We start from the raw sequence: 60,948 nt of genomic DNA, 5'->3' as shown, positions 1-60,948 counted from the left end.
AGGTCTGGTCCCTATCGTAATGAGTGCTTCTAACCCCGTTCTCTAAATAATGCCAATGATATGAGAACCCTGTGAGAGTTCTGCCTTTGCTCGTGCCCTAGGTGTGGACTGCAGGCAGTTGGTGGAGAGTCCGTCGTTCCCGGTGCTTTCCCAGTCCCCCTGCAGAGCTGGGCCCCACTCCCACCTGGGCAGGAGCAGCCATCAGGCTCCCTCCTCCCTGGACCTCTGGGAACTCCATTCCATCCCAGCCCCTACTTTTCCTCAGCAGCAACTCTGATCCTGATCCTTTGATCTCTGGTCCTTCCACCTCATTGGTAATCCTCCCACCTCCTGCCCGGCCTAGAGGCCTGGGGCCCAAGGCCCTTACCCTGTACCCATTCAGGGCTTCACAATACACATTTGCGCCTTAAAGGCAACCTTCCCATTGTTTATTTCCCTTTGTCTCCCCTTAAATGCGGAAAAGCACTAAGTTCCTATTTACATTTTAAGTCCAAAATGGGGCACAGCTATCCGCCCTTCCAGCCCAGCCATAGTCTGGAGCCAACCTCTGGATTTAAAACATATTTTGGGGAGACAGACTCTGGCCCTCAACTGTTACCCTCAGCAGCCTGGCCCAAGCCATCAGGGCCTTCCTTGTCCAGGGTCCTCAGGCAGCAACACCTCTGAACCCATACCCAGGCCTGGTGACTCCTGTACCATCTCTCAGCCACCCCCGCAAACCTGGGCTCCTGCCCAGGCTTTCAGACACCTTTCCAGGAGGAGGTACCTCCAGCTCTTGTGCATATGATCCTTTCACAGACGACAATGCTGAGGCCTAGAGAGACACAAGAGCCCACCCAGAGCCCACAGCTGTGCAATTCCAGTCCTGAACTTCCCACCGCACCCCGCAGACAACTCCCCTGACACCTGGGCCTCTGGCTCTGTCCCATTCTCCAGCCAGGCTGTATTCTTCTGGGTCCTTACTTCTCTCGAGGCCATCTATCTCTGTTCAGAAGTCCAGATTCAGACTGTTAAAGCTAAAGGGATCATTCGAACGCCAAACATCCAACTCCTTTTCAGAAACTGGGGAACAGGCTGGGCAGTGGGGGTGGGAGTAGTGGATCACACATGGAATGTGTGGGAGAGCAACGGTTCAAGCCAAACTAGGGACTTGACTCCCAGTCCACCTTCCTGTTTCTACTGCCCAGGCAAACCTGTGTCGTCCTCGGGCTCAGAAAACAGTGAGTAGGTGTTGTATCAGCCAGGAAAGGTGTGCCCAGGTTGGGGCCTGGCAGGGAGCAAGGCAGAACCAGCTTTGCTTTTCACTCCCAGTACTCAAGTAAATAGGCAAAATAGGGTCAGATGATGATAAGTGCTATGCAGAAAATAAAGTAGGGTGATGGCAGGGATGCTGGCACAGCCGGCAGGGAGGCTGCTCTGGAGAGGTATGTTGGATTTCAATCTGCATGAAAGAAGTGAGCCACACAGCAAGTGCAAACGAACTGAAATGGGAACCCCCAGGTATGTGTGAGGAACAAAATGGCCGGCCAGTGTGGCAGATTTACCCGAAGTTTGATGAGAATTCATCGGAGGCCTTTTAGCAGCGAGAGGCAGTACACACAGGATTGGGCTTCTGTTAACCACTCCCTCCCTCTGCTGCTGCAAGGAGAGGGCTAGAGAAGCCAGAGTGGAAGGATGGGGAGAGCACAGTGGCTTGGGAGAAGTGGGTGAATGTGGGGCCAACTGGGGGTCAACCTGATGATGGGCTGGGTGAGCAGGTACCTGGTAGAGGGAAAAATAAATGAGAGGGGGCATGCTTCCTGGCTAGAACGTTTTGTGAAAGCCTGGGGAGGAGCAGGTTCGCAAGAGAAAACCCGTTGTTTTAGCCACTGCACAGAAGAGCTGTGGAGATGGCGGCAGGCAGCCGGACACCAGGGTCTATTGGTCCGGAGAGAGGCAGAAATCAAGGCTGGGCAGAAAGGGAGTGTCCTCACTGTATGAATGTGTGTGGAGCCCCAGGCCTGGACGAGCTCACTCACCTGGGGAGAGCAGAGCATAAGAACGTAAAACAGGCCTCTCCTTTTCTTTGTTGTGGCCTTTCCACAATTTATGAGAAGCACCTGGTAATTAAACGCAGAGACTGCTGGCAGGCTCTTAGGATTCAAGCAGCCTCTCTATTCAAACATGGAGACAGATAAGGGCTGTGCTCAAGGCTGCACTCTCCCTCCACCCCCACCCCTGCTGCTTTAACAGCTCCAGGGTGATTTCCACACCACCACCTCACCCCCCCAGGAGTCTCCTTCTCCCACCCCTTCAAAAAAGCCCCTTTTATAACTTTGGTTCTAAGCTTGTTTAAAAGGCTTGAAAAAATGCTGATAAAGACACCTCCTTGGTACATCTGTGGGCTGTCTCCTGGAAATCAAAGAAACCGTGACTTTTCAAAGACAACTCCAGGTATCTGGTCACAGCTGAACCGCTAATTTAACACAATCCCTGCCCTTCCTTGTCGCCTAGCAACAGCAACAGCAACTGCTTGCTCTTTAAAAGTGCAAACTCTTTCTTCCCCACCCTGTATTGCCTATCAATCAATACTTGGCCCTTTTCTCCCTTGTAAAGTAAGATAAATTTCCTCGCTACATCTCTTCTCTTAGTTGTGAATTCTTTCACAAACTGCGTCACTGGCCCAAAATCTAACAAAGAGAACTCCTCCCCTGAGCTTCCTCGAATGGCCAGGCCTGGCCACTTCCAGGTGCTCCTTTTTTTCATGTTTTGTCATTTTTCATTAGCCATTGAGGCCTTCTCCATGGTTTCCTCAGAAGGGTGGCAGGGAAGTTAGCTACCTGGGAGTGTAGGGCTGGGGTCCTGAAGGCTAGCAGGACCCCAGCCCCAGCCACTAACTACCCCTCCCTCCAGTGGCATAAAACCACGTGGTCCCTGCCAGATCCCAACGCCTGGAATGAGTCCACAGGCAGCCAACCCACCTTTTGTTGAAAGCACCCCCTCCACTGGCAGGACAAGGAATCTGTCAGGGCTGGGATGGACTCTGAACAGGTTGGCCTGGACCACACTGCCTGCCTGCTGGGCTGCCACTGATTTCTTCTCTCCTCCACTTATGGTCAAGGCTCCAGAACTTTCTCTCTGCCCCACACGGTTCTGGGAGTCTGGCTCATCTGCAGGAAGCCCACCCCGTCTCTTCCCAACCCAGGTCAAATCAGATTTTTTAAAAAGGGAAATCGGAAATGTGGACTGCATTTTTATCTGAAGTCGCCTGCTTTTTAAAAATCCTGGAACTAATTTAGTTTTTTTAAAAAAAACACTGGGTGAAATGAGGAGTCCAGCCTGTGGGTCTTGGGAGTGAACTTGGCCTCTGTGGCTGGAAGCTCACCAGGCTCCTCAGCTTTGCTGAATCTTCCGATCTGACCATAAATCCACTTTCTGAGAGGGTTTCACTTTGATGGACCAGCCCTTCCTTCTTGAAACTCCCTCCTCCTCTGCCTCCATGACACCAACTATACCTGGTTTCTTCCTTCCTCTTTGCCCTTTCTTCCTCTGACTCCAATGGAGCAGTTTCCGTTTTCTACCATTCCCACGTCCTCCTTTCCCTCCCAGCATGCTGCTGCCACCAGCTCCAGATTCACATTTCCAGCGACCTTCTCTCCAGTGATGGCAGCACAAATGTCAATCTGGAGGTGCCCTTGCTGCCCACACTGGGGTTCCATCAGGGGTGTTACCCTCTGCTTTCCCTTTGACTTTTCAGAGACCAAAGCTCAAGCCCCTCTCAGCCTGGTTTCCTCTGGGTGTCCCTGTTCCCAACGCATGTCCAGGCACTCTGGCCAACCCAGAGAGGGCCGCCATGCACCTCCCCAGCGAGCCCTCTGCTCATTCTTGGAAGGCTCCTGCCGCTGGGCAGACACGTGTCTATGGGTTGGTTGTGGCATCTGCATTTTGCCACTTCTCTCTCATCTCTATGAATCCCGGCCCCCAAACTCCAGCCAGCACACACCTTGCATTTCAGAACTCGAGGTCTTTGCTCAAGCAATGGAGTCTTTGCAAGACCCTTCCCACTCTCCAGTGCAGCTTCCAGGGCTCAGCTCTGTGTCACTTTCAGAAATCTACGTAGATAGTTCCATTCAGGGGGTCCTCCATTATGGGAGAAGGGGTTGACCTTCTTTGCAGGGACCTGGACTACAATCTATCCTCTCTCCTATAGCATGTAGTCACTGCCCTAAGGGGCAGAAGTCCGTTCCTGAACCACCACCACCACCACCTCCCCTAAAGAACACCGGTTCACCTTTCCCAGCTTCAATTTCTTCCTTTCCTGGGGGCTTAGTCACCAGCTCTCTGAGGGCAAGTGGGGTCTGTGTAAGCGCTATGAAAGAGATGAGAACCTACAAGAGAGCAGGGGACCATCATGCCCGTGCAGAGGAGCCTGCTGGGGCAGAAGGACCCGAAACATGCCATGCCCCCACCATTTAGAGACCTCGTAGCCTCCAGCTCTCTGCACTCTGGAACCCTAATTCTCTAGCCTGCCATCCACCTACTCTTCCTCCGTGCTTGGGTCCCAGGGAGCTTGTTCTTGTTTGCACCTGTGCAGTGGCCCCTTGGTCCGGGGCCTTAAATCACTTACTCCAAAGGGGGTCAGCTCTCCTCCCTAGTGTCTCCCCGCAGTCTCAGCTTCCCCAAAGTGGAGGCTTCTTTGGCTTCAAGACTGTCCCGCGCGCCTCCTAAGTGCCTCCAATACTGGGTCCAGCAAAGCTCATGTCCACCAGCCTTGGCAGGGGTCTTCGCACGGTATACAAGAGGTCTCTCCAGGACCCACTCTCAACTTCCCTTCCCAGAAAGGGGGCAGGGGTGTGCTCGGGAACTAAAAGCGTTACACCCCCTCCATCCAATCCCACCCAGGAGCCCCCATTTGGCTTGGGGGGGGGGGCAGTGATAGCTACCCACAAAATGGGTACTTGGAACATCAACAGTGTGTGGGGGGGGGGCGGGGGGGCAAGAAAACGTCCTCAGAGAGGCACTGCCGTCTTCCTGGCTTCCTCCGGTGTTGTACTCGGGCCCCGCAGGCATAACAAGGCGGCGGCTGCAGGCGGGCGGACAGAAGCCCCCTCAAAGACGTCCCAGCTCACTGCCCCAGCCGACCACGTGAGGGCGTGCCCTGTGTTAGTTCCGACAAATTAAAGCTGGCCCTGCGAGCAGGCCGGGGGTTCCCTGGACGCGGTCAGGGCTTGGGTGCACATGGCGCACTCTTGGCTGCCACCCGCAAAGCTCAGGGCCGCGGGGTCTCCCCCAGGACCTGCGCTATTCGTCCCCAAACCGGGTGCCCCCCTCCACTCGCGCTCTGCAGCCTAGGGTGCGCCCCTCCGTTCCCCAATGCCTAGGCCTTCCCAGGCACAGGCCGCCTCTTCGCTGCCCCTCGGGCTCGGGTATTGTCCGGGACGCAGGAGTGAGAGCGCGCCGAGGCCGGGGAGGTGCGGTGCGGGAAGCCAGCGGCCGAGGAAGGGGCTCCAAAAAGCACAAGTTGGAGCTGGCTCCGGACCAGGCTGTTGTTGTTCTCAACGTGGTCCGCCGCGGAGCCATAAAAGGGAACAGCGGCACCCTCCCCGGCGGAGCGCAGCGCGCACGCTCACAGAGCTCTGGCGGCCGCAGTGGTAGCGGCAGCTCCTTTGGGCGGCTTCTCCGCTTCGGCGCGTTCCCTGCTCCGGTTTCCTCCTCCCTCTCCGGCCCAGGCCCGGCCCGGGACGCCAGCCGGCCCGGCCCCCGCCCCCGCCCTAGCCCTGCCGCCTGGCTCCAGGCCTGGCCGCGGCCGCTCCCGCCTGGAGCCGCCGCGCGCCCCCAGCTCCCCGGCGTCCCCTCAGCCCCTCGCTTTCCTCTTCCCGGCGCGGCCACCTGGCTTCCGCGTCCGGCCCGCCACCAACCCGCTCGCCACTATGTCTGTGGAGCTTGAGGAGGCCCTGCCGCTGACGACCGCCGACGGAGCGGCCAAGAAGGCGGCCAAAGCTAGCGGCTCGGCGGCGCTGTCCCCATCCAAGAAGAGGAAGAACAAGAAGAAAAATCAGCCGGGCAAGTACAGCCAGCTGGTGGTGGAGACCATTCGCAGGCTGGGCGAGCGCAATGGCTCGTCGCTGGCTAAGATCTACACGGAGGCCAAGAAGGTGCCGTGGTTCGACCAACAGAATGGGCGCACCTACCTGAAGTATTCCATCAAGGCCCTGGTGCAGAACGACACGCTCCTGCAGGTGAAGGGCACCGGCGCCAACGGCTCCTTCAAGCTCAACCGCAAGAAGGTAGAAGGCGGCGGCGAGCGGCGCGGAGCCTCGGCGGCCGCCACCGTCCCGACCACCGCTGTGCACAAGGCCAAGAAGGCGGCCCCTGGCGCGGCGGCACCCCGGCGCGCGGACCCGAAGCCCGAGAAGCGCTCGCACAAGAAGGGCGCCGCCTCCAAGAAGCACAAAGGCGGCAAGGCTAAGAAGGCGGCGGCGGCGGCTGCGGGCAAGGTGAAGAAGGCCGCCAAGCCCAACGTCCCCAAAGTGCCGAAGGGCCGCAAGTGAGCGCGCCGGTCTGCCGGTCGGGCGGGTGTTGGGTTTTTGTATCCCAAGTGTATGTAGTTTTTTACGGTTCCCTGGCCCAGGCCTTCGCGCCCGCTGAGCGCAGCGAGGGGCCCAGGGCCCCTCTGTCCCTCCCATCCCCCGCCCATCGTGGTAGTGTGTTGTTTTTTTTGTTTATTTGCTTTGGATTTTGAAACGGCCCTGGCGACGCCCCCATTGGCTCCTCGCCCTTGGCAACGGCTGTCGCTATAGTTACCCGCTCGTAGGCGCCACTGGCCGAAGCCACCGTGCCGCCCTCCGTCTCCCCACTCTTCCCGCCTTTCGGTGCGCGACAAACAATCGCGCGGTACTGCGTGGCGCTTCCCTCCATCCCGTCAGCATTTGGGGGCACAATAAAGTGTTTAAACCTTTGAACCGCTCTCGTTTTCTTCTGAGTGGAACAGGGATGGGTGCGGTCGGCAGTCTTGAGTGGGATGATGGGCACCAGGGGACCGGTATCCTGTGAGCACAGCTCGAAAGATACTGGAGGTGGTCTGTCAGGTCCGAGGATAAGGGTCCCTCGGCCTTGAGATGGGGGGAAGGGCGGTGCTTTTTCAGGACTTGCTGGTAAGGGCTCCTCGGCTCTTAAAAGGGCACACCAGGTTGGGCTTTTATGGAGGTAAATTATTCTGTTCTGGGTGACTTCGTGTTGATGTAAAATTAATCGTGGAGATGTGGAGGCCCTGGGCTCTGGCTCTCCACCCACATCCCCCAGGTGCAGCCTGAGCAAGGCACTGATTGGTCCTGTTTGTTGGCTAATCTGGAGTGCAGACTGGATCGGAGGGTTACTGGGCTCATTGGGAAGAATGACCCTTAGCCCTGAGACGCTCTGGTGTCCAGCATATGGATAGTTGTCCCTCGAGTTGGGTAGCAGGCCGAGACGTATTCTGACATGTTTCTATACCAGGGAATGCTCTAGAACAGTGGGTAGTACATGTACCAGATTGGGTGGGGAGGGGCTGGGGTTAAGGGAGAGAGATGCAGGGGATCTTTTGATCCCTATGTAGAGTAGATGGTAGGGGGGAAGGGCAATAGATTGGGGGAGGGGAGGGAGGACCCCTGGAGAAGGGCCTCTGGCCTGCTGATACCCCTGACCCTGGCGTGTCAGCCAGAGTACAAGATGGGGTCCTGACCTGAGTGTGACTTGTGACTGATGGCTGCAGGAAGCACTGTCATTAGGGCGGAGAAGGAAATGTGATGCTAGACTTGTCCGGGGCTAGTTCTGGGGAACTGTGGGCATCCAGGAAACCGGCAGGAGGCCTCAGTTGGAGGCTGGACCAGTAGTGGGCCAGGGCTGACAGCTCCACTGACCCTGCCAGCCCATGTCCTTGCCATTTGCTGACCAGAAACAACTTCATCTACTTTGCAGTTGAGATTGGGGGGCAATGTTCCCCATGCCCTGCTGAGTTTTTGTGCTAGTCTTATCTCTTTAGTCCTAGGGATAGTTGCATGGCCCAAAGATAGAGCGAATGGGGGTTGAGTCAGTTGTTCACTTTGTCACAATGATTGGGTCAGAAGTAGGTTTTTCACCCCAGGGGTTCACAGAGTCAATGTTCTCTTCCCCAGAATCACCAAGGATAGGGACATGGGGCTAGAATTGCCAGTGCCCATCTCTATCAACACATAGGAAGAGCCTGCCTGAAAAAGGAGCCAAGACAGGATGTTGGAACCAAAAAATGGAGAGACAGATGCATGAGGATTTGAATGGAGCCTCTGGATCCAGCCATGCCTGTGCCACGAAAAGCAAGCTAGTTTGAGTTTCTGTCATCTGAGATCTGGTTTCTCCTTTGACTCACTTGACCCTCCCATGATCACATCCTGGTCCTTGTTATTCCTTCAAATTGCTCTTCCCCTGAAACCACTCCTCAGTGTCCCACTCTATCCACAGGCCTCTCCTCTCTTTGCAGCTTGCTCACTTAGGTCCTTCAGCTGAGCTGCACCTCTGTGGGTGGATCCCACACCTCTGACATGATCCTAAGTTGAAGGATGAATAGCCGTAATCAGCCCCAGGTGAACACTCGGTGTGTACCAAGCACTCTGAGGAAAGCAGTACAGGTCTCAGCCTCACAACAGCCCCAGTGAGGTGTTAAAAAAAACTCATCTTACTGGTGTGGGTGCTGAGACTGGGAGGTTTATTTTCCACCGACACCATACTCAGCTCCTGTGTGGAGCTGGGGAGCTGAGGATAGACACACCATTTACCTACTGTGTCTCTTGGACTTGGCTTCAGGGAGCTTCAGTTCCAGATGAACATTGAAGGCACCTAACACTGCAAGACCCAGGAGGAGGGCTTCATCGGGGAGGTGACTCCAGTACAGTGAGGAGGCAAAGAGCAAGGTATGTAGCAATGGCTCAGGCCGTGGCATCTCTTGGCATCCACTGATCAGGAGGGGGGTTGAATGGGACCAGGTCCTGGAGGCTGAGGTCAAGCATTCTGGGTCTGGCTCCACTAGGGTCTTTTGGTCTATGGCAGTGGTCGGCAAACTCATTAGTCAACAGAGCCAAATATCAACAGTACGACGATTGAAATTTCTTTTGAGAGCCAAATTTTTTAAACTTCTTCTAACGCCACTTCTTCAAAATAGATTCGCCCAGGCCATGGTATTTTGTGGAAGAGCCACACTCAAGGGGCCAAAGAGCCGCATGTGGCTTGCAAGCCGCAGTTTGCCGACCACGGGTCTAGGGCAAGATTGTCCTCCTCAAGCTTCAGTTTCTTCATCTATAAGTGGAGCCAAGAAAGATTTCTTTTACTCAACTGCCAACTAAGGAGGGTCTGAACACACTGCCTCTGGCCAGGGTCTCCAGGTTTTCCATTCCCCGTATCTCCCTGGGTATATTGCTCTCTCTTCCTAATACCTTGCCTCCCTGTGAACATCCTAAGGATATCAATCAGGTCTACCTTCTGGGTCCCTAGTTCCAACTTTCTGGCCCCAGGACAGCCCTACCAGCACCCGAAAGGCCCTTTTCCAGGCTGTGCAGCCTTAGCAATCCACCCAATTGATTCCCATGGACCAACCTAGCTATCCTACCATGGCAGGGCTTACTGCTGAGCACATGACCTGTAGCGAAGTCTGAACACTCAGCACAGGGGTACTTGTGTCCCAGGCATCAGATCTGAGATGGCCAGAGACAGCTCATGAGGCCATTTGCACTTGCAAAATAAAAGACAGTGACACAGAGGTACTGGGAGAACAGACTGCAATCTTTTATATCAAGGGCCTAGTCCACAGCCATTAATGCAGAACATCATGCTGAGCTGAGGCAAGGATAGAGATCTATGAGACCTGCTCCCTGTTCTGAAGCTCAGTCACATGCAGGAGGAGGACAGATAAGCCAGCAACTTCCAGGTAGGGACATTCCAGGCAGTAGGAGCACTAGCACAGGCCCCCAGGTATGGAATAAGCTCCTGAGTTTGGGGAATGATGAAAGCAGTGAGTTGACTGACAGATCATGAGGCAGGAATAGTGAGTAGTGGGACTTAAGGTTCCCAGATCAGTTAGAGTTCAATGGAGAAGCAGAATCAGAAGGGATACGCACCTTTATAGTATTTGATGTGCTACCAGGAATTGGCCTGCACACTGTGGGACTGATTAAGCAATTTCTGTAAGGCTAAATCTCTGTGACTGATGCTGGAACTTGAGGTGCTCAGTCAGAAGGGGAAGATCATGAGCGGCTGAAAGCCACAAGCACAAGCTGGAGCCCTAGGATGGACTATGCCTGTGTCCATTATTGCTGCTTCTGACTTTGGTGACAAGGGGATCCTGCAGAAGCTGAGTGAGGCCCTTCTTCATACAGAGCTAACTAACCATGCACACAACTGATTGAGGAGTCAAAAAAAAACAAAAAACACCTGAAGGAGAATCTAGGGAAAATAGAGTAATTGCAGGCCTACGTGCTGCTTTACACTGAGATCTGCTTCATACGCAGATCAGCAATCAAAATGGTTGCTTCCTTCCAAATCTGGCAAATATATGCCTTTTAGCCCTCCCTAACAAGAAACAAAGTAAGGGAGTTCTGGGAAATGTAGTTTAGCTGAGACAAGTTGACAAAGCCATCACAGTTCCCCCATTATAAAATGGATCTGGCCCTAGCCGGTTTGGCTCAGTGGATAGAGCATTGGCCTGAAGACTGAAGGGTCCCAGGTTCAATTCCAGTCAAGGGCACGTACCTAGGTTGCAGGCTCGATTTGTGCCCCCCCACCCACCCCCAGCCTTGGTCTGGGGCACATGTGGGAGGCAATTGATGTGTCTGTTCTCTCTCACATGGATGTTTCTCTTAGTCTATCCCCCTCCTTTCCACTCTCTTAAAAAAAATTAATGGAAAATCCTCAGGTGAGGATTAATAAAATGGATGAGGGTGAGAAGAGACTAGACCAGGTCTCAGAGGTGCAGGGTACCAGGCCAGACAGGGCAGTTTGGCCATCTGGAGGACACAAGACCCTATCTGAATTGGGGCAGTAACTACCCAGTCCTGCTGATCGTTGCCAGGCAGCGTGTGGCTTAGTATGGCAAGAGCTTCACATTTTTTCAGACTGTGTTAGAAGCATCTCATTAAAAAAATAATTTTTTTTGTTAATCCTCACCTGAGGATATTTTTTTCCATTGATTTTTAGAGAGTAGATGGAGGAATGGGGAGAGAGAGAGAGAAAAAAAAAAACATCAATGAGAGAGACACATGGACTAGTTGCCTTCCGCACCTGCCCTAACCGGAGCTAGGGATCAAATCTGCAACCCAGGTTAAGTGCCCTTGACCAGGAATCGAACGCCGGCGATGCTTCAGTGCACAGGCCAATGCTGTAACCAATGAAAGACACCGGCCAGGGGTCATGAAATGTTTTTAAGTCCCCCCTCTACAGGCAAGGGGGAGTGACCATTCAGGGAGGCATGCGTAGGGTGCTTTAGCATGGCAGTGGTCCCACATGAGCTCAGCTCAGTCATTTGAGGCACACATCTCCCAAGGATTTTTTATGTGAAAACTATAAACTTTTTGTGTGTGTGAAACCTCCCACTTTTAAGATGTGGGCTAAAAAAAAAGTTTCTTTTTCATACCTATTAGGATGGTTATTTAAAAAAATAGAACAAAACAAGTGTTGGCGAGAATGTGGAGAAATTGGAACCCTTGTCCACTGTTGGTAGGAATATAAGATGGTGCAACTGCTATGGAAAACAGTATGGTGGTTTCTCAAAAAGTTAAACAGAATTACCATATTACCCAGCAATTTCACTTCTTGGTATACATAAAAAAAAATTGAAAGCAGGGTCTCGAAGAGTTATCTGTACACCCATGTTCATAGCAGCATTATTCACATTAGCCAAAAGGTGGAAGCACCTCAAGTGCTTCGACGGATGAATGGGTAAACAAAATGTGGTCTATCCATACAATGAAATGTTATCGTCTTAAAAAGTAAGGAAATTCTGATATAAACTACAAAATGGATGAATCTTGAGGACAATATGCTAAGTTAAATAAACCAGACACAAAAAGACAAATACTATATGATTCTACTTATATGAAATATCGGATTCATAGAGATGTAAAGTTAAGTGGTGGTTGCCAGGGTTGGAGGGAGGGCGGAATAGGGAGTTGCTATTTAATGGGTAAAAAGTTTCAGTTTTGCAAAATGAAAAATCTCTGGCAGGGTAGCACAGTAGTTTAGAGCAGTGTTCGCCAATCTTTCAGACCTCATGGACCACCAGTGGTCCATGGACCACTGGTTGGCGACCGCTGGTTTAGAGCATCGTCCCAGTATGCCAAGGTTGAGGGTTGGATTCCCAGTCAGGGCACATACAAGAATCAGCCAATTAATGCATAAAATAAGTGGAACAACAAATTGATGTTTCTCTCCCTTTCTCCCTTACTCTCTCTAAAATCATAAAAACTTCAAAAATAAAAGTTCTGGAAACTGGTTGCAAATGTGAATATAATTAACATTATTGAACTGTATACTTAAAAATGGTTAAGATGTTAAAGTTTATGTGTACTTTACCACAATTAAAAATACCATATGGGCCAAACAAGATCATGTGTGAGCTCAATGTGGCCCGCAGTCTCCCCTTTGAGATGGATCAACTTGGTCTTCAATGAGGGCCCTTCTGGCTGCTTCACAAGATGAGAAGCCCTGGATAGTGGAGTTCTGAAGAAGACTTGAGACAAGGAAGCCACATAGTGAAAGCCAGAGACCCCAGCCTTCTAATCCTGAGGTTATGCACCAAGGAAAACCACCTCTCCATTCAGGATTGTCATTAGGATCCCAGAGCCTTGTGCAATGCACCCTGCACATATGTGCTTCCACAGGCTCCTTTTCTCACCCTCCTTCTCTTGCCTCTCTCAGCTCCTGTGTGTCTTGTGACTGTCTCTATTAGGGGTTAGGAGTGTGGCACTGGGGCCCTGCACTAGCCTGGCTGCCCTTTAAAACATTTTGTGTTGTTCAGCTTGTCCAACCCTTTTTACTGATGCCCCCAGCCCTTCCAAACAGTCCTCTAGTTTCTGCCTCCCACTGGGAGTTTTGCCCAAAGAGCCTCCCTGGAGTCCCGGACATAAGGGGGTGGAAGGTCCTGGATCCATCTCCACATGAAGGACACCAGCCCAAATATAAGTTTGGGATCTCCAACAACCAGCCTTTGTTCCTCTGGGTTCCTGGGAGAGTTCAATTGTGAGCACCCACTCTCCTGATTCAGAGATGGGCAAACCAAGTCTCAGAGCAAAGGGCTTGCTCAGTTTTGCATGTACTAGGAACCCTCCCATACAGCTTGAGCCAAAGCTCCTTTCCCCAATGAATGAGGCTCCACCTTTCTCATCACTTGCTCCTTTTTCTGGTTGAAGGTAGGGAAGGGTGTACAGGCCTAGGAGAGTAGGAGTCCGAGGTTATCCATTACTCTATCTGGTTCCCACCACAAACCTGCCCCCTGAGCTTTCTCAGCAACAAGAAGGATCTTGTCCAAACTCTAAACTTAAACCCCTCAGACCAGACCCCTTGGATTTGTCCTCAACTTGCCTATGCCAAACTGGTCCTTGGCCAAACCTCTCCCTTGTCTGGGTCTATTCTGCCTTTGTGCAAAGCAGGGTTGGGCTTTAGGCACACAGGCTTTGCACCAGGAGATGGATCCAGATGTACTGCAGACAGGAGTGGAGGGCAGACACCTATCTATTAGGACCTGGAGTGCTAGGGAGCTTCTGCCTCCTCAGGCTACAGAGCAGGAAAGAATCCCCGAAATTAGGCCTGGTCACTGCACCCATCGAGTGAGGGGTGAAGAGGGGCTGCCATCTGGGAGCCCAGCACAGGGGGCAGACAGCCATATCCTAGGGCTGTCCCAACTGCCCTAGCAAATGTGGGTCCCGGCCTGACATGGCTACTCCCAGACAAGGCTGCCTGTTCGTCTCTGACATTTGTTCTTTTAAAAAACAAAGGAACTAACCGGTTTGGCTCAGTGGATAGAGCGTCAGCCTGCGACTGAAGGGTCCCAGGTTCGATTCCGGTCAAGGGCATGTACCTTGGTTGTGGGCACATCCCCAGTGGGGAGTGTGCAGGAGGCAGCTGATCGATGTTTCTCATCGATGTTTCTAGCTCTCTATCCCTCTCCCTTCCTCTCTGTAGAAAATCAATAAAAAAATATAAAAAAAATAAAAAATATATAAAAAAATAAAAAACAAAGGATAGGATTAGATGCACCATTGCTCTAGTAAGCAAGATTATCAGCAAAAGGTGGGGGAATGGGGATTCATGTGCTCATGAAATAGTGAAAATCTGGAGAACAATTTGTCAATACCTCGTAAAGCTGATGATCTAGATGGGAAAAAAAATTGCAGAAAGAAATGTCCAAGATACCATTTATATAAACCTGAAATCACAAAATATGTTCTCATATTCAAGAATGTGCTTTTAACATCCATTTATGTGAAAGTATAAAAACCTACATGAAAAGAACATGCTCCTGAGGACACATTATTCTTTCATGTCCTACCTTGAAATGACCTACCTTGTCAAGTAGCTCAGTTGAATAGAGTGTCCTCCCCATACACCAAGTTTGCAGGTTTGATTCCCAGTCAGGGCACATATAAGAACTAATGAATGCAACAAATTGAGCTTTCTTGCTCCCTCTCTAAAATAAATATATATATATATTTTTAATATATTTTATTGATTTTTTACAGAGAGGAAGGGAGAGGGAGAAAGAGAAACATAGATGAGAGAGAAACAATCAGCCGCCTCCTGCACACCCCCCACTGGGGATGCGACTGCAACCAAGGTACATGCCCCTGACGGGATCGAACCTGGGACCCTTGAGTCCACAGGCCGACGCTCTATCCACTGAGCCAAGCCGGTTAGGGCAGGGAAATTTCATTTTTGTTGCTTACTAAACCTGAGGCAAAAGAGTTAACAGTCAACCTCCTGGTAAGTTAAAGGCTTGTTTTTGTTTTTTTTTAAAGATTTTTAATTGATTTTGAGAGAGAGGGAGAGGGAGAGGGAGAGGGAAACATTGATGTGAGAGCGAAACATCTATCTGCTGCCTCTTGCATGCCCCCTACTGGGGATCCTACCTGCAACACAGGCATGTGCCCTGACCAGGAATCAAACCAGCAAGCTTTTGGTGTATGAGACAATGCCCAACCAACTGAGTTACACTGGCCAAGGTTAGTTATGTGTATTTTTTTTAAATCTCAATGAAACCACCAAAACTCCATGCAGAGCAACTCAAACAAAACTGGAGGCCACAATAAAGCACTCCTGGTCTCAGTGAAGGGTTTCTGAGTACTCACCACTCTGGCCAATTGTGCCTTCTCAACTGGAATGGTGATCTAAAGACAAATTTAGAGACAAGGTAGAGTGGGTGGAAGTCTCCGCAAGGGTTGGAGTTATAGACCACTCTCCCATCACCCCTGCCAAGAGGTGTCAAAGCTGCCCTCTAATTGGTAGAGCTCTCAATACCTGATTTGCAAGGGGCCTGGGTCAGCGCCCCCCGGAGTTTCCGTAGAGTAGTGGTGGTGGTGGTGGTAGGGCGGCCCACCCTCCAAGTCTGCTCAGGGCCTGCTTCCTTTTCAAACAGCCGCTGGGACAGCATTTTGCGGGTCCTTGTCTCCTGAATGCCCCAAAGAGCCTTGGTGCTTCTGGAGAGTCATTGGTTCTTCCCTCAGGATCTCTGGGAAGGGCCTCTCCTGGCACACCAGAGCCATAAAGGGGGGGCCCACGTGCACGTACACCCAAGTGCTTAATAGCCAGGTGTGGCATCTGGTTAATGCTGTGGCTCCTTGCCTAGCACAGGACAGGGCATGTAGTAAGTGCTCACATTCTCCTAACAAATATTGGCACACCTACCGTTAACTTTGGGAGAATAAAAGAGTGAAAAAGAGGTCCCTGCTTTCATGGAATTAATAATCTGGGTAGAGGGACAACAGATAACTACCCCAAATGCGTATCTTACTATAAAGCAGTTCAGTGCTAAGGAGGAGCCTGCAGAGCAAATCATAGGGGCTCTGACCAGGCCAGGGCAGGCAGAGAGTCAGCTCCTACCTTCACCCCAAGCCCAAGTCATCCCTCTGTGCTCTGCTCTACCCAGAGGCTGGGGATCTGCATAGGACTTGGAGGGCTGTGACTAGGATTTCTCCTCACCCAGACTCTATGCTCCCTGTGTTAAGGGTCTTGTTCCCTGTACCCCATTCTCCCCCCAGTCCCTTGTGTTTGGCAGGTGGTCAGGTTGGTTTTAAGCTAAAGGATTCAGACAACTAATACTTTCAATAATAAAGATTTTAAAAAAGACTCAGACAACTTCCAAGATTGAGAGAAGATACTCAATAAAGAACCCCGCCACCAAACCTTTTTGTTTGTTTCCAAAAAAGCAGTTTTGTCCTCAGAAAGCCCAAAACAAGTCCCAGAACTACTCCCACCAATAGCAGCATTTTTTGAAATGTAAACAGTTTATAAAATATAATTTATTCAGAAAAAAATATGTGTTAAGAACTTAATTCCAAAAGACTGAAAGAGCCCAAAGGCTAAGCAGCACCAGGTCAGGTGCTGAGAACTGCCAGCAGGATCAGGCTCTGAGGGAAGGCTCCATCAGTCCTACCCAGATAGGGCTGCAGGCGTAATGAACCCCTATGAGTTGATGGAGGTGTACCCTCCCCTTCCAGGCTGCCCAAATCCCCTCTGTGTGTTCTTGGTCCCAGCCAGGTTAGCCACTCCCCCATGAACCCACAGCTGTTAACACTGTGCTACCTCCTCCCAAGGCAAATCCACATACACACAATGAAAGAATCTGTTATCAGCAACAGTATTTAGTGCAGCAACCATGACCTTGGTCTCTCAAAGTCCTGCATTACTGGTTGTGAGGCCGCTTGGCCACTGGCTCTTCCTCCTTCTCCTGTTTTAGCCATCGCTCCAGGAGTCTAGCACCTCCTCTCTTGGTAGGGAATGGGCTCTTCTGCAGGAACTGGCTGGACCACTGGGGCACATCTGGCTCTGCCTTTTGGGGTGTTTTGGGGTCTTCCTTTTTGGGTGACTTTGTGGCCAGCCACTGCAACATCTTCTGGCTGCTGCCACTTGCCTTGAACTCCTAGGAAAAAGATGAAAAAACATTTAGCTCAAGCTTTTGGGAAAAGGACAACTCCAAGGGAAGAAACAGGGGAAGAGGCATGAGGTACTGACCCAGATCTATAAATTGTTACTAAGGGCCAGATAGGACCCACTAGTCAGGAGTGGGAAGAAAGGAGCAACTGAGTGTACTCCAAGGGGGCGTTAAGGGTAGGGAGTAGCTCTTAGAGAAGGCTTGATGGAGGTCTGTGGGGCCATTCACAGCAGAGCACTGACAGGCATTCAAACGTGCAGAGAATGAAGCATTCTCAGGGAAAACAATGTAATTTAGTGGGACCAGGCAAAGAGTTGGGAGATGAAGTTGGGGAGATAGGACTTCAAATAGCCTCCAAGATTAGGGATTCAGCCTAAGCCTGAACAGGCTCTTTCCCTACCAGGTAACTTCACTGCACAGCCTCTCCTTGCCCAGCACTGCTCTTCTGCTTCCCTTAACTGCACCCCAACCCAAACTGAAGGTTCTGAATTCAACAACGCTACCTCACCAAAATGTGAATTCTTTTGGTGTAAAGACCACAGCAGAAACGGGGCAGTGTCTAGTGCAAAATGAATAATTTTTAAAATATATATATATCAGGGTTGCATGAGTTTGCAGATAAACGAGACAAAAGAAAAAAGATGACACTGACTATGGGTATGGAAAACTTAAAAAAAAAATGAAAAAATGGGGGGTGCTCTTGCAATCATTGTCCTTAAGACTTCTCGTCATTCTAAGATGCCTATTTTTGGAACACTCAGAGCCATGTCCTGCTTCAGATCCCTCTATGCATCTAAAAACAGTGGGAGCCAGCTTTTTGCTCTGGAGCTCCTTTTCCCATTTCAGGCCATTTGCTTGTTCAACTTCCCTTCAAAATACATCTTCAGGATCTTTACCAACTCTAAGAAGTTAACGTTTATAGCAAATAGTCCTGAAGGGGAACAAAGACTGGAACTCCTCCAACTTGTGGTTGGGAAAGCAGAGATAAAGTGAAAAGATACAAAAAATCACATAGTTCTGGACAGAGATACAATTATGGTCAAGGGCTCCTTTTTCTTTCTCACAAGCACCCTCTAGAGTAGAAGCCCTCAAACTTACCAGTAACTTATTATCAGACTCACCAAAGAGCTTCTTAATGATAGAGAAATCCAAGTTCATTCCTGAATAGTGGCTGACTCAGTAGGTCTAGATAGGGTCACAGGCGTCCTCAAACTACGGCCCGCGGGCCACATGCGGCCCGCTGAGGACATTTATCCGGCCCGCCGGGTGCTGCTGCCTGTCCTGCTTAGCAGCCAACTCGTCCCGGGCCCTCAGTGCGCATAGGAATTTGTTCATGGTTTTTTTTTAAACTATAGTCCGGCCCTCCAACGGTCTGAGGGACAGTGAACTGGCCCCCTGTTTAAAAAGTTTTGAGGACCCCTGGTAGCATTTACGTTTGAAAGAGCTCTCTGAGGACTCTGAATTACAGCCAGCTTTGAATCACTGCTCTGCTCACCCTTGCCATGAATAAGGAATGTGAGTTTTGGGTGGTGGCTCTGATTGTAAAAAGCCATATCCTAAAAGAAAATGCTAAACTGACAGAAGACAGAAAGCTCAAAAAGGACTGTTAGAGTCACAGACCCCTACCTTTTTGACCAGTAAGTCAACAGCTGCCAGACACTCAGGAGTGTTGTTTCGGGAGTTGTTCACCACGGGAGACACTGGATGGAAGGTGATGTTTTCTGTGGGGTGGATTAACTTCAGAGCTTCCTGAGTTGAGACCTCACCAAAATCAAGCCATTTAGAGACTGCCTCCTCTCCATCTAATATGGCAGGCATCCTAGCCAGTGAGGTCAAAACATTGGTTAGAAGAGACAGAGTGAAGGTAGGGATTGAGACTTTAGTTGAAAGCACAAATCATCCCAAGGAGAAGCTCGCTCTGCCTCTGTGCCTTACATGCTGATTGTTGCCATGTGCTCCCTGACCACAACTTGACAGAGCACGAAATTCAACAATAGGAGAGCCATCTTATAAAGTTTTATGGCAATGACAGGGAACAGTAATTATGACTGGACCCAGTGCACTGCAGTGTACACATTAGCAAACTGGTGACTTTTCTATGATGGCCCAGCCTACAATTAAGGGAGAAACAGATCCTGAAAAACTTGTCTATCAACAATAATCTCCAGTCTTACAACCTATGACAGATTTACAGTAAGAAAGACCTATGCACATAATTGTGAACAAAAGGAAGCTATGCCTCAGGAAGCAAAGAGGCTAAGAGCCATGACTCCTGGTACCCAAGAAGATGCTAGGACAAAATCCTTTGTTTAGCTTCCAGTTTTATGTCCTAGGCCAGTGGTCGGCAAACTCATTAGTCAACAGAGCCAAATATCAACAGTACAACGATTGAAATTTCATTTGAGAGCCAAATTTTTTAAACTTAAACTTCTTCTAACGCCACTTCTTCAAAATAGTCTTGCCCAGGCCATGGTATTTTGTGGAAGAGCCACATTCAAGGGGCCAAAGAGCTGCATGTGGCTCGCGAGCTGCGGTTTCCCGACCACTGTCCTAGGCCAATGCAAAGCATGGTACACACTTCATTGGTGAGTGGCATAGTTGATTTTAGGAGATAAATGCATTAATATCCACTTCACAATAACTCATAAGTTGCAACTCTTCCAACACACACTTCCACAAGCAAACTATGGGTCTTTTTAAGGTAAAGTACCATATTTATTGCAGTATCTACGTATTTCAAAATCACCTAATACATAAAACTGTGATAATTTTTAATAGATTTCTATTTTATTAATGTGTCACTGACAAAGTTTTTAAGTGGAGTCCTCTTAACCCCTTTTCCCATAAAGTCTGTCATTTTCATTATACAATTTTGCATAATATGGCGATTTTTAGGAATGCATGTCAAGTTATAGCCAAACTGACTGTAATTATATTGGTGAGCAACTGCCCTAGTTTCCTACTGTCTAAATTTGTGCATACAGCCAGGCCGGCATAGCTCAGTGGTTGAGCATCGACCAGGAAATCACAGTTCGATTCCCAGTCAGGGCACATGCCCCAGTTGTGGGCTTGATCCCCAGTGTGGGGTGTGCAGAAAGCAGCTGATCAATGATTCTCTCATCACTGATATTTCTATTTCTCTCTTCCTTTTTCTCTGAAATCAATAAAAAAATATTTTAAAAAAAGAAAAAAATAAGGACCTGGGGGACCACCGCATTTAAAAAGTAAGTAAGTAAATAAATAAATGTGTGCATACAGAAACTTTAAATTTGAAAAGCTACCTATCTAAAAACAGAGAGAACAAACCCTTTCCTGAATTCTTTTGGACCCAGGGATAAGTATGACTTGCCTATGGTGGATGTCATTCAAGCCTTTGCAGGAATCCACTGTGATGATGGTGTAGGAATACAGGCAGTCTCCTCCCTGTGGTGGCTCCCAGCAGTCAAAGATCCCAGCCATTGTTAGTAGCCTCCAGTTGTCCCAAACTTTCTCCCAGTCCTCAGGACTACTTGCAGCACCAATGCTGCCTGACTGGAAACAAAATACATGGGCAGATTAGATACTCATCAGCCTTCTTTTACATGCAAGTTGGGTACTACTACAGACTTAAGAGTATCGCAATCATTTTGGAAGTCATTTAGCACATACCTTACTAACTCAAAGGAAAGAGGATTGGTGGCAAATACTCACCAAAGCTATATGTTTATGGTTATTTCAATGCTTTCAGAATAGAATTTAATTCCTTCATTAGGCATTCAGGCCTTCTAGTCCATCATTCCAGCTTTCGCTTACAATGTTAATCTGAACCAAACCAAACTGTTTGTAAATGAAGCTATCATATAATTTTGTTCCCACTGTCTTGCTGAAACAACCTTCCCCTGCCCAAAATGTCCCTCCCACCCTTTCTTATCATGCCAACTCCTACTTGCCATTTAAGATTCAGGCCAAGGCCTAGAATACAGAAAACTAGAAAGAGTGTTATCTTCACCTTAAATAATAAGAAAAAAGGCTAGATAACAGACCAAATCATAACTTTTCTTCAATTCATTAGAGAATTGAGGTCACAGGGCAACCAATTAGCCTGAACTTCATAGACAGACAGGAATCTCTGTGGGGAGATGAGACATAAGCACTGGTTTACCAGTGGCAACAGGAGGAAGGCAAGTCCTTCATACAGCAGATATGAATTGAGATAAAATTATCAAATTGCTATATGCAGAGTGTGGGCTAGCCTGAGAGTACATGATCCCTGAGAGCTACAGACATCAGGATGTTTGCATCAGTTTGCATATTCTTTTTTTTTTTTTTTTTTTAATATTTTATTGATTTCAGAGAGGAAGGGAGCGGGAGATAGAAACATCAATGATGAGAGAGAATCATTGATTGGGTGCCTCCTCCACACCCCCTACTGGGGATCAAGCCCGCAACCCAGGCATGTGCCCTTGACTGGAATCGAACCTGGGACCCTTCAGTCTGCAGGCCAATGCTCTATCCACTGAGCCAAACCGGCCAGGGCTTGCCTATTTTTCTCCACAGACCTCCATGGGTGTTCACAGGAAAGATGGGGAACAGGTCAGCAGACTGGAGTAAGTCTTTCCTGCTGGTGCATGCCTGCAGGAGGGGAGCTCTCCTGCTTCAGGAAAGGCACAAAGCTTTACCTGATCACTTTTCCTCTAAGGAATAAAATCCTTAAGGCGTCGGGGGGAAGGGTAATAAACCTGATCACTCTTAAGATACAGGTAAAGATTCATGGAGGCTGGAGGATAAAAGAAAAAAACCCCAAACCCTCTACTCTCCTGGGGAAGGAACAAGATCACTGAGAAAGGCTGAGCCTGAGAGCTAGTGGTACAGTTCTGCCTGAGAGAGACTGAATGAAGACAACAGAGAATACTCCCCACTCCCCTGCGGAGTAGCAGTACCAAGTGACAGGCGACAGCAGTCTAATTCTGGATAAGGGACAAGAGCATGGGAGATCCTCTCTAGGCACAGGCTCAAAGGGAAATATTACAGCTGAAGGGAATAGAGCTATTGAGAAAAATCCTCTGGAAAATCAACTCTTACTCTAAACACAAGGTGATACCAAAAAATTTAAAAACCAGTGGTGAACAAAGGTAATCATAACAAAATTCAAACCCAGTTCAGCTGACAAGATCCACTCAATCTCACCTGGTAATGGCCTAATAGAAGGATAAGTGTATCCATTTCCAGGCATAAATATTATTTATCTCAGTTTCTATGTTACATACTATGGCAATCAATCAAAAATTACAAGACACAACCCTGGCCAGGCACTCATTTGGTTGGAGCATCCCTGTGATACACCAAGGTTGCCAGTTTGATCCCTTCATCAACCAATGAAGGCATAAATAAGAAGAAAACAAATAGATGTTTCTCCCCGCCCCCCCCCCAAATCAATCAATCAATAAAAATTAGCCTTGTGGTGTGACTTAGTTGGTCAGAGTGTCCTCCTGTGCACCCAAGGATCACAGGTTAGATTCCCAGTCAGGGACATGCCCAGGTTTTGGGTTCAATCCCTTTTGGGGGTGCATGTGGGAGGCAACCGATTAATGTTTCTCTCTGCTCCCTCTCCCTCTCCCTTCCTCTTTCTCTAAAATCAATGAAATGCATGTCCCTCAGGGGATTAAAAAAAAAACCAAGACACATAAAAAAGCTAAAACAAAGAAACTAAACAACAATAACCAAGCAACTGCCAAAAGATATAGAAATCAACAGAACCAGATTCAAGAGATCATATTTCCCAAATGCTGTAAATATCAGGGAATTTAAAATAAATATAACTAATATGTTAAAGGCTCTTGTAGAAAAGGTGGACTACATGCATGGACAGTTTGGTGAAATTAGAATCATAGCACAGACAATAGGGTGGTGAGGGCCTGGGGTGGGGGACGGGAGCAGGCTGGAAGAGGTTAATGGGGGAAAAGGAGAACCTATGAAATACTTTCAACAATAAAGATTAAAATAAATAAAAATAAAAAAGGGGCACCTGCTAAGATACTGATGGATACCATTGCTTTCAAATGGTTCAGAAAAAAAAAAATACAGATAAATAAAATGAAACTATATTTTATCAATTCATGAAAATAAATGAAGGTTCTGAAGCTTTAAAAAAAAAAAGCACAGGTCATTAAAAATTCCAAACTAAAACACAAAGGAAAATTAATGAAGCATACAGAAAAGACCATCCAAAAACTATGGACAATATCAAATAATCTAACACACCAGAGGCCCATTGCACAAAGATTTGTGCAAGAATAGGCCTTCCTTCCCCTGGCTTCACTCCTGGCTGCCCAGGAGCCTGCAAGCCTTCGCTCCCAGTTGGAGCGCTGCTCCTGTAGCTCCCTCTGCCCCCCACCCACCCCCTCATAGCAGGCGTCCCGTCCCGCCTGGCTGCTCAGAGCATGCACATACAAATTAAACCGCCATCTTTGTTGGGTTCATTTGCGTGCACATTCCTGATTGGCTGATTGGTGTCATGGAGGTATGGTCAATTTGCATATTTTATTGCTGTACATGCGTAATTAGAATTCCATAAAGAGAAAAGAGCCCAGCCCATGTGGCTCAGTGGTTGAACATCAACCTATGAGCCAGAAGCTCACAGTGCAATTCTCGGTCAGGGAACATGCCTGGGTTGCGGGTAGAGGGCTTGCAGTAAGTGGGCAGCTGATCAATGATTCTCACTCATCATTGATGTTTCTCTCTCTCCCTCTCCCGTCCTCCCTCTGAAATCAATAAAAACATATTTTTAAAAATTTTCTAAAAATAGTGGTGATGGTTGCACAACTTTAAATATATGAAAAAATCAGACTTGCATAATTTTAAAAAATGAATTATATCTCAATAAAGCTATTAATTTTTTTAAAAACTCTATGAAGGCCCTGTCCAGGTACCTCAGTTGGTTAGGGCATCATCCTGGTACGCCAAGATTGTGGGTTCAATCCTCTGTCAGGGCATATACATGAGTCAACCAACGAATGCATAAATAAGTGAAACAACAAATTTATGTTTCTCCCTCAAAATCAATAAAATAAAACACTCTATCAGGGAAGAGAAAAATGTCCTACTTTAGATTAGTTCTCTGTATCTTTCTAAATATTTATTTTGAGTGCTGCTGCCGATACCTTTTCTGTTTTGATTTGGGGGAAGTAGATGAAGTATGGCTGCCTGTGGCTTGTGTTCTGACATCGCTGCCACTCATAGAATCCATCTGCTAGAACAACACAGCGTCTTCCCTTTCCCAGAGGCACCTGAGGGAAAATGTGAGCAAGATATGGTCTTAGTGATAGGATCACATTTTATGGACTTCAGTTAAAATCTAATGTCTGCCTGGCGGTGTGGCTCAGTAGTTGATCATCAACCCAGGAACCAAAGAGGTCACTGGTTCCAATTCCCAGTCAGGGCACATGCGCAGGTGGCAGGCTTGATTCCCAGTAGGGCGTGTGCAGGAGGCAGCTGATTAATGATGTATCTCTCTTATCTCATTTATGTTTCTATCTCTCTATTCCTCTCCCTTCTTTTCTCTCTAAAAATAAAAAGTATATACATTAAAAAAAAAAAATCTTGGGTCTGATTTTCAGCCAGTTTGGCTCAGTGGATAGAATGTCAGCCTGCAGACTGAAGGGTCTGGGGTTCGATTCTGATCAAGGGCATATGCCCAGGTTGCAGGCTCTATCCACAGTAGGGGGCATGCAGGAGGCAGGCGAGCAATGATTCTCTCTCATCATTGATGTTTCTATCTCTCTCTCCCTTTCCCTTCCTCTCTGAAATCAATAAAAATATATATTTTTAAAAAAGTCGCCCTAGCTGGTTTGGCTCAGTGGATAGAGCATCTGCCTGTAGACTGAGGGTCCCAGGTTCGATTCTGGCCAAGAGCATATGACCGGGTTGCAGGCTCGATCCCCAGTGGGGGATGTGCAGGAGGCAGCCGATTAGTGAGTCTCTCCCATCATTGATGTTTCTGTCTCTCTCTCCCTCTCCCTTCCTCTCTGAAATCAATAAAAATATATTTAATAAAAATAAAAGAAATAATCTTGGGTCTGCCAATGTGTGATCTTAGTTATTTCTCTGTACCTCAGTTTTCACATGTATAGTCACCCTCACATAGATGTTGAAAAGATTAAATGTACACAACAGCAACAGCTAACAAATAGGCACTTGTGATAGCTGGTCTCCAAAGTTGGTTCCCCAATGAAGCGTGCATCCCAGTATTCATCTCCCATGTAGTTCCCTCCCACACTGATTTTGGGCTGGGCCAATAGAGTGCCATAGAAGTGATGCTATATGACTTCCAAGGCTAGGTCACAAAATCCTGCAGCTCCTGCCCTACTGTCTTGAATCATGAGCTTTGGTAAGACTGATGCCATGTAAGAAGCCTGACTACCAACCCCAGCTGGGCACGAGGAAAGGCTTTCAGTTGTTCTACCCACCCCATCTGGGATGTCAGACATGTAGGTAAAGAAGCTATCTTAGCCCTAACCAGTTTGGCTCAGCGGATAGAGCAGGGGTCCTCAAACTTTTTAAACAGGGGGCCAGTTCACTGTCCCTCAGACCGTTGGAGGGCCGGACTACAGTTTAAAAAAAAAACTATGAACAAATTCCTATGCGCACTGTGGGCCCGGGACTAGTCGGCTGCTAAGCAGGACAGGCAGCGGCACCTGGCGGGCCGGATAAATGTCCTCGGCGGGCCGCATGTGGCCCGCAGGCCGTAGTTTGAGGACGCCTGGCAGAACATTGGCCTGCAGACTGAAGGGTCCAAGATTCAATTCTGGTCAAGGGCATGTACCGCCGAGACTGGTTTGGCTCAGTGGATAGAGCGTCGGCCTGCGGACTGGGGGGTCCCGGGTTCGATTCCGGTCGGGGGCACGTGCCTTGGTTGTGGGCACATCCCCAGTGGGAGGTGTGCAGGAGGCGGCTGATCGATGTTTCTCTCTCATCGATGTTTCTGACTCTCTGTCCCTCTCCCTTCCTCTCTGTAAAATATCAGTAAAATATATTAAAAAAAAAAAAAAAAAGGGCATGTACCTTGGTTGCGGGCACATCCCCAGTAGGGAGTGTGCAGAAGGAAGCTGATCGATGTTTCTTTCTCATCTATGTTTCTAACTCTCTATCCTTCTTCCTCTCCCTCTCTCTTCCTCTCTGTAAAAAAATCAATAAAATATATATATTGGAAAAAAAAAAAAGCTATCTTAGCCCTAGCTGGTTTGGCTCAGTGGATAGAGTATCGGCCTGTGGACTGAAGGGTCCCAGGTTCGATTCCCGGTTGGGGGAAAAGGCCTGGGTTGCAGGCTCAATCCCAAGTGGGCGACATGCAGGAGGCAGCCGATCCATGATTCTCTCTCATCACTGATGTTTCTCTCTCTCTCTCCCTCTCCCTTCCTTTCTGAAAAAGTAAAAAATTTAAAAAAAGAAACTATCTTAGACATCCAGCCCCAGCTGTCATCTGATTATAACTACACAAGTGAAACTGTCCACTTGAGCCCAGTCAACCCACAGAATATAAGAAATAACATAAATAGTTGATCTGTTAAACCACCAAGCTTTGGCATGTTTTATTACACAGTAATAAATAAAACAGCATTCAACACTTTGGGACCTTAGGAGAGGTTCAAAGGGAACAGTATTTTACTTTTCAGGTACCTAAGGCACTAATAGCTCTGTACATAAAAATACCTTTCCCTAGATAAGCTACCTACCTTGAAGGACCGTTTCTCCATTATGGTATCACTACGGCAGTTGCTCGTGTTGAACTGCAGTTTGGAAGGATCATCTTCTTTGAACCAAGATGGGACCAAGCCCCATCGCATAGGAGCAATGATACGCTCAGATGAGTCTGCACCCTGCCAAAGGTTAATAAGATCCCGTGAGGAGATCATAATAAAAATTTAAAAATCAAGTTTAGCATATGCATTACATTACTATTAGTATCAAAATACAAAGAATAGAGAAAAGATTAAAAGGGAAAGATTCTACTTGAAAACCATTTTAGTAATTTATCATAACTGGTGTTCTTTAGCAATTATATTTATGGGAATGTAAGACACTCTGCTTAGGTAGAATAGGGGATATAAAGAGATTCTGTTCCTACAAACATGTAATTAGTGCCTATTAAGGAATGGACTTAGTTTGTCCCCTTATAAGAAGAGAACATAAGTATGTACACAAAATTTTCCAGATTTCTACTTGTGTCTTTTTCCCTTACTGATTCTATTGTGTATCTTTTCACTGTCATAAAGCTTAGCCACTATATGCCTTATATGTTGAGTCCCTCTAAAAATTTTCAAATGTGGAGGTAGTTTTGGCCCCCAACACATGGTTGTTACACTTTTTTTGGCATTTGGCCCTTGAGAATTTGATAAAATTTACAGATTGAAGTGCACATACACACTATTCTGCACAGCAGAGTACGCATGGAAGAAACCAGTGGTAGAGAGTGCATTTTTGGTGCTACTACAATAGTCCAGGGATCTGATGATAAGTAGCTCTGGTGACAGTAGTGAAAATAAAAGACATCTAAAAAATAGAAAAATGAAACTATGGTGCAACTAAAAAAAGAAAACAGAGATGATTAAGTTTTCAGTCCCTGACGACTGAAATAATGATGCCACTATTGAACAAAAATTCTGAAGGGTTTGATTTGGGGAAAGGTCACATGTTGAGTTTCTGATAATAGTGGCAAGTCTAGATGTGGCAGTTTAAATAAATGGTTGAAAAATCTTTACCATTTCCCCCCTTAAGAGCTGCAGTCTATGTTCCCTTCCCTTGAATCTGAATGGGCTGTGACTCGCAGGATGTGGCACAAGTAACACTATGATTTCTAAGGTTAAGTCAGGAAGTCAGCTTCCTGCTTATTTGCTGAGACATTGCTTTTGGAACTCTGAGCTGCCATGCTGCGAAAAAGCCCAGGCTGTGTGGACAGACCACATGTAGGTCATCTGGCTGCCAGCACAGGTTAACAGCCAACATCAACTGCCAGGTAAGTGACTGAAGATGCCCCTAGATCAGAAGTTTGCAAACTTTTTTTTTTAATCTATTTATTTTTTTAAATATATTTTATTGATTTTTTACAGAGAGGAAGGGAGAGGAAGAGAGAGTTAGAAACATCAATGAGCGAGAAACATCAATCAGCTGCCTCCTGCACACCCACTACTGGGGATGTGCCCGCAACTAAGGTACATGCCCTTGACCGGAATCAAACCTGGGACCCTTGAGTCTGCAGGTCGACGCTCTATCCACTGAGCCAAACTGGTTAGGGCAACTTTTTTTTTTTTTTTTTTTTTAATAAAAGGCCAGATATTAAATACTTGTCAGGCTAGAAAGTCTCTGTCGCAACTATAACTGCTATTATAGGGACAAAGCATTTATAGACAATAGATAAATAAATGGATATTGCTGTATTCCATATAATTTCATTACAAAAATGATCAGAGGGCTTTAGTTTTCTAACTCCTGCTCTAGATGATTCTAGCCCCAGATTCCAAGTCTTTTCAGCTGAGACCCCAGACTTCAGGGAAGTTGACAAATAATATCTGCAATTCTCTGTCTTAATTTCTCACTAGTGAACATAATAAAGGTTTGGCCCTGGCCGGGTAGCTTAGTTAGCTAAGAGTGTTGTCCTGATATGTCAAGGTTCCATCCCCAGTCAGGGAACACACAAGAAGCAACCAATAAATGCATAAGTGGAACAACAAATAGATGTTTCTCTCTCTCTCAAATCAATTTTTAAAAATAATTAAAGGTTATTTTACGTCACTAGCATAAGATTCAAATAGAGCTGTTTACCATGTCCAAAAAGCATGTAGAATTAAACTTGGGAGAGAGGCAGCATGAGAGAGAAAATGGGTCACCAAACTTTTTCTGTAATGGGCTAGATAGTAAATAGTTTTGGCTTTGTGAGTTCATATAGTCGTTGCAATGACTCAAGCAACTAAACTCTGTCACCATTGGTAGTGAGAAAACAGCCAAAGAACAAATGAATGAGCTTGGGTCTGATCTAATAAAATGTTATTTGCAAAAACAGGTGGTGAGCCAGATTTGGTCTGAGGACCATAGTTAGCCAACCTCTGGTACAGAGGAAAAAATAAGGCCTTTGTAAGACTCAGATTAAAAAATTCCTTCACTGCTATTTACGAAGTTGGACTAGTTTCAACTTCCTGGACCCTCAACTTTCCTTTTCTGTCAAAATAGAGTGAACAATACATGCCTTGGAGAATCATTAAAATGTGTGGCATGGAATACACATACAAATTGCAGTGTAGTATTTTTTTTAGGTTAGAATTATAAAGGTGACTTAAAGCCATTAGGATAAAGTTTCTAAGGGAGTAAATCAAGCACAGGATTAAACCTGGAGGTGCAAAAAGAGAAAAGGAGAAACGAGGGGAAAGTAGAGTCCAAGAAAAAGTACCTAGAGAGAAAAAAGTAGAATGAGAAAAGTCAAAAAAAGGACTCATCAGTAGTGGTGTCTCCGAATTAAAGCTAACCCTTCCACTGTGCTCTTGATAGATCCTGTCCTGTTTCTTTCAAAATCTTGTCTGAATAGTCAATCCCCTGTCTACACACATACTCCATTCTCATTATTCACGACAGGTTCTACAACACTGCTGCAAACCCTGAATCAGCAAATACCGATCTGCATCTGCTGCTCTTAGGGGAAATGCAGGGCTTGTTTCCCATGAGCCAACGATGACAACATTTTCAGCAACTGGTTAATATGTCACCTTGTTTAATGTATATTTCTGTTTAAAGACACTATTTCATATATTGTTGATTTATTAATGTTGAATTCATGACCAACAGCACAGTAAATTATGCTGGAATGAAGCTGATCTAACACATGTATTTTCTCTGTAAGGCATATTACAATCTTCTTACACTTGGGAATACTAGCCAGCAAGCACTCCAGGACTATGCTTGGGAACAGTTTTATATATATATATATATATATATATATATATATATATATATATATATATGTATATATATATATATGTATATATATATATGTATATATATGTATATATACATATATATATGTATATGTATATATATATATATTTTATTGATCTTTTTACAGAGAAGGGAGAGGGATAGAGAGTTAGAAACATCGATAGAGAGAAACATTGATCAGCTGCCCTCTGCACACTCCCTACTGGGGATGTGCCCGCAACCAAGGTACATGCCCTTGACCGGAATCGAACCTGGGACCCTTAAGTCCGCAGGCCGACACTCTATCCACTGAGTCAAACTGGTTAGGGCGGGAACAGTTTTAAACAGTGAAATCACAAATGCATAAAATATAACACTAAATGGACTGCAAAAAGGATACTTGTCTATAGTATGAGAGCTGAAACAAGAAGGTAGAGCTACATACACACAAACACACAAGAAGGTAGAGCTTCATTTTTCGTTTTTAAAGAGCTTTGTCTTATTCAATCAGGTGACTCAAATTTTCACAACCTGTATTGTCCATGAACGACAAATATACCCATGTTTAAAAGTAACATAGTATATTTGGAGGTTTACAAATACATTTTAGCAAGTAGACAAATTTGCAAACACGGAGTTTATAAATGAGAATCAATTGTGTGTGTGTGTGTGTGTGTGTGTGTGTGTGTGTGTGTGTATTTTCCTCCCTTAAAGACAGAGGCAGCCTAGGTAAATTGTGTGGACCCTGAGAAAGAAGATATCTACTAGGAAAGGCTCCCCGTGGCTGAGTTTAAATTTAAAAAACAGAGCCTAGCAGCCATTCTATACAGGGGCCTTTCACGCAAACTTCACTTGAGAGAGAAGCCCACACTAAGCTGCCTGCCTGTGTTTCGGCATCTGAGCCAATCCTCATGAAGGAGTACCTGGAGCCTCAGCCTTCGGACTGAAGGGTCCCAGGTTCAATTCCAGTCAAGGGCACATGCCCAGGTGCAGGCTTGATCCCCAATAGGGGCATGCAAGAGAAAGCTAATTAATGATTCTCTCTCATCATTGATGTTTCTATCACTCCCTCTCCCTTCCTCTCTGAATTCAATAAAAAATATATTAAAAAAAAAGGAGTACCTGGAATCCTATTTTCAATCAAACTGAGGATTTCCCCATCCAATCAGCGCTGCGAAACTATATCCAGCTTCTTCACCCACCAATCAAAGCAGTTCCATTCCAACCAATCAGGACTGTCTCTTTTGGACCAACTGAACTGTGAAGATTTGGCATCCTCATTTGCATGAGGGCAGATCAACCAGGGACCAGTAGCAGGGACTTCTTGTTTGCTTAACCCATTGTATGCCATAAGCGCCTGTAGACTCAAGCAGTGGACCTTCCCCACAAGCCATGTGCATCTATTAAAAAAAAAATGTTTTCCCTAAGTGGCAGTCCTGATCAACTTTAAAATCATTTTTTCATGAGAATTTTCAGCTGAAAATATTCAAGAACACCCGAATTGAGAGTAATATATTTATTTTTATAATGTTCACTGCAAATTGATTTTTTAAGTTAAATTCAAAATATCATGGCGTGTGGGGATGGTTTCCGTTTTGGACGTGTGGCAGTTAACTGGTTAAGTTAGCTCCTCTCTGGCTCTAAAAGCACACTTTCTCTTCCACCAAAGACTGAAGATTGCCTTTCCCTGCCTGGAGTTGAAACACCAAAGATCAAACACTGAAGATGTCTTGCTGGAGCAGACCAGCTAAGAACAGACCACTTGGAGAGGAGCCTGGCCCCAGGACCACTATGCCTTTTCACAGACGTGCTGTGTCATAGTTGAGCTGTTTGCACTGAATAAAATTTCTTTTTTCACCACACCCCAAATTGGGGATTCCGGTTTGTGTTGAATTAACACCAGTGACCTCTGGTTGACAATTGTATGCCAAAAGAAAAACAAAACAGTAAGTGTGTAATATAATTAAAAAAAAAGAAAACCATGGAAGAAATGGTAGGATAGAGGATGTAAACCCAAGTGTTAATCTCATCAGGGATAGGAAGAAGAAAAAATGTGTGAAAACACAGAGCCTTTGTAAACCTAACCCTAACCCTCTCTTCCAGAATTAAATGTGCCTTCCAAGCAGAAGGGACCCCTGCTCAAAGCAGAATGAGAATAAAATAAATAATATTATATATGGCCAAACAAATGACATCTCATCAGAAATTTGCAAGACAATACTCTTAAATCTGAGGTTCTGAACATGGGGCAATTTTGACCTCCACCCACCCCCACCATCATCACCACCAAAACCTGATACAGGTGAGGAGAGGGATGTGCAACATCTAGTGGGTATATTTGACATTATCAGTTGTTGTTTTTTGGTTGCTATGATCTGGGTGATGCAACTGGCATCCAGTGGGTAGAGTCCAGTGTTATTGCTAAACAATGCACAGGACAGCTTCCCACAACAAAGAATTATCCCACATAAAATATCAATACTGGTAGTGCCAAGGTTGAAAACTCCTACTCTTACAGATTTCAGTGATCACCTACTGAGTGTGTTCATTGGATAATTGTAAATCAAACCCAAACGTGAGGCCGCCCTCTACTGGGAACAATGAATAAAAAGTGGCTGCAGCCAGGCCAGTGTGACTCAGTTGATTGAGCACTGTCCCATGCACCAGGACAGTGGTCGGCAAACTCATTAGTCAACAGAGCCAAATATCAACAGTACAACAATTGAAATTTCTTTTGAGAGCCAAATTTTTTAAACTTAAACTTCTTCTAACGCCACTTCTTCAAAATAGACTCGCCCAGGCCGTGGTATTTTGTGGAAGAGCCACACTCAAGGGGCCAAAGAGCCGCATGTGGCTCGCAAGCTGCAGTTTGCCGACCACTGCACCAGGAGGTCGATGGTTTGGTTCTTGGTCAGGGCACATGCCTGGGTTGTGGGCTCCATCCCCGATAGGGGGCATGCTGGAGGCAGAAGATCAACAGATGTTTCTTTCTCATTGATGTTTCTCTTTCTCTCTCCCCTCCCTTCCTCTCTCTGAAATCAATAAAAACATTAAAAAAAAAAAAAAGTAGCTGCAAAGCCAAAATACTGAAAATATTGCTCAGTATTACTCATCTTTCCTCTACATTTTTGGACTTGTGACCAGAACAGCTTGTAATCCTGAGGTAGGTAAATGAAAGAGGAAGTAATTTGCAAACCAGTGGTTTCAAATGTAAATGTTGCAATCTATACATATGTACTGGCCGTTGATGATACGGATTAAATAAACTGCTGAAATGATTCTAATTTTACTTTACAATTTACAGGTTTGAGAAAAAGAAAACCTCAACTATTTATCAATTAGGAAAGCCTAGCAATCTTAATAAAATTTATTAGAGATGTGGAGTCAAAACACTACATCAATAAGCAAATTCATACCACTGACAGAAAAGGAGGTCTAAACTTGCTAGGGCCTCCACGTTCCCCATTCCTAGTTCCGGGAAGCATTTACTCAAGTGGGGTCAGTGGTCTGAACCTTAGTCCCAGCTGTATCCATCACTAACTGGGTAACCTTAGACAAGTCACAGTCTTTCTACACTTCTGCCTTTACATCTGTTTAACAAAATTATTCTTCCAGCTAACATTCATTCTATAATTCTAAAGAGGTAGTACCAAAAAAACAACAACACAAAAAGAAAAAATATCCACAAAGCTGAAAAAGAGTATCATACACTTAATTCTTCTCTCTTTTCACTTCAAATTATACCTTCTTTTAAAACATGTTTTATCTCCCAATCAAGGTTCATTTTATTTTGATTATCCTCTCATTAAAAAAAGCTTCCTTAAATGGTTTCCTAGAGCAAGGGAGAGGGAGAGACAGCCAGAAACATCACTGATGAGAGAATTATTGATCAGCTGCCTCCTACATGCCCCACACTGGGGATCAAGCCTGTAACCCCAGCATATACCCTGACTGGGAATCAAACCATGACCTCCTGATTCATAGGTCGATGCTCAACCACTGAACCATACCAGCTGGCAAGAATAAACTATTTTATGTAAATGGCTTCATTCAATCAAAAAGATAAATGTTATTAGGTTATTTCAAAATAATGTGATCCCTATAATGTAGAGATGAGTCTTTCTTGACTACCATATTATCCAAGAATTCTGAAGAGTACGTAGCACTGGTATAATCAGCTTGATAAAGTGATTTAAGCATTATGGATCAAACAGAATAAAAATCCAGCATGGAAATAATCATGTTTTCAAAACATATCAAGGATATTTAATATTTAAATTAAAAAACAAAAGACACAGAGAAACTATTAACTTCTGGAATGAAGCATTTTTATCACATGCATGCTTATAATAACAAAAATACGATTATAAATTATTGGTTACTCCAACACTACAATAGGTGAATACTATAAACACAATGAATGCAATTAAACTTCAGATAACCAAACCAAATACATCTAGCTTCAATAAAAGATAAATATAAAAAGAATGAAAACACATGCATAGAGAACAGAAACTTCAATGTTCAAGAAACATCAGAGGTGTTTTAAATTAGCTAGTCTTAATCCTGCTTTAGGCCTAGAGATTCTGAGTCAACATGACTGGTAAGGGGCATAGAAACCTTATTATTATTTAAAAAGGAAAAATATTAAATATATATTTATGGAATTCTGAGAGGAAGGGAAAGGGAGAGAGAAGCATCAATGAGAATCACTGATAAGCTGCCTCCTGAGCCACACCAGCCGAGCGAAGAAAAAAAATTTTTAAATCCTCATCTGAGGATATGTTTATTGATTTTAGAGAAGAAGGGAGAGAGGGAGAAAGAGAGAAACATCCATTGGTTGCCTCCCATGCGTGCCCCTACTGTGGACTGAACCAGCAACCTAGGTATGTGCCCTGACTATGAATCAAATCTGCAACCTTTTTGATATATGGGATGATGCTCCAACCAACTGAGCCACCCAGCCGAGGCCTTCCTTTTTTTTTTTTTAGGATAATCAAATGACCCTGATGATCAGTGTGGTTGGAAAGATGCTGTCTTTAAAAAATGTATTCAAATACAAGGCTCATGTAAACTGGACATGCACTAAGAGTAGTATGCCTTGTATAAAGAAGGCACTTAAATTGAGCCTGAAGAATATGAATCATCTTGCAAGACTCAAAGATACCAATAAAACTCCTTTCAGTGAGGCCCAGAGTGGTTCTCAACTGGGGGTCAAATAAAGGCTGGTTTTTAAATACCATGTCAGAGACTGAGCATACCCCAAACCAAATACAGTTAACCCCGAACAACACAGGTTTTACCTGCATGAGGCCATTTATATGCAGATTTGTTTCAATAAATACTGTAAATGTACTTTCCTTAGGATTTTCTTAATAACATTTTATTTTCTCTGGCTTACTGTATTTTAAGAATACGGTTTATAATATATGTAACATGCAAAAATATTTTAATCTACTGTTTATGTTATCAGCAAGGTTCCCAGTCAAGTGTAGGCTATTAGTAAAGTTTTTGGAGAGTCAGAAATTATATGTAGATTTTCAGACTTTTGCAGGGGTGGAGGTGGGGGTTACTGGCGACCCTACCCCTCCCCCCCCCGCCCCATGGTTCAAAGGTCGACCGTAGAAGGAGATGACCATCACAATGCCAGCCAGAAGCCAATACGACGCAGATAAAGCGGTTACCTTCTCAAAGTGTAGTCGCGACAGCAGCACGGGGCTGTCCGACTGCGGGCTCTTGTTGTAAGAGGGGCGGTACTTGTCGGGGTCTCTCCACTCCGGGAGCCGGGGCTGGCCCTGCCGATCCCGATAGGCACACGCTCTGGTGAGAGCATCTCTAGGTAAGTGGCAGGACGTGCGCCCACACATTCTTCCGCGCTGCCTCTCTCAACCTTCAGGTCAAAAACACCGTAAGTCCTGAGCCTCTAGCTCCTCCCTCTGAGTGACTTCTGTTCCTTCTCTCCCTTCCAGGACTAACTGGGGCCCCACACCAGCGAGCCGCCGCTAACCTCAACGATGGCAGCCAGGGCCCCGGGGTCCAGCGCTTGTAGTATCCAAACTCAGCCTCTTCCCTGTCCGTAGCTCCTCTGCTCCCCAGTAGCAGGGACCCCCAGGCCACACCAGCCCCCGGCGCCCAGTCCAGGCATCAAGGTGGCCTAATGTTGGCGCCACCAGGCCCCTCCGCGCCAGGGCAAAGGTCCCGCCCCCGCCCCCAACCCACCCACCCGCCCGCCCGCGTCCCCTCCCCCATCCCGGCCGCCCGCGCCACCACAGCCCTCCTCACCCCGCACCTCAGCCCGCACCAGCCGCCCAAGCCACCTCACCCCGCACCGCCTCATCCCGTGCCAGCCGCCCGCACCGCCTCACCCCGCGCCGCCTCACTCTAGCTGGGCCTGGCCACCCGCGTCGCCTCACGCACAGCCGCCCCGCCCGGCCGCAGCGCCGCTCTCCGCTAGTCCCGCTCACACTCCGCGCCGCCTCGCGGCCCCGCCCGCTGACGCACTAGCCCCACCCCCAAGTCGAGGGTGGCCGGGTGGCTCCCCAAAGGCCTGCAGTCCAGGCTTCTTTCCCTTCCCTCTCGTGACGAGAAGGTGACTCCTGGAATCTGAAGCTTCTCAAGTGCCCGGGAGACTAAGGTTGCCTTCGGGGACTCCTAGGTCCTCGAGCTCTTGGAGATCGACTTTCCTCCATGTTGGATCCGCAGGGCCAGGCTCCCCCAGCGGCGCGGGCAGAGACCCTAGCACCGTCCCAGGGAGCCTGCAGTGCCCTTGGTGTAGCGCAACCCTAACTCTAGGGCACGGGGTCTTTATAGGGATGAAATCAGTAAATTTTCTTTACTTCACTGTCCTAATAACTGCCTCAAAGTTTGGGGCAAAAGTGGACCATCAGGTAAACTTTCAAGAATCACACAAGTCACTCACTTCAGTGAGCACCGGAATGCACCTATCCAAGGCCCTCACCTTCACCCCATCTGAATCTTTAAGGGGGAGGGCCTGGATTTCTTTTTTTTAAAAAAAACAGGCCATGGAACCAAAGCCTTTTTTAAAAAAATATACTTTATTGATTTTTTACAGAGAGGAAGGGAGAGGGATAGAGAGTTAGAAACATCCATGAGAGAGAAACATCGATCAGCTGCCTCCTGCACACCTCCCACTGGAGATGTGCCCGCAAGCAAGGTACATGCCCTTGACCGGAATCGAACCCGGGACCCTTGAGTCCGCAGGCCGACGCTCTATCCACTGAACCAAACCAGTCAGGGCCTGGATTTCTTTTTAAAAATATTCTTACTGATTTCAGAGAGGAAGGGAGAGGGAGAGAGAAACGTCGAAGTCATTGATTGGCTGCCTCCTGCATGCCCCAAACTGGGGATCCAGGCATTAGTCCTGTTGGGAATCCAACTGTGACCTCCTGGTTCATAGGTCAGGGCTCAATCACTGAGCCAGGTGGGCTGGGCTAAAGATTTTTCAATTGATTATTTACAGAAGGGAGAGGGAGAAACAATGACAAGGTGAGAGCAAAAAACATGGATAGGCTGCCTCTTGCTCGCCCCCAAACCAGGGATCCAGCAGCAACCGGGGCATGTGCCCTGACCAGGAATCAAAGCAACAATCTTTTGGTGCAAGGGATGATGCCCAACCGAGGCCCCTTTTCGTCCACAGCCACACCAACCAGGGCTGTCCTGGATTTTTAAAAATGGGCTTGGCAAATATATTTCAGTCACAAAGTTGCTAAACCACCTGGCTTGAGTTTACAAATGCAACTAAGGTGGCCTCTGAGCCTGCTCCCTTGAGACATAAACCAGGGATTTCTGCCTTTGGAGCTAATAGAGAGTGCTCACTACAGGCTATTTTTCCTTTCTGTGCATTCCCTGAATTGGACTGAAGTGGGAGCAGGCAGACCCCAGCACACACTTCAGATGTTAGGGATACCCAGGTCATCCATCCAAAACCCTCAGGGGCCTCCATCCATCACCTAGAAAAAGAAAGCGGTTGTGAAAATGCAAAAATTAAGTGCTTGAACTAAAAGCCTGTCAGCTGCTGTCATTCCCTCAGCAAACCTGCACTGCTCCTGCTCCTGAGTGTGGGGCTTGGACAGAGATGAGTAGGAGAGGGTCCTGCCTCATGGTAAGAACAGCAGCCAAAGGTCTGTGGATGCAAAGAGGGCAGAGTAGGTGTTCTTGGTGGTAGGGAGGCCTAGAAGGGAAAGGTGGAGCCCCTTAAGCATGAGTCAACAAGAAGTAGCAGTCATTCAATAAATACATACTGATTTATTTAGAGGGATAAGCTGGTTTCTTCGGGGATAAATTCAAGAGATGCAAGCATTTTATTAATTTGTGATATCCTTCCCTGGCAGGCAGGGCAGCAAGTTCTAGGATAAACTACTAAAATGATCCTTAAAAAAACAAAAAGTTACCCCTAACAGTCCTGGGGCAAAAGTAAAATAAAAATAAAAAAAACCCACCCCAATGATTCCTAATGTTTTTGAATACAGAAGCTTAGGATGGAGTTTCCACTGGATACATGAGGAAGGTGCAACTTCTGCGTAGTGTTGGGGGAAAGAGTGGGAGTAGGACCTCAGCCAACAGATGCCAAGATGATGTCTACTGGCAGCTCCTCTGAACTTCTGGCTGTCACCTGCATTGTAACTGTGTCCAAAAGCAGCAGCCGGGAGCGCACAAGGATGTCATGACCACCCCGGAACACACCTAGAAGGTAAGAGAGAAACACAGGTGTGTAAGGCAGAGGGGGCTGCAGAAGCTATGCTGAGGTGGCATTTGTAGCAACTGATCAAGGGTGTCCTGGGGTAGTGAAGTGGGAGTAGGGTTGGGACCAGGAAAACTGGACTGAAATGCCTGAGTGACACCTTGCACACATCACTTTAACCTCTCCAAGCTATAGTATCCTCAACCAGAAAGTGGAGTAAATAATACTAACCATATTTTAAGTTTCTGTCAAGATCAAATGAATTAATGGATGTATAAGGGTGTACCTGGTATCACAGAGTCTCTCACATATGTTGGCTGAATTTAAGAGCACAGAGGAAGGGACAGCCCCGCCATGACAAAACCGCAGAGCAGGTGTCTGCAAGACCCACGGGACTGGGTTGCTTCAATGTGGCCGGAAACATGGGCTTGGGGCTGTCAACTGTGAGCAGGGCACTGAAGCAGAGCTACTGTTTATAAACACTCAGCAAAAAAAAAAAAAAAAAAAAAAAAAAATCTCCAATTTCCTTTTGTTCATTGTTTTAGTATTATCCACTCCCCCTTTAAAAAAAGGATCATCTCTTAGACTGCAGTGGTTCTCAACCTTTCTAATGCCGCGACCCTTTAATACAGTTCCTCATGTTGTGGTGACCCCCAACCATAAAATTACTTTCGTTGCTACTTCATAACTAATTTTGCTACTGTTATGAATCGTACTGTAAATATCTGTGTTTTCCGATGGTCTTAGGCTCTACAGCAGCGGTTCACAACCCACAGGTTGAGAACCACTAGCAGGGTCACCTAAGACCATCGGAAAACACAGATATTTACAGTACGATTCATAACAGTAGCAAAATTACAGTTAAGAAGTAGCAACGAAAATAATTTTATGTTTGGGGGTCACCACAACATGAGGAACTGTATTAAAGGGTCGCGGCATTAGAAAGGTTGAGAACCACTGTTTTAGATGAACATAGAGATACAGGAAGATTTACATACATAATGATATATCTGTAATCTGCTTTACAATACTTGGACAGGGGAGACAATGGTAGGGATATAGATGGTATAGTTGTTGAAGCTGGAAGAAGAGCACATAGGTGTTCATTACACCATTCTATTTTTTTTAATATTTCTATGATGAATGCTTAAAATCCCATTCCTATTAGAAAAGTAGGCAAAGAATATGAAAATGATTCACAAAACAGAAAATAAATACAAATGGTACTTCACATTTGAGAAGAAGCTTAATGTCATTCCATATGCAAGAAATGTAAAATAAAACTACACCAAGATACCATTTTCCATCCAGACTGGCAAAGGTCATAACGTAGATAACACACTACATCAGAGTGCTACAATTTTTATGAAAGGTAATTGGAAATATTTATCAAAATGAGAAATGCACTTTGACCTCAGTGCACACAAGCCAAATAAAATATGTGGGTGTACACATGTGCATGTGTACACATGTGCATGTGTGATTATTCACTTTAGCAATGTAATAGCAAACACTGGAACATTCTAAATAGCCATCAATATAGGCTGGTTCTATAAAATATGGTATGTCCACAGAATGGAATTTGAGGCAGCTACCAAAAAGAATGAGGATTCAGTTTGAAAAGATAAAAAAGTTCTGAAGATGGATGGTGATAATTGCACAATAATATGAATGTACTTAATGCCACTGAACTGTACACATAAAAATGGATAAAATGGTAAATTTTATGTGTATATTTTACCATAATCTGAAAAAGAAAATGAGGAAACTGTATTGATAGGGAAGATTTCCAAGATGCACTCTTAAGTAAAAAGTAAAAACGTTTGGCCCTAGCTGGTTTGGCTCGGTGGATAGAACGTCAGCCTGCAGACTGAAGGATCCCAGGTTTGATTCCAGTCAAGGGCACATGCCCGGGTTGCAGGCTCCATCCCCAGTAGGGGGCATGCAGGAGGCAGCTGATCAATGATTGTCTCTTATTATTGACTAGAGGCCCAGCGCATGACATTTGTGCACTGGGCCGGGGGCGGGGGGTTCCCTTAGCCCGGCCTGCGCCCTCTCGCAGTCCAGGACCCCTCAGGGGATGTCTGCCTGCCGGCTTAGGGGGATCGGGCCTAAGCCAGCAGGCAGACATCCCTCTCGCAGTCCAGGGCTCTCACAGTCCAGGGTTCTTGCAGTCCAGGACCCCTTGCTCCTTACCATCCACCTGCTGTAGAGGCGGGAGAGGCTCCCACCACCGCTGCTGCTGCTGCTGCGCTTGCCAGCCATGAGCCTGGTTTCTAGCTGAGCAACACTCCCCCTGTGGGAGCACACTGACCACCAGGGGGAAGCTCCTGCGTTGAGCATCTGCCCCCTGGTGGTCAGTGCATGTCATAGCAACAGGTCATTCAACTGGTAGACTTGCACATTATCCTTTTATTATATAGGATGTTTCTATCTCCCCCTCCTGAAATCAATAAATATATATATAAAGTAAAACCATTTGCACATAAACATTTGAATTAAAAAAGGGAAATATGTACATATTAGCTTTCATATCCATAAAATCACTGAAAGACATACTGGCATTGTTTTTAATAGTAACAATGGTTGCCTGTTGGAAGGGAACTGGAAGACTGGCAGCAAAGGTCGGGATGGAGACTTTTCACTGCAGGTCTTTTTTTTACTTTGTGAATTTTCAACACCATGAATTTTTCGTCCCTGGGATTACAGTGGGAGCCCACAGCCCAAGATGCTGTAGAATCCAGGCTACAAGATACCCAGGCCCTTCCCAACTGGAAATGCTGCTTACCGGCCAGGAGTAATGTGTGGGTGTTCTTGTTATCTGGCACTTTGTCTGACCTCTCACAAGGGTGCATTCCCAGGAATTTCACAATATTTCCCACAGCCTCTGTAGGGAGAAATGCTAGAATCATTAAGCCACATATCTTTTTTATTTTTAAATTTCATTTTCAATTAGTTTCCATTCAATACTATTTTGTATTAGTTAAGCCAGATAACTTGTCTCCCCCTTGTGCCACCACAGCTTCCCCATCCCCTACCCCTACTCTGAAGGGCTTTTAATAAAGTGGCATCTGAAGTATGTGCTGTAGAGATGGCTCTGATCCCTGGGGGCATAGGAGCAGGGAGCAAGTATGAGGAGTACTTCAACAGTAGCCAAGGATTTTACCTTCAAGTGTCTTGGTGGTAGACAAGGTGAATGTTTCCTCCTTCTCAAACTCATCCCCTACCTCATCCCAGGCTGCTTCAAAGTTCAGCTTCATGACCTTTTGGATGTGATCAGCTATAGTGACTTCCAGATCTTCCAGCTGGGGAGATGGGGGTTAAAAGTTAGGTACACACCTCCAGTGGGGAGTCCTTGCTCCGCACTGGGCCTCTGCTCTGAACTCACTGCTCACTCTTCCTGCACCACATTGAGCAGTTACTTCCTAGGTGCTGAACACTGTGCTAGGCTCTGGGGATACACAGCAACTTGACCAGGTACCTGACCTCACAGTCCTCACAGCCAAGTATTCCCCTGGAAAATGCCCAAGTACTCACCTGAGGGTTTTAGCTGCAAGATCAAATCCCTTTTGAAGCCTTCCTAGAATCAGTGCCTCAAAGATCCAGGGACTGTATAGGAGAGCGCTCATAGAGGTCTGAGCATCACTCCTAATACTCAGGAGGTACTCCCCTTTACTTCAGCTGTGTCCTCTGGGCCTGATGTATATTTGACCCATGCCTCCATCTTAGCTGTGTCCTCCCTGAACATGACACATAATTATCCCCCGCACCTTGGACTAAGTGTACAAAAAGACTTCCCATTCATTCATCCAACAGATCTTCACTAAGCCCTCTTCTTGCAGATGTTCAAGGTGTGCTTAAGTAGGATTCAGCTCCTACAGTAAAAGCAATGTCAGACCCAGCTCTCCCAAGGAGCTCACTTGGCCTAAGCTAGGGCAGTTCCTATCCACTGGGTCACTGCTGGCTCAGGAAAGGCCCTTCCTCAACAATGATTCTAAGATGATACAACACAACAGTGATGTCAGTTGTATTCCACAGTGACAGGCCCTCTAGTTGTAAGGAATTTTAACAATCTCCATTCCCAAACTGAGCATCATGGTCTATAATCAGGTGGTACTGAGCCACTGTTCCATGGTCAAAAAGAAAGAATTGGAAGGGCTGTTTCAGTGTATCTAGCTAGCAGATACAAACTCATCCAATTTCTCTAGAAAGCAATTTGATAATATGAATGGAAAAGTCTTACTATCATGCTTACCCTTTGACACAATTATTCTACTTCTAGGAATCTATCCTACGGAAATAATCTGAAAATTTGTATCCAAAGAGATATTTAATGCAGCATTTATAAATAGTAAAAATGTGGAATCCCAAATTAAAGGAATCAAGTGAGTTATGACATAGCTATATAAGAATATTTTAAAGTCTATGGGTAATGTTTGTTTAGACTTTGTTTTTATATTTTCCAAGTTGTAGTTTTTTTACACATGAGCATGCATTTTTTTCACGTTAAAAACAGTTTCTTTCAAAGAGAGCTATAAAGCTCAAAACAGCAGAATATGCTTCAAGTCTGGTTGTCAGCTTCTGGGGGGAGTTATTCTCAGCTCAGGCACAAACAGCCTCCTGACTCTATCTTCTTACCACATATTCATCTTCATAGCCTTCATCGTCAGTCTCCCCAGTGGTGGGATCACAGTCCTTTACAGTGAACTTCATCATGCAGCTGAATGTGCAGGCCACTGTGAGAAAGAAAGGCTGTGGTCAGGATGTCCCTAGCCACTACAGGGAGGAGCTTCTCCATAGGGTAGGTGCCACAGCCAGCTCTCTAGGCCTTTGCCATGTTATCAGTAGTGGCAACATGCTATCCAACCCCACAAATCTGGACAGAAGGCACCACCTTGTTGAAGGGCAAGAGAGTTAAGTCATGAGTTTGAGGAGTCCCTTTGTGGGGAAGGGAGAAGGGGAAAGCAGAAATGACATAGGATGCTATGTCCACATAACAGCAACAGGTCTACTGTCCGAGGCCTGGAAAAGAAGCTGGTGGCTTCCTTGGGAAGAGTAGATTTGGGATGTTTTAGTGTTTGTGCCTGTCTCTACTCTTTCATGGTATAATGAAAAAATACTGGTTTGAGGACCAGATAGATCTGGTTTTGGCCTCTTATCAGCTATTTGAACTTAGATAAGCCACTTAACTCCAGTCTCAGTTTCCTTGCCTATGATTAGGGATGGCAGTACTAATCTCCATAGGCCTCTATAAGGAGGAAATTTAAAGTACCCAGACTTAGCCATTCTTCTCAGGACTGAAATCAAGGAACTGAAGCTCTAATAAGAGATAAATGGTCGGCACACAAGCTGCCCATCCCATTCTGATCCTGAGGCCAGGTTAGTATCTGGAGAGGGGCTCACCAGCTGTGGGGTCTTCCTTGGGTAGTGCCACCAGCGTGTAGCAGGTCCCAGGCTGATTGTAGGGTAGGCTCCAGGCAGGCACATAACACAGCACCTCATAGCCCTCAGTGGGCTCCATCTGCACTGTGACATTCTCCAAGGTCTGGTCATTGAGTGTGTTTGTGCAGTCAAACTGGATTAGGAAGGAAGAGGGGGTTACTTAGACACTATTCTAGGTCTAGTAGAAAAGTCAGGAGATTCTACCTCTCACTCAGGGGCCAAGCTGACTCCCATCCCAGTCACCCTGCTTAGGTTCTTATCTCCATGCTGACATTCAGGAGCCAGAAAGGTTCCGGGTCAAGGGTGCAAGAGACCAGTTGGTGACAGACGCAGTCATCAAGTTGGGTCCCAAACAACTCAGTATGGGGAAGCCATTACCCGACAGGACCCATCAAATCTGGGACCACTCCATGGTCTCAGGAGGCGTTAGCTGGACCTCAGCCCTCTCTGCTCACCTGGAACACCATGTGGTGGGTGAAGGTGTGTTTGGTGCAGTGGATGACATACTCTGTCTCTGACTCAGTGAGGGCCACAGGCTCAGGCGAGGACTTGAAGAGGGGCCCCAGCCCTTGGAATTCTGGCACTGCTGCCAACTGCTCTGAAAAACACAGGCCACACGTTTCCTCAGCTTCTCAATTCCCAGACTAACTTGTGATGGTTTCTAATAAATGCTCATGCCCAATTCTTAAGGTTTTTCATCCTACTGAGATGGGTGGATATGTACACACAACTATTTACTATTTCCTAAACATACTGACATATTTCCTCATCTCCTTAGCTTTGCTCAGTTGTACCACCCACCATGAATATCTCCTCCCCTCGGTCCCACAAAAGATCTCAGAAGCAATGAACTGACTAGGAGACCTCAATGTTCTAGGCAAAATCCATTTGGAGACCCACCCCACCCTCAACTTTAGAAGCTCACCAAAGATTCTTAAAAGAAGATGAAAGTAGGAAAGTACTAAGAGGATTAGATGAATGATGTTATAGCTATGGAATCTGGTCCTATACGTTTGTCAGTTAAGACAAATGGCCAATAAAAATTGTTTCACTGTACACCTGAAACTATTCTAATATTGTAGGTTAACTGTAATTGAAAAATACATTAAAAAAAAAAAAAAAGATGTTTCAAGATTCTGCCCTAGCCAATTTGGCTCAGTGGATGGAGCGTAGGCCTGCAGATTAAAGGGTCCCAGGTTCGATTCCAGCCAAAGGCACATGCCCGGGTTGCGGGCTGATCCCCGCATGCAGGAGGCAGCAGGAGGCATGCAGGAGGCAGCCAATCAATGATTCTCTCTCACCATTGATATTTCTCTCTCTCTCTTCCTTCCTCTCTGAAATCAACTAAAAAAAAAAAAAAAAAAAAAAGATGTTTCAGATTCAGAGTGTTGCAGAAAACCCAACTTAGGGTGGTCTATGGGTATCTGGTAAAGCCTAGCCCTATGGACCCCCACCCTGGGCTGTCCAGGTGAATGAGGAATCTGCACAGGATGTCTGCCTATGATGATGAAAACTGCTGCTCTCTTCCCTATTCTACATCAGGGGCAGGACTCTTCAAACTATGGTCATGGATCACCTATGTCAGAATTACCCAGGGGCTTGTTAAAAACTCTGATTCCTGGCCTGGCCAGCGTGGCTCAGGGTTGAGCATTGACCTATGAACCCGGAGGTCGCAGTTCAATTCCCGGTCAGGGCACATGCCTGGGTTGTGGGTTCAATCCCCAGTGTGGGGCATACAGGAGGCAGCCGATCGGTGATTCTCTCTCATCATTGATGTTTCTATCTCTCTCTCCCTCTCTGAAATCAATAAAAATATATTTTAAAAAAACAAAAACAGCCCTAGACAGTTTGGCTCAGTGGATTGAGCGTCGAGCTGCAGACCGAAGGGTCCCAGGTTTGATTCCAGCCAAGGGCACATGCCTGGGTTGCAGGCTCAATCCCCAGTGTGGAGGGTGCGGGAGGCAGCTGATCAATGATTCTCTCTCATCATTGATGTTTCTATCTCTCTCCCTCTCCCTTCCTCTCTGAAATCAATAAAAACATATTTAAAAAAAAACACAACTCCAATTCCTGGACCCATCCCAAATATGCTTTATCAGAATCTCTGGGTTTGGGACCCAAGAATCTGAATTTCTAGCAAGTTCCTCAGATGAATGATATCTAATTATATTTGAAGGCCACTACTCTAAGACTTCAACACATCACTCCAATTAAATTGAACTCCTTAGGGACAGGAATTGTACCCTGAGGCCAGGGATCTGATATTTTGCCCTGTACTTAGTAGGTACTCAATTTTATTTCAGGGATAGAGACAGAAAGTAGGCATTATTGTTATTATTTTGCTTCCTCCTCACCACAAAGAGTCTGCGTGATTGCTTCAGTCCTCTGCAGCCTAAAAGACCATTATCTAACAAATGTGCAGGCAATAGGACCCAGCCCACTGCTGGAACTTGGCTGTGGGGTATAGGGGTAGGCCTTACTAGATACCCAGAAACAGTCAGCTTACATATTAGGAGGAACTTTTAGGCTTTCATGATCATCAGCCACCAGAATATTTTTCTGTGGTAATTCATTTCCCTGGGCCTCAAGGTTCTAGAACTGGTACTTACTACCTGGGGGATTTTGCTTCCAGCTATCAGTTAATGTTTCTGAGTTTCAGTGTCTTCACCAATAAAATAGATACAATCTTTCTCACAGGGTTGTTGTGACAATAAATGAGACAATAAGTGTCAAGATATAGCAAACTGGAACTTAACATGTGACTAATAAATGTTATATTTTGGAAGATTATTCAAAATGGAATTGATAACTTCTCTCTCTCTCTCTCTCTCTCTCTCTCTGTCTCTCTCTCTCATAAATCCATAAAAACATATCCTTGGGTGAGGATTTTTTTTAAAAGTGATCCCAGTTAGAGCAGGATCCTACTTTTCCTGAATCTGAAAGGTAACATGTTGACAGGAGACAGGATTCTGAAATGGACTGGGAAAGAGGGGATTTAATGCAGTTGGACAATAATGATCTACTCTGAGGGAGGAAGGCACTGTGTTAAGTGCTGTGTATACAACCACACAGAACTATTTAAAACAGAAGAGGTAGAATAGAAGTGATCAGACAGAAGAGCTTAGGAGATCAGTGAGGGCTTCACAAAGGAAGAGGGATATGTGCTAGTCCTTGAACGTAGGAATTCAATGGATAAAATGGTCTGGCAATTAGATATGTAGCTTTGCCACTTAAAAATGTAAGACCAGAGAAATAGATAAATACTTAAACAAAATGTTACAATACAACTTGGACTGAACACATCTGGAACCTAAGAAAAAGTACCTTTCTTAAAATCCCATCTGTTCTGAATCAAACATCCTGAACTGGCCTGGGTTCCGGCGGTTTGAGGCTTCAGAACCAAGGCTGAGAGGCAGCTCTAAGCCAGTTTTATTTGGATCTTAATGTCAGCTCCTTCACCTTCTTTCTGTGCAACCTTGGGCAAATTACTCTCTCAGAACTTCCAATTCCTCAGATTCCAAGTGGACCTAATATCCTCCACATGAGGATCAATGTACTGTCTAAAATACTCTCAGGGCTCAGCATCAGGACAGACCCATAAATGACAGTTCTTACTCTGAATTCCCCGGAGGAGGACAACCACTCCAAAGCTGAGGAGATGGAGCCCTGCTCCTACGAGCCCCACCGAGTACTGTTACTCACCCTGGAAGATCTCCTGCCGGGTAGCTGCCACTTTCTCAGGCTGCTTAACTGCTGTGATGGGGGTGCTTTCTGCGGGAGCAAATACAATGGTGATCAACAACTCCACTAATGGAGCACTGTGGTGTTGAGCACAGTGCTGTTATTTAGGGATTACAATTTTCTGAGAGTGTGTTATATAAAACATGTGAGAAAGAGAGCAAGTATTTGTGTGTGTGTGCGCGCGCGCGCATGGGTGTCCATTTCCTGAAGCCAGACACAAAAAGGATTATTCCCTTCTCCCAGCACAACCCCATCCATCCTGGTTAGGTTTAGTGGCTTCATAGTCAATGCAGACCCTCCAATGGAGGCCTGAACCTGAGGGCCTCTGAAAGGAGTACAGGTATTACCTGTTCTTTGCTCTGCCATGGGTGCGGTGGCCAGGGGCACAGACTTGAGGTCAAAAGGTTTTTCTGATGGTTCTAGAGTATACTGCTGTAGAGCCCTCTCCAAACCAGGGATGGACACGGTCAAACCTAGAGGCCAGTGAGAGAGAGGTCACTCTGCTTGGAAGGAATGACAGAATGAGCACCAGGAATCCCCCATGGAAAACTCAGCCCTGGGATCGAGGTTGTATGACCCTGAGAAAGCCACTTAACTCTCTGAGCCTCTGCTTCTTCATCCAATACCTCCTTGATAGGATTGGTGTGGGGAATAAATATACATACAGCAGGGACTAATAAACAATAAAGCACTATACAAACCGTTTTTTAAATTAATGATTAGTGTTTCAATTCACTGGGCTGTTTCCACCCACATTGGGTAAACCACATGACCCGAGGTCTCCTGGGATCAGAGGCATGCCATGAAGTTGCCATGAAAGTTTAGGAAATTCTTGCCTCAGATTATCCCTGCCCAGCTCCAGAGTAATGAAAAGGGTCACAGCTCTGGTAGGGGTCAAAGACAGACCAGGAAAGGCTCACCATTTAGGATGTAGCTTGCATTGAGGGCCTTCTGCTTCTGCTCCAGGACATTGAGATAGAAGGTGGCTCGGTCCCTGACTTCATTGTCATCATCCATCACACACCTGTAGCCAGAACACAAGGTACTTCTGAATAAGGGGCGACAGGACGGATACTGAAAGACTTCATCAAAGAGTGCTGAAAGAAAGCTGGTCTCTTAAAGCTCTGAGAGCACAGTCCCCAGATGTGATATCTAGCCATCAAACCCACAAAGGGGCCCACAAAACTATAACTATCAGGAGGTGACATATTCATATTCCCTGGATTCTCTCCTAAAGCCAACACAGTAGGGGGGCAATGAATCTCCTGTATTCAAGAGCATATGTAAAAAATAAATAAATAAAAATTTAATATGACCCTGCAATTTCACTCCTAGTTATATCCTCAAGAGAAAACATATGTCCACACAAAAATTTGTATAGGAATGCTCATGGGAGCATTATTCACAAGAGATAAAAAGAAGAAACAACTCAAATGTCCATGAACTGATGAATGGATAAATAAAATGTGGTACAGCCAAACAATGAAATATTATTAGTCAATAAAAAGGAATGAAGTACTGGTCTATGCTGCAACATGGATGAACCTTGAAAACATTTTGAAGAACCCAGACACAAAAAAGACCACAAATTGTATGATAATATTTATATGAAATATTCAGAATAGGCTTATCCATAGATATAGAGAGTAGATTAATGGTTGTCTAGGGCTGATGGTGGTGGGGTGTTAGAGAAAGTGAAGAATTATAACTAATGGATACAGGATTCATTTGGGGGGAGATAATCTTTTTAAACTTAGATTGTGGTGATGGTTATACAACTCTGTGAATAAAAACCATCATATTATACACTTTTAATGGGTAAATTATAAGGTTCACAAATTATATCTCAGTAAAGTTCTTCTTTTTTAAAAAAACTCAAATGAACAATGCTCATATCTGGGTGAAGGCATTTTTGTATATTGTTTTCATGCTCTTCTATGCCATCTCTTTTCCCCCTACAATCCATAGTTGTATAATTTACCACCCCTCCCTTTTACAGTTAAAGAGACAAAGGAAAGTTGTCTGAGCCTGAGGGAACTCTGTCATCTATCAGGGCCCTCTGGCACAGACTCACCTCTTCAGCAACACCAAGATACTGGGTAACATCTCTTCATTCTGGGCTCCAAACTTGGCCAGAGCACTCACAGCACCTGCGTTTATGAAGCACATAAAATATACCTGATACACCAGAGCCAACACAAGTGGCTCTGGGTGAATCTTGACACCACCCAGCCTCAATTTCCTCATCTATTTCATCGAGAAGTCAGTCCCAATCTAGGGTTCCAGGAGCCATTTTCAGCATTAACTATGATGAGGCCCCAGGAGCTGGCCAATGTCTGGCTTCTCAGCTTCTGTATCCAAATGGCCTAATTCAGTTAAACATTAGATGAACATCAATGAGAAAATGAACTATTACTTCATGATTACCAATTGGTGAAAGAGAAAAATCTATCCAGTGGGCATGAGGAGAAAAGAGTAGTAAATTAAAATGAATAATGTAAAGATTGTGCAATTAATAGCACACTTATTTAAAAGAGAAATTTTATGGTATGTGAATTGTATCTCAAAGCTATTGTTAGAAAGAAGAAATAAAGTTAAACACGAATATAAAGTGAAAAAAATCAATAAAACAAATAGAGAGATTAAGAACCATGCAACTAGATGACCTCTAAGCATCTAAGGTCCTTCTACAATATTATAAAAAACTGAGTTTGTGAGTCAAAAACACCAAGTGCCCTGTCCCCATTGGGGGCTCAGGTCCCTTTATAAGAGCAGCCTACTTAAGAACAAGCTAAGACGCCCTGACTGATTTGGCTCAGTGGATAGAGCGTCGGCCTGCAGACTGAGGGGTCCCGGGTTCGATTCCGGTCAGGGGCATGTGCCTTGGTTGCGGGCACATCCCCAGTAGGGGGTGTGCGGGAGGCGGCTGATTGGTGTTTTTCATCGATGTGTCTAACTCTCTCTCCCTCTCCCTTCCTCTCTGTAAAAAATCAATAAAATATATATATTTTTAAAAAAGTTACTCATTGCTGAGTGCTCCTACATAGAGGTGCAAGGCACAAGTTAATACACTTCTGTTTCTTTAAAAAAAAAAAAAAAAAAAAGAACAAGCTAAGAGTCAAAGTTCAGCCCTATCTCAGACCTACCTGCCCGGACCTCCTCATGCTCCAAGACCACTCTGTTGTAGATAAAGCGAATGTACTTGGAGGGGTTGTTGGTCTTGGGCCCCTCCTGGCCCAGGAGATGCAGGATGCGGGTGGCCAACACAGTGAATTCGCAGTCCTCGATGAATTCGCACAGGTGTGACAGTCCTGTCTCCTTGCTCTCTGAGTTCTCCTCAATGATGCTGATGATGCAGTCCACAATGGCCCGCTTATACTCAAAGCCACCCTGCAGTGGGAGGGGTCAAGCTGAACAAGGAGGCTGCTGGCTCCAGAATGAGCTGTGAGGCTCAGAGCCTAACCAGGATCAAAAACAGAATCTTTTTGTGTAAAACAAAAGACCTGGACTGAATGTTTGCTGGGGCCTTTCCAGTTCTAACCATATTTGGCTTAATTAAAACATGTTGAGTCTTATTTTCTTCCTAACTTTGACATAAAAAGCAAAATGAGTTGTATAGATGCTATGGCAAACAGTATGGTGGTTCCTCAAAAAATTAAAGAAAACAGACTTGCCATATTATCCCAGTTCCACTTCTGGGCATATACCCAAAATAACTGGAAGCAGGGTCTTGAAGAAATGTTTGTATACCCATGTTCATAGCAGCATTAATTACGATAGCCAAGAGGTGGAAGCAATCCAGGCGTCCATTGACAGATAAATGAGTAAACAAAATGTGGTCTGTATGTACAATGGGATATTATTCAGTCTTAAAAAGTAAGAAAATTCTAGCCCTGGCCAGGGAGCTCAGTTGGTTAGAGAATCATCCCAATATGCCAAGGTTGAGGGTTGGATCCCCAGTCAGGGCACATACAAGAATCAACCAATGAATGCATAAATAAGTGGAACAACAAATCAATGTTTCTCTCTCTCCCTCTCCCTAATCAACAAATTAAAAAAAAAAAAAAAAGATATGTCTTTAAAAAAAAACAAAGACAATTCGGACACATGCTACAATATGGTATAACCTTGAGGACATTATGCTCAATGAAATAAGCCAGTCACAAAATGACAAATATTACTTGATTCCACTTATATGAAGTCAAATTCATAAAGAAAGTAGAATGGTGGTTGCCAGAGGCTGGGGGGCAGAAAATGAGGCATTGATATTTAATGGGTATAGAGTTTCAGTTTTACAAGATGAAAAAGAGATGTTGCACAACAATTTGAATATATTTAATACTGATCTATACACTTCTAACAAAGGAAATCACCACTCAGCCTAGCATTATTGCCAGATCTGACAATTTTTGGGGGCGAAACTGGAAATCTATTATGGTGGTGGTGCCAGTGTTTTCCTGATTTTTTAGTAATAGCTACTAATTTGAAATGTTTAAAACTTTTACAATCTAAGTAAAACTTACCTGTGGATCAAATCAGGCCCCTGTTCTCAGATTAGTTTGTTTTATGGTGGTGAGCCACTTACCCTGCCTGAGCCTCACACTCCTTCATAATAAGGACCATTAGTGTGTTTACCTCACAGTTATTTTGAAGAATAAAATGCATTTGTACAGTTCAATAAGGTTGTCATATGAGTAGGCACACTGTAAACCTTCAAGACTATTTTCGTTATCACCTCTATAGCTAGTCAGTCAGCCTGGTGGGCAGCAAGCTAAGAGTAGATGCATCCAGGCTGTGCTGGCAGCTGCTCTAACTAGAGAATGACAAGCCTCTCTGCAGAAAGCTAGAAACAGACCCCTTTCTAGAAGACAAGGTCTCCCTGTCTAAGTGCTGCAACCTGATAAGTGAACTTCTTATACTCAACTTTGTATGGACCCATGAATTTTTCTAGGAGAAAAGGGAGACCTGGGAGAAAATCATGGGCTTTTTAGTCAGATAGACATGTATCGGTCAAGTGACCACAGGCAGGTTACTTCACTTCTCTGAGTCTCAAATCCCTGATTTTTAAAGGGAGAAAATAATGTCAATGGACAAGGCCTGTTATGAGGATCACAAGATTGTGTACACTGTGTAGTGTCTCCAAAGTGCTGGGCCCATCGGCTAAAGGCTCCCTAAGCGTTAGTGCTCTCCTCCTTTCCAATACCCTTGGGAACCCCAAAGACACCCAAGGCAACGGCTCCTCTACTGCCTCGGTCCAAGAGTCCCTCTGGGGCTGGGGCAAAGGAGCATCAAATATCTGGGGACCAAATCTACTCCACAAACACTTTGCTTCTGCTCCTCTGAGTTAACCATCTTTGTTGAGATATCCAAGAAAGGTGGGATAAGTAAATTACTAATTCATGTCAGAACGAAGAGGACAAATGTCACAATATTAGCATAGGTTTCATAAGAAACCACCCCATGGAGTTCCTAGAATGGTCCAGAATGCTTCTACACTAGCTACCAGTAGAAAACACATTTTCCCATTATCTGCACAAGCATTGCCTCAGGGCATGTACTGTTTAAAGTCAGGGTACTGAATCTTTATAGTTATTACTGTAATTACTAGTAATTACTACACGTTTATCTGTTGGTTCACGAGGAGTTTAAAGGGCCACAGGAACCAGAAAATCTACCCAGTTAACAGTTGGATCTGGGTTTACCCAAATGACATGGAGCGAGCAGCCAAGTTGCTCCCAGCACGAGGAGCCCTGGCATGCCCTGCATGCATCCTACTCTTACCTCTTCCCGCAGCATGGAAAACAGGAAGTTCATGAGGACAGCATGTTTGCGAGGATACTTCTGACACAGGGCACTGATGGCCTGGACTACCACCACCTGAGTCAAACAGACATGCATAAACAGAAGCCTCCTGCCACCAGGGTGGAGTTACTTAGTTCACTAATTGTTAATGAAGACCTTCCTTAAGCAAGGCCAGACCTGGGAAGTGACACAGGGCAGGGAAACGAGGAACTCCATCCCCACCCACCCTCAGGTAACATGCAGTCCCTGAACCCATCCAGGGCAGGATAGCAGGCAGACAGTCCCAATAGTCCCAGATCCATACTCTAGGACCCCAAACTCTGCTTTGCTACTCAGACCTCATGGTAAGTCTATGAGTCCCCTCTCCATCTCACTTGTCCTGCTTCTCTTCCTACTGCTCCCTCACCCCCATTCCTTTGAGATTCCCCCAATCAGCTTTTCTGATTCCTCTTTGGGTATCCTGTTTCCTCTCCTCTCCTCTTCAGCAATCTTATCTCCTCCCATAGTTTTAACTACATCTTCTATGCCACTGACTCTCAGATCTTTGTCTCTTGTCTGAGCTCAGTGTTTCCAAATGTCTACCAGATAACTCCACCTGGTGCCCACAAACACATCTGTAGTAACCATCACTACCTTCCCCTTCCTTCATCCAAGACACAACCTTCTCCCTCCTTTCCCAAACCAATCAATGGCCCCACCATCAACCCAAACTGGAAAACAGCATCATCCTTGACAGCATTAACTCCCTCGATCCTCACACTATGTCCTGTCAACTGGCTATACAAAGGAACAGTGTAGACAAACACCAGAGGCAGGATTGTGTGCATCTCCCAAGGCCAGACCCCGTGAACCGTTATGTACCGGCCTTCTCCACTGAATCCTCAAGCCTGAAGAGTCCCTCAGGTCAATCCTGGCCCAGTGGCTAGGGAACATGGAGTGGGAACACAGAGCACCTTCCTGAATCTGGGGACTGTGGGTGTTCCCGAGGTACCCTGGGTACCTTGAATTCATCTGAGATCTCTGACATGAAAGAGGAGATCTGCTTCATGAGGCGGTCAATGCTGCTCTCGCTGCCAGTCTTGAGCAGAGTGGTGATGGCTAGTGTGGCAATGCTGCGATTCGAATCTGTGACAAGGTTCTCTAGGTCTAGATTACAGGCTGTCACTGCTGACGGATGCTTCATGGCAACCTATTTTGGGAGGAAAGATAAAGAGGACAAGGACAAGAGATAAAAAAAAAAATAGGACTTGTCATCCCATTGGATGGATTTGGTCTGGTCAGAGTTCCTTTGGATGAACTCATCTCACCATCTGGTAGAAAGTGACTGTGACCAGGGCTACATACATCCAGGTAAGGTCAGGGACATGAAAATACCTCCAGCTGGATCAGGTTACCTCCCGCGACCCTCTCAGAAGGCCAGGTCCCCCTTCTGCCTGTCTTGGACCCTTACCTTATTAAGGGTACGGACAGCGGCATAGCGGAGTGCGGCCTTGGGTGAGCTGCAGAAAAGCTGGAGCACTGTGGGGAGACAGATGCCATGTGCCAGGCTGCTCTCAATGCTGGGCAGCTGGAAAAACCCAGGCAGGCCTCCAGGAGAGGGGCAGAAATAGGGCATCGAGAGCATGCCAGGGCTCTGAGGCTGTTCAGACCCAAACCCTCTGCTTCAGCTCATTTCCCTGCTAGCACCCCCACCTCAACCAAGGAAGCAAGTTCTCTTCCTGGGTACTTAAGCCATGAGCACAGAGGCCTTACTATGCACTTGAGGGCCCAACGGATCCCATGAACGACGAGAGTGGCTGTTTACTGAGCACCTGCTGTGTGCCAGGCACTGTGCTGGAGAGCTGCCATGCCTTGTGTTAGTGATTCCTCACAACCTTATGAAGCAGCTACGGTTGTCCCCATTTAACAGGAAGGAGACTGAGGCACAAAGGGGTAAAGCACCTAAAGTAACTCTAGGTTAGCAGTAAGTAAATGGCAGAACTAGGACTGAAATCGAGGACTGCCTGCACCTGAATGAAGTCTGAGCTGTGGACCCCTGTGAAGTAGAACTCCATTCCACTCCCCTGAAGCACATACAGAAACCAACAGAACTTCCTCACTTCTGGCTTAAACAACGGCCTTGGTTCCTCTACTAGCAGGTGCATGTCAGGCAGCATATCCCTTCCTGTGCCTTAGTTGTCAGGAAGCTCAGGGCTCAATTCTGCACTTGAGGTAGTAGTAAACATGACTGCTGTTTTCTGAGGTAACCATGTTCTTTTCTATTACTTGGCTTTATTTTGAAGGCTCTATCCTATTTATGTGTTTCATTATTCTGGAAATATGGGGAATACAATAAGAATGAATGAATACTTAAATCAGTGAAGAAATTCCTTTGGTTCTTCTATTTTCATCTCCAAGAAGAAAGAGACTTCTCTCTCCAAAAATGAACCCCATCTCTCTGCCTGGCCAGGTTATAACATTATTATGGTGATTAGAAAAACAGGTCATTCATTCCAAAAAGGCTGCCCTCAAACTCTCCTGCCATAACATCTTGACTTTCATTGGGTTTGTCCTTCTAGAACACTCTCCCCTATCTGAATCTGTGTTTAGCAATCCTAGGAACATCTCCTTTTCTAAACTCTTAACACACCAACTTTCCAGTACCAACTACTTAGCACATCACATGTGCATTCTTAATACAGTGAGATCGCAACACCTAGACCAGGACCTATACAAATAAAGCAATGAATGCTCAGACTAGATCCGAAACAATTCAAGGCAGGTGGATTCTCCTTAATAACAGCAAAGAACACTTTCGCTGTGGTCACCATGGTGCTAAGCACTTTTCAAAGCCATTTGTATAGATCACACAAATTTACTGCCTACTGTAATCTTATGTAACAGGCACAATTACTATCCACATTCCAGAGAAGATGAAACATGGAGAAGACGGATGACTTACCCAGGCTCACTCAGTTGCTAAGGGGCACAGCCACTTAGTGGCTATCAGGCCCTACCCTCTGAATTGCTTTCTCCTTTACCTGAGACAGCTCAGCCCTTAGGAAGCATGCACTGCTTTCATAATTCCTGGTTTCCTCCACCAGGCCCTCCTGCATGGCTAGCCAGCCCGACAGGCTGCAGAGCAGATTTGAACCTCACCTATGGCACTTACCAGAACCCCAGTCTCTTTAATGGTAAGATGGAACTAAAAGCACCCCATCCCCCAAAGATAACACATGTGAGAGGCCCCAGTAGAGTACCTAGCACAGAGCAGGTGCTTACTGGGTATTAATTCCTTTTCTTAACATTAGACTGTGGCCTATTCAAGGGCATTTTCTTTCTTCCCCTGACTCCCAGCCCCGGGCCTAGTTCCCAGCAGGCACAAATGTGTGAAGCTCGATGAAGGAATGCCTGGTAACCTGACACAGCTGGGGCCAGCTCTTTGGCACTGCAGCCTGGCAGATTGACAATGGCTGAGGCAGCCTCGTAGACCACCATCTCATGCTTGTTGCGTAAGCAGCTCTCGATGAAGTCAAACAGTGGGCTGTCACGGCTACAAAAGAACATAGGCAGTAAGAAGGTGGAAATGGCCCAGCATGGTAGGTTAAATGAGGCATCATCTAGTGAGGGGAGACAAGAGCCATTACCTGCTGTCCTCCTCCTCCAGCTGCTTGCTGGCCACCCGGATCATCATGCAGTAGGCAAAGGGAGACTTGAGGCCGTGCCGCGTGAACTTGCTAATCATTTTACTGACAGCCAGGCGGTCATTCTTACGTACATGGTATAGGAGCCCCAGTGCATGGTACTAGAGGACAGAAGATAGCAGCTGAGTACAAACATGTGAAGCCTACGTCTACTAGCTGTGTGGCCTGGGGCAGGCCTCTGCATCTCTCTGGGCTTCAGCCTTCTCATATTTAAAATGGGCATCATAATGGCTGTGACAAGTCCTCTAAATGGTCTGTCTAGATAGCTCCTGACACAGTGTATATGAGTATATCTGTAGTTATTGTTCCTGCTCCCGGTTCTGGCCAGGGCTCTGACAGGCATCATTGAGTACAGATGTGAAGTACAGACGCCACAGAGATGAAAGAATGGGAAGAAACCCAGTGTCTTTAGATGGAGGAGGGAGCTGGGCCCAGCATGGACATAGGTAGATAAGTAAGTAGATACTCTTAGACCAATGACTTGCCCAAGGACTCATGGTTGGTACTGGCAAAGATCTAGAGGACCTGAAATCCAGGGACTTCATTCTAGAGATGTATGGTGAACAAAATTATTTCCTATCCCTTCTGCTCTTTTCTGTTTCCTTATCAGAGTGGCATTCAAGCGCTAAGAAGCTTCTCTGACCCTGGGAAGTGTTTTGAGATGACCCTGGAGATGAGAATCAGTGCAAAAGGTGAAGAGAAAGAGAAGAGAAAAATACACAGAGACTGTACAGGTATGCGCCAGATGTGTCAGATATTTATAGATGTTGTCTCATTTTATCCCAACTGCTTTGTGAGGCAGAAACTTTCCATTTTATAGACAAGCAAACTGAGACCCACAGAGCTAAAAGGACTTCCTGGCCTAGATCACTAAAGAGTTACGTAGACAACAGTCCCACCTTCGTGCATCACTATTTCCATGCATCACTAACAAAGCCAGCTTGGCAAACCTGGGCCAGGTTTGCTACAGTCCATACACCAAAACTTTATCAAAATACTGTAATATTTTGGCACCAGGCGGTAAGCAATCTCTAACCCAAGCCCCCCTCTACAAAACCCCTCAAGTCTCCCCATAATCCAGTGAAAAAAGGATTAAATCCTGCTCTGGCTAGGGGCCACCAGGATCTCTGTGGTGAGAGTCCATTCTGACTGGCCAGTGCTATGCCATCGGCCTAAGTAGTTTAAAGCCACTGCTCCACTCACACCTCACCTGGACCATGATGTTATCACTTGATGCCGCCTCCTGGGCCTCATTCACCCAGCGCTTGACCACGTCAAAGCTGCACTTCAGCAGGTGCTGTGGGCAACGGGGCACATTAAGGGGCAGGAAGGCAGGAGGCTCTCCCGTCACATCTGCTGGGCCTGGCTTGCAGTTCAGGCGGGCCCTTGTTCTTCCCTCAGACAAAGCCCAGGACCTCTCCATTGTCTTGGTCTTCTGAGATGGTGCACAAGCATAGGACAGCTCCACCCTCACTCTCCCAGGCTTTAACTCCTATAATATGTCACCCCAAAGGATGGACCAAGGCTCTTCAATTGGCCCCTCCTCAATCAACCCAGAATTCCCTGGCACTTTTCACTAAGAAGGTAAGTGGGACTCTCAGATCTGGGGATACAGAAGCACTTTTTATTATCTACTGGAAAGCAATTCTAATATTTTCTTTAGAATATATCCTGCCTTCTCCCCCAACCCCAACCCAACCCCTGGCCCTGCAGGGTCCCGGCTGCAGTTACACACCAGAGAAGACACTAGAGCAGAGCTGGAGACACTGGGCACCTTGTCCACGATAGCCTGTTTCATGTAGCGCTCGATAGCCTGCAGCATGGTGCTCTGTGGGGACAAGGGAGTGGGGCAGGAAGGGACCCAATCAATCCTTAGTAACCTTCAGGAATGCAGGTGGCAGGGTGTGGAGAAATGAGGCGAGGAGGAAGCAAACATGTTTCCTGTGCACCCCAACCCTCATCATCTGGCTCAGTGCTTTGCCCAAGAGGCAGGGACAACTAACGCATGCAAAGGATGAAAGTGAACCTTGATTGAAAGCAGGGAAAGGAAGATGGCTGGATAGTGGCAGCAGACTCACATCAGTGATCTGGCAGAGGGCTCGCACGGCCGGGCCACGGTAGTTGTCTTCTTTCCCAGTCATGTCCTTTGTCAGGCTGCAGGGGGAGAAGGCAGAAAACTCAAAACTGATCAGATAACTCCCCTGCTTTTACTAAAACATTTCCGAGGCTTCCGACTGCCATTACCATCAAGCATAAACTCTTTAACAAAAAAGTCCCAATAGGCCATGGGATCTCTCCGCTCCAGGCATTTGGGTATGCTGTTTCCTTAGCCTGGAAAACTCCTCACCCCATCACCTCCACCTCTGCTATTTCTTATTCTTCCTTCAGGACTCTGCTCAGATCTTCTAGGAGGCCTTTCCTGACCCAAATTCAAAGCGAGTGCCTTTCTGGTCTGCTCTCACAGCCTATCATATGTCCCATATTATATCCTATCTGAACGACCTGACTGCTTGGTTATTTCTCTGTGAATTCTGGGAGGTCAGAGGCCATGTCTGTCTTGTTTGCTGCTCCAGTCCCAGAGCTAATCACAGGGACTGATAGACAGTCAATAGATATTTTCTAAATGAACCCTCAAATAAATATATAACATCCCCTTCTATACCCCCCCCCCAAAAAAAAACTGTGACAAGAATAAATAAGAGAACCGAGCCCTAGATCTTAAGGGCAGGGCTATACCTTAGTCCAGTGGTCGGCAAACTCATTAGTCAACAGAGCCAAATATCAACAGTACAATGATTGAAATTTCTTTTGAGAGCCAAATTTTTAAACTTCTTCTAACGCCACTTCTTCAAAATAGACTCGCCCAGGCCGTGGTATTTTGTGGAAGAGCCACACTCAAGGGGCCAAAGAGCCGCATGTGGCTCGCGAGCCGCAGTTTGCCGACCACTGCCTTAGTCACATCTGTCCCCTGTATCACTCAGCCTAATGTAGAAACCAGTACTTAATAAGGAAGCCTATTTGTATACCTCTTGTATTTTCTATGTCCATTTTTCTTGTGTTCTCTTTTGGTATTCACTAAAGTCACTGCGAGAGTTCCAGGCTGGCTCAGGTGACTAAGAGAAATCTAAGGGAAGGAAGAGTTTGTGCCCAAGCTAAGGCCAGAGAATTAAAAGGGAAACAGCATACTCTGGAGGCTGCCATGGGGTGGGCAGCACTAAATGAAGGATAAAGGAATCAGAAGATGAAAGGGCACCTAAAAGTATGTCAATCAAAAGTTTCATTGTCTAGCCCTAGCTGGTTTGTCTCAGCGGTTAGAGCGTCGCCCTGTGGACCAAAAGGTCCTGGGTTCAATTTCAGTCAAGGGCACATGCCCAGGGTTTCGAGCTAGATACCCAGTAGGTGTCGTGCAGGAGGCAGCCAATCAATGATACTCTCTCATCATTGATGTCCCTCGCTCTCTATCTCTCTCCCTTCCTCTCTGAAATCAATAAAAATATTTATTTTTTTTTTAAATT

The 60,948-nt window shown here is 46.0% G+C and overlaps 3 protein-coding genes across 13 annotated transcripts in view; 1 reads left to right on the top strand and 2 right to left on the bottom strand.

Moving 5' to 3' along the window:
* The first annotated feature begins 5,584 nt into the window (after positions 1–5,584).
* On the top strand, positions 5,585–6,935 carry H1-10 (H1.10 linker histone). The gene has a single exon (XM_080685562.1). It carries the CDS (start codon positions 5,910–5,912, stop codon positions 6,528–6,530), a length of 621 nt encoding a protein of 206 aa, XP_080541688.1. The 5' UTR covers positions 5,585–5,909; the 3' UTR covers positions 6,531–6,935.
* Positions 6,936–16,290: 9,355 nt separating this feature from the next.
* HMCES (5-hydroxymethylcytosine binding, ES cell specific) lies at positions 16,291–36,563 on the bottom strand. Of its 11 annotated transcripts, none has more exons than XM_080685148.1 (7): positions 36,445–36,558; positions 35,749–35,954; positions 26,836–26,979; positions 24,265–24,390; positions 20,475–20,656; positions 18,752–18,944; positions 16,291–17,113 (listed from the first exon to the last, which is right to left on the bottom strand). In XM_080685148.1, the coding sequence occupies exons 2-7, from the start codon at positions 35,929–35,931 to the stop codon at positions 16,877–16,879; spliced, it is 1,065 nt and encodes a 354-aa protein (XP_080541274.1). In that variant the 5' UTR covers positions 35,932–35,954; positions 36,445–36,558; the 3' UTR covers positions 16,291–16,876. The 11 variants fall into 11 exon arrangements, with proteins under 11 accessions (XP_080541274.1, XP_080541277.1, XP_080541275.1 ...); XM_080685151.1 differs by having other exon boundaries at positions 36,482–36,555; XM_080685149.1 differs by having other exon boundaries at positions 36,422–36,551.
* Positions 36,564–38,309: 1,746 nt separating this feature from the next.
* The window catches only part of COPG1 (COPI coat complex subunit gamma 1), a 24,961-nt gene continuing 2,322 nt past the window's right edge, over positions 38,310–60,948 (bottom strand). Inside the window, exons 6-24 of the mRNA XM_080682929.1 lie at positions 59,512–59,587; positions 59,169–59,261; positions 58,644–58,730; positions 57,377–57,534; positions 57,149–57,282; positions 55,201–55,268; positions 54,751–54,939; positions 53,730–53,825; positions 51,095–51,338; positions 50,023–50,098; positions 48,869–48,972; positions 48,296–48,421; positions 47,910–47,978; positions 44,663–44,805; positions 44,169–44,340; positions 43,404–43,501; positions 41,932–42,070; positions 41,554–41,652; positions 38,310–38,767 (exon numbers count right to left, since the gene is read on the bottom strand). Coding sequence (XP_080539055.1) covers positions 38,637–38,767; positions 41,554–41,652; positions 41,932–42,070; positions 43,404–43,501; positions 44,169–44,340; positions 44,663–44,805; positions 47,910–47,978; positions 48,296–48,421; positions 48,869–48,972; positions 50,023–50,098; positions 51,095–51,338; positions 53,730–53,825; positions 54,751–54,939; positions 55,201–55,268; positions 57,149–57,282; positions 57,377–57,534; positions 58,644–58,730; positions 59,169–59,261; positions 59,512–59,587 — 2,302 coding nt within the window. The 3' untranslated portion in view covers positions 38,310–38,636. The remainder of the gene's footprint in view (positions 38,768–41,553; positions 41,653–41,931; positions 42,071–43,403; positions 43,502–44,168; positions 44,341–44,662; positions 44,806–47,909; positions 47,979–48,295; positions 48,422–48,868; positions 48,973–50,022; positions 50,099–51,094; positions 51,339–53,729; positions 53,826–54,750; positions 54,940–55,200; positions 55,269–57,148; positions 57,283–57,376; positions 57,535–58,643; positions 58,731–59,168; positions 59,262–59,511; positions 59,588–60,948) is intronic.

Source organism: Plecotus auritus (genome assembly GCF_963455305.1).
Source record: "Plecotus auritus genome assembly, chromosome: 8".
In the NCBI taxonomy this organism is placed as follows: Eukaryota; Metazoa; Chordata; class Mammalia; order Chiroptera; family Vespertilionidae; genus Plecotus; species Plecotus auritus.
The sequence above is the reverse complement of the archived record's forward strand: the minus strand, read 5'-3'. Positions and strand labels throughout refer to the sequence as shown.

Excerpts from the sequence above, each read along its gene's own strand:
- H1-10 (XM_080685562.1), top strand. The coding sequence starts at position 5,910 with ATGTCTGTGGAGCTTGAGGAGGCCCTGCCGCTGACGACCGCCGACGGA.
- HMCES (XM_080685148.1), bottom strand. The coding sequence starts at position 35,931 with ATGTGTGGGCGCACGTCCTGCCACTTACCTAGAGATGCTCTCACCAGA. Across the intron at positions 24,391-26,835 it reads TGGAGAAACGGTCCTTCAAG|GTGCCTCTGGGAAAGGGAAG; the intron begins GTAGGTAGCTTA and ends ATTTTCCCTCAG. Across the intron at positions 18,945-20,474 it reads TTGAATGACATCCACCATAG|GATGCCTGCCATATTAGATG; the intron begins GCAAGTCATACT and ends CTCACTGGCTAG.